At 42.0% G+C, this 72089-nt stretch overlaps 1 protein-coding gene across 2 annotated transcripts; it reads left to right on the top strand.

Moving 5' to 3' along the window:
• Positions 1–18069: 18069 nt before the first annotated feature.
• Positions 18070–37270, top strand: LOC147634174 (5-formyltetrahydrofolate cyclo-ligase-like protein COG0212). Of its 2 annotated transcripts, none has more exons than XM_086805322.1 (6): positions 18070–18653; positions 35147–35237; positions 35348–35574; positions 35660–35735; positions 35849–35974; positions 36096–37270. In XM_086805322.1, the coding sequence occupies exons 1-6, from the start codon at positions 18147–18149 to the stop codon at positions 36500–36502; spliced, it is 1434 nt and encodes a 477-aa protein (XP_086661448.1). In that variant the 5' UTR covers positions 18070–18146; the 3' UTR covers positions 36503–37270. The 2 variants fall into 2 exon arrangements, with proteins under 2 accessions (XP_086661448.1, XP_086661450.1); XM_086805324.1 differs by having other exon boundaries at positions 18389–18653; positions 35143–35237; positions 36096–36651.
• The last annotated feature ends 34819 nt before the right edge of the window (positions 37271–72089 follow it).

Genomic DNA, 72089 nt, shown 5'->3' with positions numbered 1-72089 from the left:
GATTCAATGAGATGCGATATAATCTACAACTTTCAAATATTTTTCGTAAATAAACACATCAAGTGCTCGTCCCAAGAGGAATGAACACAAAGATCATCTAAGAACAAAAGTCCTTTAGATATTCCTTAAAGGCTGTGTTTATCAATCGTTGGAATGTTGCAGGTGCATTGGTCAAGCCAAAAGCCATGACGCGAAAGGCAAACACTCCAAACTCCGTGATAAATGCTGTTTTAGCTTGGTCCTCGACTGCAATTGTGATCTGATTTTGTAACCCGAGTACCCATCTAAAAAGCTATATGCCTTCTTGCCTGCCACTCTTTCAAAGCACATGTTCAGAATACGGCAAGGGGTAATGATACCTTCTGGTGGCTGCATTAACCTTTTTGAGATCAACGCACACTCTGAGTTTCCCATTCTTCTTTGGTACGATGACTATCGGAGAAATCCATTCTGAGTGCTCAATAGGGTATGTGAATCCACATTTTACAAGCTTTCAATTTCCTCTTGTATAATCTTTGCGTATTTAGGATTCATTGGGTAGGGACATTGCTGGACTGGTTTAGCAGTGCTAATCATTGGAATCGTGTGTTGCACCACCGAGGGTGGAACACCCTTCATATCATGATATGTCCAAGCAAATATGTCTTTGAATTCCTTAAGAAGCTTCTTGAGTGTAGCTTCCTCTGTCTGGGTGAGGTCTTGAGCAATAAAAACTGGGTTAGACTCCTCACCTGGATCTGCTAGTTTTATCTCCTTAACTACCATCGAGCCATCGTAGACACCGCTACGCCCATTGGTAGGCGTTCGTTGGGCTTTTGTGTAGACCACTTTGCATTCCCCTGTGGTAAATGATTTGAAATGCTCGGGTGCGGGGTGTAAGTCTACTGGTTCTTGTTGTGCCAGGCTTTTTTCTTTTAATTCCGCCTCCTTTTGTTGTTGCTGAGCTAACTCTTGGTTTTGTCGCCTTCTCGCAGTACGACTTAGTTTAGGTTTCTCTTCGATTTCTAATTGGGCGACGTCATGAGGTTCGGGAATACACCACATGACACTTTGGAGGTATTGTCCCCAATTATCCGCTAACTTCCGATGAGCGTCAATGGCTCCTACATAACTAAGCCATTCTGCAGTGGATCTCTCTTTGTTTATTGCAGTTCGTACATTAGCTCGATAGCGTTGGCGCTTATGTCTCGTTTTCTTCTTACCAAGTTTTTGATTTTTGTTTCTATCAGATTCGGACTCACTTGGTCGATCTTCACTTGTATCCCTCTCACTTTCGGATGAACTGCAGGAGGTCACCGTCCTAGGCCTTGAGCACATTGCTTCCACACTTGGGTGAATATTTGATTCATCCCCCCCATCAGGCTCAGAGTCAGTTTCTTCTTGAGATTCAGACGACTCAGAGTTGCATGATAAAAAACAAAAGCAGGAGAGAGCACACACAAGAGAAGCAAACCCTAATCCATATCCATCAATCATAAAGAAGGAGAGAAGCCATAGTCACCATCTCTCTCACACACACAAAGGAGAACACAACATAGTGTTATGTCCACACTACAAAGTAAACCTAATGTAATGTCCACACCACACATGACCAGCTGGACGCGGTCATAAACACACCACACGATATCTATCTACCATACTGTCACTCTGTCAGCACCCATGTGCTATCCTCCAGCTGTATCCGAGCTTGACATTTCAACACTCCCCCTCAAGCTCGACATGTCCATCTCTAGGACTCCCAATCTAGTACGAAATACTCGAACTTATCCTTACCAAGTGCTTTGGTAAAGATATCTGCAACCTGCTCATCTGTCTGCACATATGTCAAATCAACATGCCCATCTAGCACTTTCTCTCTGATGAAGTGATCGTGGACCTCAATATGTTTGGTCCTGGCATGATAAACTGGGTTGCTAGCAAGCTGAATACTACTCATGTTGTCACAATGAATGACAACTCTCATATCACTCTGTAACCTGACATCATCTAGCAACTTCTTCAACCACATAGCCTCACATGCAGCTATGGATGCTCCACGATACTCAGCCTCTGTGGTAGATAAAGCAACTGTAGGTTGCTTTTTACTGCTCCAACTCACAGCTCCACTACCAAGGCTGAAAACATAGCCACTGGTAGACCTCTTGTCATATGCACTACCGGCCCAATCTGCATCTGTATATCCATAGACATGCATGTCTTTTCCTGCCTCATAGAAAAGACCATAATGCACGGTAGTTTTGACGTATCTCAGAATACGTCTCACAGCATCCAAGTGAGGTTTACGAGGACTCTGCATAAACTGACTCACCAAACCAACTGCATAACTGAGATCTGGCCTCGTAATGGTCATGTAGATAAGGCTACCAACCATTTTCCTGTACATGGTGATATCATCAAGCTCATCACCCAAATCAGCCCTAAGCTTCATGTTTTGCTCTAATGGTGTCAACATTGGTTTGCATGCTGTCATATCATACTTTGCCAGCATGTCAAGTGCATATTGCCTTTGCACCAGCCATATACCCTTGCTTGTTCTAATCACCTCAATGCCAAGAAAGAACCTTAAATCACCAAGGTCTTTCATATCAAACTCTTTGCATAAAGAGGCCTTAACCTCATCAATGCCTTTCCCACAATCACCTGTGATAATGAAATCATCAACATAAATGACTATCATCACGATACCATCATGTGTCTTCTTCACATAAAGTGAAGAGTCTGCATTTCCAACCACAAATCCAATACTGACAAGATATTTGCTGATCTTGTCACTCCAAGCACAAGGTGCTTGCTTCAAACCATAGATTGCTTTCTTTAACCTGCAAACGAAAGTCGGATATTTTGGATGTACATATCCTTCTGGCTGTTCCATGTACACCTCTTCTTGTAGTTCACCATTCAAGAAAGCATTTTTTACATCCATTTGATGTAAAGCCCAACCTTTTTGTGCTGCTAGTGCAATGATAGACCTCACTGTAGCCATCTTAGCCACTGGGCTGAAAGTTTCATCATAATCAAGACCATAAGTTTGTGCATATCCTTTAGCGACCAGTCTTGCCTTATGTCTCTCTAGGCTGCCATCTGACTTGCACTTTACCTTATACACCCATTTGCAACCAATTGCATTCTTTCCTTGAGGTAACTCAGCCAATTCCCATGTATCATTTTTGTCCAAAGCATCCATCTCTTCATCCATGGCTTTCTCCCATACATGCTCTCCAATAGCCTCTGTATAGCATGTAGGTTCCACATGCTTTACCATAGATGTCATGTATGCATAGTGCATAGCAAAATCTCGATATGTCAATCTTTCAACTGGATATCTGACTCTCTGGGATCTCCGCAATGCATGCGGGTCACTCTGTATACCTGTAACTCTAGCATGTGGTGGCACATATCTGTCCTGCCTAGCACCAGGTGTGCGTAAAACAGGTATGCCGAGCTCCTCATCCAAACTCTCAGAACTAGATGACTCATAACCTGTGATTCCAATTCCTTCGACTTTCTTCTTGCCTTTATCCATAGCACTACTGCCAGTGCTCACACTCTCATGCCTCAAACGTCCTAACCATGGACGTACACTGCTACTCTCAGCTTCTGCTGCTGGCCTAGACATAGTAGTAGAACTAGAACTTGCTTGTGATGGCAAGTTCACAGGCACATTAGCCTCAAGTGAGTCAATGACTCCCTCATCTTTTGCTTTGTACCAACTAGCAAGCTCATCAAACACCACATCTCGTGAGATGACTACTTGTCTAGTTTGAGGGTTATAACATTTGTAGGCCTTTCGATCATGTGCATATCCAACAAATACACATTTCTCTGCCTTAGGATCCAACTTCTGTCTTCTTTCATCAGGCACATGAACATAAGCTACGCATCCAAAGACTTTGAGATGTCCAATGTCTGGCCTATAACCTCTAAGCCGCATCTCTGGCATGCTTCCATGAATGGCTGCTGTAGGTGTTTTGTTCAAGATATACACTGCAGTAGCACATGCTTCTGCCCAATAGTAATCTGGCATGCTCTTTTCATTAAGCACGGCCCTTGCCACTTCACATATGACCCTATTCTTTCTCTCAGCCACACCATTCTGCTGAGGTGTATACCTGCATGTCAACTGTCTTCTTATCCCATGCTTCCTCAAGAAATGCTCAAAAGCTTTTGAGGTGTATTCACCACCTCCATCTGTTCTCAAACATTTAATCCAACAGCCATATTGCTTTTCTACAAGAGCTTTGAAATCCATGAACTTTTCCAGCACTTCACTCTTCTCTCTCAGAAAGTATATCCATGTCATCCTGCTAAAGTCATCTATAAATGTCACATAGTATAGACTTCCTTTGATAGATGGATTTTGTGCAGGGCCCCATACATCACTGTGTACTATCTCAAGTGGCCTGTTACTCATATTTCCTTCTCTAGGAAACCTCAACCTTGCCTGCTTTCCAAACTGACAAGCTTCACAAACATGCATATGTCCATCATATTTGAATCTAGGCAATCCACTGACAATGCCTCTTGTTTGCATGTTCTTTAATCTCTGTATATTGACATGTCCAATCCTCTTGTGCCACATGTCAATGTCCTGCACAATCCCATTGCTCTTTGAAAACATGGCTGAGCTCAATTCTGGTATGCCTGCATCCAATTTGAACAACCTTCCTTCCTTCTTGCCCTTGGCAATCAATCTACAGCCATGCTTAAAGTCTTCCACAAAACAGCCATTCTCATTGAATCTTACTTGTGGTCCCTGCTCAACCATTTGGCCTACTGATGCCAAATTCTTTGTGATGGATGGTACATATAACACTTCTGACATATTCTTCACATTTCCATCATGCATCCTCAAAGGCACACTGCCAACATGTGTTATAAGATGCTGAGTATCATCTCCTGTGACCACATAACCATTTGTATCCAATGGTTGCATCTTCTCAAACCACTCACCATGACATGTCATGTGGTTTGAGGCACCTGAATCCATATACCATGACTCATCTCCAGCATTTTGAGAATCCATTGTCCCCATAATGTGCTTCATCGCAAAAAGATGATTTGAACTCCCATCATTGTTACTAGTAGATGCATAATTTCCATGTTGTGGTCTTCCATTCCTCACATCATTCTGCTTTTTGTAATAATCTTTTGCCATATGTCCAAGTTTGCCACAATAGTGACATTCAATTCCATTCAAATTTTGTTGAGGACCTTGCCATCGTCCTCTACGACGAGCACCTGTTCCAAATCTCCCCCTATGGGATTGAAATCCACGACCTCCACGTGATCCAAATGATGACTGTGAATTCTGAAAATTCTGATTTGATTGTGGTTGAGTAGACCTGTCATTCCAACCATGTCCTCCACGGCCTCGAGGGGTAAATCTCCCCCTGCCTCGAAAGCCTCTAGATGAGTAAAAAGCCTGATTCCTTGCATGCTCATCATTGCTTGACGAGGATGCACCACCTGTAACACTCATACCACCAAGTCCAAGCTTCAATTCTTCCACAATGAGCAATGACACAAGCTCATTAAAGTCTGGCATTCCTCCCAACCTTACTGAGATGGAAGTGTCAAAAGATTTGTATTCTTTGCCTAAACCACGCAATGTGAGAGCAACCAAATCATCATCATCCATTGGGGCATGGATTGATGACAAGGAATCTGCATAACCCTTGATTTCCTGAACATACTCATGTATACTCCTATTCCTTCGTGTTACACTGTGAATCTGTTACTTTAGTTGTATCTTCCTTGCACGAGTGTCTGTCTCATACATTCGGCACAATATACCCCATGCTTCTTTCAGTGTATCTGCATCTTGGATGTGAATAAGCAAGGCATCTGTTACACATATTGAAAAATAATGCAACACTTTCGAAGACCGCTCTACCCATTGCTTGTGAGCCAACAACTGAGCATTATTTGGTTGAGGAGGTAGGAATGGCTCCTTCATCCGATACAAGGCTCCACAATCCTTTTCCTTTCAAAAAACTCTTCATTCGAAACTTCCACACTTGGAAGTCAGTTCTGTCAAGCTTCTCTCCAACAATTTGTATTGGGCCATCTCCCATTTTGAATACCTGTGATGTACCCTGATGTAACACTCTTCCCGATGCTTTCCAAAGCTCCAAATGATTATGAACCAAGCTCAATATGTGATATACATATGCATTCACACCACAAATGACTTCATGTTGCATAAGAACTTCATTTGTATCATCAAAATTGAAAAGGGGTAAAGTTGAATTTTCTGGTTTTTTCTCGCCAGTAATTTCTCGCTAGTAACCAGTCAAAGATTATGCTCTAAATCCTTCAAATCTTGTCCAAATGCAATGATTCAACTTGCATTGGCTTCCCAACACATTGCTCCAACATATCCTAGAAGGGTTTGATCAAATTCTTCAAGGTGAATGAGAACCACCAATTTTTGTAGCTTCCTGGTTTGCCTTTTTCTGCATCTGTCAGGTACCACCTCTCACTAAAAGTGCTCTATCTCCTTCAAATCTTATCCAAATTTAAAACTTTTTGAATCAAAAGTTTAGCAACTCATAGGACTCTACTTGTACCAAAGGAATTAGGCCAATTTGATATAGACAAGGATTAATGCCTTGATTAATAATGCTTTGTTTCTGGACAGACTTTCTGCAAACCTGTAAACCTCTGCTAATTGAGTTCAATGAGCTCCAAATACATCAAATGAGCTGCCCCAAATGTTATCTTGCTCTCAATCACACTTTTGCTAAGTACTCCAAGCTTTAAAGCATCCAATTTGGTGTCCAAATGAGGGAATTAGACCATAATCATTGCAAACTGTCCAAGAAGCTCTTCCAGAATGCGCCGCCTGCTCCTGGGGGCTGTAGAAGAGGGGCAATTCACAATTGAGTTGATAATATTCTTAGCAATGACCTAAACCAACTTGAGCTTGAAGGGTTTGACTCAATTCTTCCTCTAGCTTCTGCAATCGATCCTCGACCGGGCATATGTTCTCTGTTTTTGTAGAGTCCAAAAAACCAGAGTTTTTTTCTTCACAAATTGCCTGTAATGCATCAATTTTCCATGCAATGACTTGCCCCAAAGTTGCTAATACATGTGTTCATTCACAATACATGAGAGCCTCACTGTTTGCTTTGTATTTGATCCAATACATTTGCCAAGACACACTCCTTCATAAGCTTTCCATTAAAGCTTCAAAAACAGAAATTTTCTGCTTGCTTTTGCACCTTTAATCTTCTCTTACACTTGCTCTTGATACCTGCAATCCGCAGAGGGGGTCTTGCTACACTTACCAATGGTCCTTAGGTCTCAGATCTGATGCCGATGTGTGCTCCACAGCTTCTCCTTTGCTCCAAGCTCCAATGGCTTCCTTCACAGCTTTTTCTTCTTCTTCCCTCTTCTCTCACTCACTCTCACAACACAGCTAATGAGCTCTAGGCTCTGATACCATGATAAAAAACAGAAGCAGGAGAGAGCACACACAAGAGAAGCAAACCCTAATCCATATCCATCAATCATAAAGAAGGAGAGAAGCCATAGTCACCATCTCTCTCACACACACAAAGGAGAACACAACATAGTGTTATGTCCACACTACAAAGTAAACCTAATGTAATGTCCACACCACACATGACCAGCTGGACGCGGTCATAAACACACCACACGATATCTATCTACCATATTGTCACTCTGTCAGCACCCATGTGCTATCCTCCAGCTGTATCCGAGCTTGACATTTCAACATTGCATTGGTCAGAGTCTTCGCTACTGTCACTGTCAAGGGAGTTTGCCACTTTCTTGCCATCAGGAGTCAAGTGCATAACACCTATCATGTTTATTGGCACTAACGGTGGCATATCTTGCCCCTCAAGCGTTACCCAACTTGTGCCTCTATTTCCCCATGTGTCTATGGTTGCCGCTAGGTGTACCCAATCCACGTTATCCGACTCAGTCATACCCGGTAGGACATCCATATAAGGAGAATCTTTCCCATCATCAGTCTCTTTTTTGCATGTATAGCAATACCTTAATGGGGCAGAGTGAATAGTGGTATCCAATCGATTATCGATGATAACCTTGCTTCCTAAAGGATGCGCGCGACCATTCTCAAGATCAACTCGAATGACAGAGTCCTGGAATTATAGGTAGACATGGTTTTTCGGACCAGTCATGCACCATTTGTGCTTCCCTCATGAAAGGACATCCTAAGATCATTTGATATGACATAGGATGCTTGGAGAAATCCATTACAATGAAGGTATGTCTTACCTTGTATCCCATAACCTTGATCTTAAGGTCCCTTAACATTCCAATAGGTTTAGCAATAGCTCCATTTGCCATCTTAACCACTATGTTTGTGACTTCGAGGTGAGGTCTTCCCATAGATTCCCAACAGTTTTTAGTCACAATGCTCACTCCAACACCACCATCAAGGATTCCCTTTAGAGTTAATCCCTTGGTAGTAATGGGAAGGGTTGCATTAGATTCGTCACCTTCAAAGTACTGTCCCAACTTGTTAACAGGTATTTCAATGATCAAGTCTTCATCCAGGTTGGGTTGTAGATCCCAATGTTCCTCCTCATCTTGAAGCGTGTCAGGTCTATCCATATTTGCAAATTGTGGTAACCCTGCCTTCAGTTCTCCATTGAGAAATGCCCGAAGAGCTAAGAATAGCTCAGGATCTCCGTATAGCTTGGATATGATCGTGGTTTTGATTTCAGAGGACATGAAATCCATTAGCTTAGACACATTCAACGGTACTTTTCGAGACATCGCCCCTTGACTAGGGACTGGTGAAGATGGAATCACTTCCTCTTCAATGGGGTCAGGCATTCCCTCTCTAAACATTCTTTCCAGCAAGAAGGGTGGTTGCCCACTTCCTGATGTCCTATCCTCACTTTCTTCTTGAATGATACTAGGTATAGCTAACGGTTTATGGCTCCTGTGAAGCTGAACTTGTGTAGGAAACACTGTGTCTGGAATTTTGATTCTTCTAGGGTCTGCTGGCTCCAGTTCTCTTTGTGCTTCTTCCACCAAACCCCTTAAGTGTTGCACTTGTTCAATCTCCTCAACTGGGTTTGGGTAAGTTCCAATCTTTTTCTTAAGGGTCTTTGGCCCACGTAGCTTGTCTTGGGGAGTCTCAGTCAGTTTGGGTGGCTGACTGAGACTCAGTCAGTTTGGGTGGCTGAGAGGGCATTAGCTGACTTGGTTGTGGGGCCGAGGAAGTTTCCTTCTATTTCCCCTAATTTATGTGTTTGCTTGATTCTCCTTCGTTGAGCTCTCGAGTGGGATCCTCCCTTAAGGTAGTGGCTTTGGTCCCCATGGTTTCTATTGAATCAGAATCATCTTCAAGATCATTCATATACACGGGGTCGTCTCCTGTTCCTATATTAGTCTTTGAACTAGGCTTGGAGCTCGTGGCATTAAGTGACCTCTTCCGCCGCGTTTTCTTTTTCTTTGCTCGAGCAATTGATGCAATATCCCTCTCTTCAAGAATGTAGTTTTGATTTTGAAGCATTGACCGTGTAACTACATTCGCGAGACGAGTACAACAGGTGTGGTTCCTCGTGCCTGGTTGGTGACCTCAACCAAATTCAATGGCGTAATCTTGGGTGCACTAGGATTATGTGGACATTGAGCAATCAAATGATCTATGCCACAACGACTACATGTAAGTACCGGCATTCCCGATGTGCTCCCTTGATTTGGTTGCATTTGAGTAGCGATCTTCTGTAGCCTATTAGGGCACTCCGCTACACGATGATGCGGTCCACCACAATCGTAGCATTGAAGAGGTGGTCTCCTTGCCAAGGTATTAAGGTTTTGCCCTCATGTGGCGAGAGCAGCCGCTTGATATATAGGCTTGACTTGCCCGAAATGATCCTCCATGTAGTACTGGGGAGTCATTTCAAACATATCAATCCCATATGGAGTAGTGGGGTCTATCTCCTCTTCATAATCCCCACACGCACTATGTGACTCACAACCCATCTGGTTTATAGGGGTAATCCTTGGATGTGGAGGTTGTGGCCCTAGCACTGGCGGTGGTAACGGCATAGACTGGACTACATTCGGGTTCCTTGGAACTATGTGCTGTGACGGTTGCTCAACAGGTGGTGGTGCAGGCATCAGCGCGGGTACTTGAGGTCGGGTACTTGACCAGGCTAGGGGTGCCTGATTTGCTAACTTAAGTACTAGGCAATCCTTAGATTGATGGCCATACTTACCACATGCATTGCAATTCCCATTGAATTTGACTCTGAATGTGGGACATTCACTCATGCTATGTGGTCCTAATAAGCAAACCGAACACCATTGTTGCTCTCTTCTTGGGTACATATGGCTATTTTGAGAAGCTCGATTACCCCAAAAGTATTCTTGGAGAGCCTTAGTAAGGTCGGTCACAGACATTTTGGATATCTTGGGCTCCTTGGCAACAATAGGTTTTACCGTCATTGGCTCGTGCCCAGATACTTGCGAACTAACGGATTTTTTCTCCGAAGACACCTTTTTACCTGCAATCATCAAGTTGTCTTCTAACTGGATTGCATTGGCAGTGACTGCTTCCCACGTTGTGAGACCTCTAATGACTAGACCATTGTATATGTCCTCGTGACGCAATCCTCCGATGAATCTATTAAGCAGTTGGTTATTATTGAAGCGCTCATCGGGAGCGCAGTGAGAATTTAGATGCTTCAATCGACTAATAAAGTCTCTCACTGACTCCCCTTCCTTGCGTTCAGCTTTTTGGAGTTGAGATGCTACTCCCCAAAGCACACCCTCACGTATGTATTCTTTCAAGAATAATCTCTTGAGAGTGGGATAGTGAGTACGCTCCTCAACCCTTAAGGTTCAATACCAATCTTCGGCTTTTCCACTCAAGGTTAAGCCTAAGGCTTTACATTTATGTAGCTCATTGTGCTCTTCCAAGAAATCACACACGTGTTCAAAAACTTCAATGTGCTTCCTAACATCCTCGTTACCACTGAAGTTCTGAGTGAGCTTAGCCACTTGTACTGCTTTGCTTCTGGGTTCTCTCTGAGGCATGCCCCGCATGTTTTCCGCAATAGATCGTCCGTCGATCGTCTGAGCAAATGCTGCGAGATCACCTAGGTGAGCAGGCATAGTTGGTGGAGTCACTTCTGGGATAGCCTGGTTGATAGGAGTTGGCATTGGTCTGGGTATGTAGGCAGCTGACGTAGGATATGATATGTGACTAGGCCTAGCTCCTCTTGGATAAGGGTTGTGATAAGGCGGTCTTGGAGCACATGTACAAAAAGTTTAATACAAAAGAAAAATGATCATCATCTTCACACCACCGCATAATCCACCAGCCATATGACACCTCAATCGATAACCTCGCACATCTCATGTAGTGCAACACCTCAATCGGTAACCTCGCACATCTCATGCAGTGCGACACCTCAATCGGTATCGTCGCACTTCTCGTTGCTATACTCAGACGGTATCCACATCATCCAGAGATATAGACAACCCATAAATAATCAAATAACAGCCATACACATGTTTGCTAGGCGTAAGTACCCAGGGAATTACCCCTCCATATGAACCAACTGAAACAAATAGTGAAGGCAGCCACACACATGTTTGCCATGCGTAAGTACCCAGGGAATCACCCCTCCATACGAACCAACTAAAACAAACAGTGAGGGCACAAAAACATGCCATATACGGGCGTCCCCGATATACGATAGCATAAACGCATGAGAGGATGGCTTTATGATTGGTGTGGAAGACTAGATCTAACTAAATGCATATGCAGTGAACCAATCAAATGAATGTATGTAAGACGAGTCTATGTGTCCCATACCACATAGGCGCGTTGTACATACACACATAGGATGGTAGAAAGATAGAAGACATAAATGTGTCTGGATTAAGTATATGAAACCAATCTGATGTCCCATACCACCAGATTAATTTCCCATACCACCAGATTAATCTGATGTCCCATACCACCAAATTAATTTCATACATTACTTCCTTTAGAATAAAAGCTTGAGGCGGAGTGGCCAACTCCCTCTGAAACTTAAATTTCGATGCAATTTTTCTCTATCTAGAAATTTTATTTATTTTATTGAACTTGAACTAATCTCAATGTAAGTTTTATTAATTAGATTATTAGGTTAAAAAGAGATTAGAGAAAAGCTTATGAAAAAGTTGTATAAAAGAAGGTGAATATGTATACATACCTCCATTGTTTGTGTCATTGAAATTATCTATCAAAAGAATTTTGACACTCAAGGATACGTGTAATTATAAACCGAAAGTAGATGAAACAAGTTTGGATGATTAAAGGTTAATTTACTTTTGAATTTGACATAAACTTAAATAATAGACACGAAATTCAAGAGTAGAGACCCGTACCTTATATATATTTATTCAATTGAAATGATACTTTACATTGAGAAAAATGAGAAAGAACATGAATGGATTATAATTCCATACATAATTACAAATTATGACTTTATAAGAAATAAAATCTTGAAGTTTTATCAATGAATATTTAAGCATGATCAATATTGTAAGAATAGGGATGAGAAACTTACTTGGAATGTGTTTGAGTCACCGTCTGAAAGATAAAACTTATTTAGAAGAATTATTTACTAAGCTATGAGGGATAGGAACTTATTTGCAAGTGTTGATCAACCTTGCTACAAAATACATCATTAAAAGGTCACAAATATCGTAAGTATATGCGATATTTTAATTATGAAAAATAGGGAAACTTACTTGTGAGTGATGGAGTCAGTCTGAAAAAGAAATTTTAAATGTAGTTCCAGGATTCATACACCTTGATGTTGAGAATTACCCTCTAGTTCGAAGAGAAGTTGTCATTGGCATGGTTGACTCGAGAGAAATAATAACCCTTGACGAAATTTGTAAAAACAAGGTCTTACAAAAGTACGAGATATTGTTGATTTTTATAAAGTTTCGATGTTGAGCCTTGGATAATGCTTTGAAGAATTTGAGTTTGCTTAACGTTGTGTTTCCTTGCATTTTGTGGTGTTGAATCTGCTTGAAGCTTGTGTTTGAGTGATATGGGCCTCGTGTACGTATACTTTTAAGTTGTAAATTTTTAAGCTTATAAAAATTTAACCTTAATCAAAGCTTGATTAAGCATAAGGATCTCTCTCTTAAAAAAAACACACCAAAAAATTTAAAGCTTACTATAGATTTAACTAAGGTTTTACATAAGGTTTAAAATAAGCTCTAAGCTCTAATGTCCTCTTTCTTATAAAGCTAAAAGCCTTAGCATAGCTTTTATTACAAAGCTTAATTTTAAAGCTTTATATATATTTATATGTATATATCTCTAATTAAGGCCTTCTTTAGAGCTTGCTGGTGCAGATATCTAAAGATGGTCACCCAGAAGGCATTTTTTTAAAGAATATAACACACACACACACACACACATAAAGCTGAAATTTTCCCAGACCATCCAACATAGGATTCTTCTCTTGGCCATTACCCAGAATTCTGAGAATAGGAGAGTGCTACTCATGCCTTGGTCTTCACATCTATAAAGAAAGATCTCAAAACCAAAATCAAATTCTCAAAACCACTTTTGTGTGAAACCATACGTGGTTCTCTTGCACAGTAGTGGTATTTGCAAGAATGGTGATATTAATTCCTAGCCATTGATTCTAATCTCCATCCAACGGTCTATATAAATCCCATAACCATTCAATCTTTCTTATTTTCTTATTTGCAAGAATGGTGACATTAATTCCTAGCCATTGATTCTAATCTCCATCCAAGGGTCTATATAAATCCCATAACCATTCAATCTTTGGCCCAAAGGGCTTCTATGTTCTCTCTCTTTTACCCTTTGGTTACTTGTAAGCTTTCCCCCCTTTACTCTTTAGTCTATGATGATTTAATCTTCTTCAAGAATGTACACCCAAGCTTTGATACCAGGCAGTGATACTGGATCCTTTTTGTACTTCTTGAAGAAATAGTTAAATACTCACAAAATACATCAATTATTAAAATAGAGACTTGAAATTAAATTAAAATCAAATAACGTAGCATATCTTTAAACAAAAAAAATAAAATAACATCAAATAAAATAGTATCGTCATCATCAAAAGATAAGATAGAGAGTACCACATAATGGAAACAGATTGGGTGCAATCTTCCCCCCTCAAGCGTGTAGCTCCCCTTCCACGACTTGAGTATTTTGAGAATTTTATTGATAAAAATAGTCCAAAGAGTTAAGAATAGATGAGCATACATATTGGGATTCTTTCTCCCACTTTTGGGGTATTGCTTTACACATTTTTAACCATATGAAATCTCCTAAGGTTTGTACATATAAAAACCTTTGCCCAAATAAAATTGCTAGTGGGCCTTGTTACATAAAATGACTATGTGCATTTTATACCTATACATTAATCTTGTGCCCACTTGCATATTACATTGAATTGAATCCTGCACAAATTAAATTAAACATATTTTTCAAAAATTATTAATTCATAAAAAATATGAATAAATATATACCTGTAACATTTCCCTTTCACTACGATGCCGCCTTGTCAGAACATGACATAGTGCAATGTTGCTGCTGGCAACAATATCACACTCAGAACGCCATTGCTCATATAACATCTTCACGTTATACCACGTGGAAGCGTTTAGTATTAGTAGTTATTTTGTTTTCCTCAAAGTCCGAATTTTCGCAGCATGTCTTCTTCGTAGGCGTGTCTTCCCCAAGTTTTGGTTTGCCATGTTACCTATAGCAAATGTTTGGCGGTTTTGATTAACATATTGGCAAAGTTCAAAATTAAGAAACATACAACCGTGCAGTTTTACTTAGATATCTTGAAGCGATCAAATAAACATGAATCTGTAAACATACTTGGAAAGGGTGCTAGAGGCACGTCCACTATCAATGAACTGCACTACAACCTACGCCTATGATCAATGGAGATCTTGACGTACCTCGCAAAAAGGATAATTACAAATTGGTTTAGCATATTTAAATTTGAGTTACACGTTGTCATTCAAGTCATACGAATTTTGTGCTTGTTTTGTGCGAGTGTAAAAAAATCCATACATAAAGTATGGTGGGGAGTTGGCACAGTCCTCCCCAAAATTCTATAAACATAAGGGAACGTGCCCTTCCCCCGTTTCCCAAATAACACTCTCGGTATCGAAAGTGGACCAAAGATACACCTTCAATGTTGAAAGTGGCTATTAGTTTGTTCGAATATAAAAAAGAAAAAAATAGAAATACCTTTTGCAGCCTGTGATATTGAAGTCGATGATGTGACGAGTCTCGTGTGATATTGTTTTACAATTGCTGATTAATGTAGAGCTATAATCATTATCAGTGCGCACGAGTTATCTTTGACCTCATTACTAAAGCCGCAATCTGCAATAAAACATCCAAAACATGAACAAAATTAAGATGTAGGCAAAGCTTCTCCTGAAAGTGGCTATATCGAGACAACTTGATCAAATAACTAAGCCTAAAGAGGGCATGCTTGAGGAGTTGTGCACTACCGCAAAGCTTATGTTCTACCTCAAATGCTTTGTAGTCTGTGCGAAGTTTGGAGAGGGGGCTATGAAGAGGCCCTTTTTTCCAAGCTTCTGCTTGGTTTCTTTTTGCTTGAGGCCCTTGTGATCGTCTATGAAGAGGCAGATATATTGTGAGGAACAAGGATTCGTTTCCTTTGCTTTCTTAGCTTCTAGGGTAGCTATAGCTTCCCTTCCTTTTTTGCCTCTGCCTTCTTCTTCACTTTCTCCTGAGCTTTTTGTTCCTCCTCCTTCCACTCAGCATTCTCTTTGGTTTTCTTCTTGGCTTCCTCTTAAGTCTTTTTACCTGCTTCTGCTCTGGCTTTTCTTGTCTCTTCTCTTGGCTTCCTTTTGCATTATCTTTGCCTCCTCTTGGAGTCTTTGGTCAATTTCTTCCACGACTCTTTTTGCCCTTTCTGTTGCCTCCAACTATCTTTGAACATTTTTCTTAGCTTTCTTGATTTCTTCTACCTACCCGAGCGACCTCCTCCCTTGCCTTCCTTTTTATGTCTTCCTTGACTTTCTTCTTAGCCAGCTTCTTGGGTATACCATTTTGCTTTTTCTTCTTTGTTTTCTATATGTCTTTCCCCTCAGTCTTTCTCTTTTTGTCTTCCCGCTTTTTGCTTGATGTTAGAGCTTCAAGGTTATCTTGCTTCTATTTTAAGCTCTCCCAAGTGAATGTCTCTATCATCCTAAGCAATAGGATGGCTGAGTGTTGTCCACACCAGTATGTGGTCTAATGCTTTTCTTGGATGTTTTGCATCTATAGTTTCATACTTTCTAGCATCATTCCAGCCAAGTTCACTTTATGCCTGTTCTTTATTCGCAGTACCCACTTTAGGATCTTCTAGGAAATCAAAGTGATTTCCTTCTTTAGAACAATCTTTACTACCATGAACCTAAGGAACAAAGCCCCCTCTTTGTCTCAGAGCTTCCTAGATTGATGCCTTGATAAGAAGCTTTGGCCGATTGTTCCGACAAGTAGTTCTCCAATGTCTCATCCTCCATATCCTCCCGTCTCCTCCTTGGGCAACCACCATTCAGAATGTATTGCCCGCTCTATTGGTAGTTACAGATAGCCTACTCGGTGATATCCTCCTGTTTTGGGTACCATGGTAGGATGTAGAAGTTGTTCAAACCCGTTGCTTCCAGTAGTGCGCAACTTGCACCGGTGACCTTGTTCTTTGCCTCCAATGCACACATGAATTTTCCCATTCACCACACATGGAGACTAGGTGCAGAAATAAAGAAGAGAGAGTAGGAAAAACTTTCACGAGGGTTGTGCTTACCTCATCGGACAATTCAAAGGAGACGCTTTCACCTATTTGGGAGCTCTCGAGGGGGCCTATGAAGAGGGTGAAGCTATTGGACTTCTCATCATGGAGCTATTTCTTTTTCTTCTTCTGCTTCCATGTGCAGAACGGGCCTTAGAGATGAGGGAGAAGTCGAGGTGTCAGGGTGGCAGACTAGCGGGGTGAGGAGGTGCGGCGTGAGATTCCTGTGCCCTTATACAGAGGTTCTTCCTTCTTGGACCCCAAGGGCAGTGGGATTGCTAACCAATGCCCTGTGACTAAGGGTGGCGTAGACTCGTTTGCCTTTAAACCTGGCAAATACTAGCTCAAGAAGATGTACTTGGAGCCAACTTCCTTCAGGGTGAAAGAAGAGTCTCAGTTCAAAGGAGGGTCGATAGACTTCCACCCCAGCAAGCGCATAATGAGGCCGACTTACATGCTTGATGAAATTGAGGGTCCTCTCGATGTGGGCTCTGATGGATCCCTCAAGTTTGAGGAGACGGATGGAATCGACTATGCCGCTGTCACCGTCCATGAGAGAGTCCCCTCATCAAGGAGCTTGTGGTGACAAGCAAGCCCGAGGCATTCTCTGGACAATTCCTGTTGCCCTCCTTCTTGGACCCCAAAGGCAGAGGTGGATCTCAGGGCTATGACAACGCCGTCTCCATCCATGAGGGAACAGTCATGGATCTCTATGAGTGGAGCACTCATGAGCACCACACTTATAAAAATCACCAGCGCAACACCTACCTCGAGCAGTCATCAATATAGGAGCATCAAAACCAACGGAGTAGCCACATCAACGCAACCAATTGCCCTGAGATTATTGAGCGAGCTTTGAAAGGAAAGCTTTTTGATCTATTTTTAGGGAGCTTGTTATTTGACGAGATTTTTAAAAAATTTCTTTGTGGTTTTTTCTCCTTTCATGCTTTTTTTGCAAGGATGTTAGGCTACCCAAGGTAAACATAATATTTACATGTGTGTGTGTGTGTGTGTGTGAGAGAGAGAGAGAGAGAGAGAGAGAGAGAGAGAGAGAGAGAGAGAGAGCTTCTATGTGTGGGAGAGAGAGATGAGAGAGGGAGTGTGTGCATGTGTGCGTGTGTGTGTGTGTGAGAGAGAGAGAGAGAGAGAGAGAGAGAGGGAGAGGATCATGTGCATGTGTGTGTGCGTGAGAGAGAGAGAGAGAGAGAACATTTGAGTGAGTGCGTGCGTGAGAGAGAGAGAGGGAGAGGATCATGTGCATGTGTGTGTGCGTGAGAGAGAGAGGGAGAGGATCATGTGCATGTGTGTGTGTGTGTGAGAGAGAGAGAGAGAGAGATGGTTGTAGGGAGGTATACTAGTATTATTTACTCCCGCCCACAGTGGGCTCATAGTCCGGTGTGTAGACACACCCCAACGTTGGCAGTGACCATCTGGGTTTTCAAATTTGCATTCCGTGCCATGGCGTTTCTACGTTCTGTAGCTCGTTCTTGGGCTTCAAAGGGCACACCATGCCTGCGGTGTCCGTTGAAGATGAGGGTGACGGCGAAATTTGATCATCATGGTATGCGAATCCAGGAAGCCACCATGGCCTCCACATCCGAGCTCGACTCAGAGGCTTTGGAAGCCGACCGCCTTCGGCTGGACGACGAGGCCCGCCTGCACATGGCGCAGGTAGCTCAGGCTGCAGAACAGAGGGTAGCAGCCAGCGATGCCGGAGCTTGGAAATGGGATATCCGCAAACGCATCTGGGACCTCCTTGAGCAGGAAAACATCGCCATGCACCCTCGCCCCGTCCACCACCGCATCCCTAACTTCGCCGGAGCCCCCACTGCAGCTGCAAAGGTATCTTTCTCTGTCTTCTTTCCTCTCTTTAAAGTCCTAATTTGGCCCTCTGCAGCCCTGATATGTTCCTTAACCCTTATTTAACTCCTTCAACTCTCCTATTCTTCCCGGGTTCGAATCCTGATTTTATGTATTCCATGAGGTTTCTACCCTTACTTCTTATGTTTTATGAGGTTTCAACCCTTATTTTTCTCCTCAACTCTCATCTTGTTCTTTGTAAAAAAAAAAACTGTGTGTATATCATAAGGTCTCAACCCCAATCCCGTCCCTTCCTAATGGGAATCTGCACCTGCATCATGAGACATATTGTTGAGTCATGATGGGCAATGAAGGGTCACAAATGAATCACTTTAGGTGAAATCTAGACGCGTAGAGGTATCGTAAAGTTTGTGCAGGTAGAGATACCTTGTCATCGGTGATGTAATGGGACTGTGCCTTGCGGTCCTTCCGAATCGAGGGTAACTCCCCTTCCTCTACCTCTGGCCGTGGAACCCCAACAACAATGAAATCAGCAAGGTTATAAGACTCCAGAACAGATTCCATCATTACCGTCCAGATGCCGTAGTTATTCCCGTCCAATTGATGGTCCACTGGGAACGTGGGGAGTGTCGGGATCTTCACATGCTGCTCAGCCATCTCAAGTAAATCTGCCATTGCGGGGAAGTAACTGAAAAGGGTAGGTGGGTGGGGGAAAAAAAAAACTTAAAGCTGCAAGTGGCTGTCCAGCAAATCAGCCCGCCTTCCTCTTGCTTCTCCTTTTCCTGAACAGTCCAAAACAGTCCACCAATCAGCAACACAACAGTCCCCCTCTTGCTCACACAATTCCCAGGATCTATCAAGAGCCTAGAGCTCTGATACCATGTCAGAATATGCAACGGAGATGATGACAAAATCTGAGAACACAAGAGCAAGTGTAGAAAAAATACAGCAATGGAGAGAGAGAGAGAGAGAGAGAGAGAGAGAGGCGTGTAACTCTGCTCTATATACACAAGAAAAATCCTGAAAATAAGATACAATGGAGTGGGGGCCATGGGGCCATTTTATATGGCCCCATAGATGCAGTTGGCTTGTAGAAGAGGCAGCCGACAGCCTGCTGTGGACACCCGACCAGCTCCTGTTCCAGTCGGCCAGCAGCAAATGGTCAGGATGCACACGTGTGAAGTCGGCTTGCTCCAGTCGGCCAGCAGCCAGCAGTCGGCCTGCATCTGGATCCTCCTGCCAACCAAGGGCAGTCACCCACACCATGGAAAAATAGGAAAAAAATATGGAGAGTGGGGAAAAATGAGAACACCTAATATAGGCGGGCACACCCACAACAGAGGCCCTGGTGTATATGTATAGAGAGGAGATGACTTCTAACAGTATCTTCCACTTGTAGAGTTTGCCTACAATAACACGGTGCATGCTTCCACGGGAAAGGCCCCGTTTGAGATTATTTATGGCAGAGTGATCTTGCCACCCATCCTTCGTACAAAGGATGAGATTTTTGTAGCCGATGAGTATGTGCTTGACTTGGATGTAGTCTTTACTCAGGTGCGAACAACCATTGCACGTTCTCAAGACAAGCATAAGAGGGTTGCTGACAAGCATAGAAGGGACATGCAAGTCAAGGAAGGTGATTGGGTATTGCTGAAATTTGAGAAAGTTAGGCTTTGGAAGAGGCTAGGACGAGAGGGATCATATCCCAAGCTTTCTACTTGATATTATGGACCCTTCAAAGTTATTGAAAAGATCAATGAAGTGTCCTGCAGGCTTGTCTTACCTAGTCATTGGAAGATTCATAATGCTTTTCACGTGAGTCTTTTGCGGAAGTATGTGGGGCCAGATCCGGCTTGTCATAGAAGATCCGCTCGAGATTGATGAGCTTGAGAAATCCTCCAGCCGCCAGAGCAGATTGTATTGCACAAGGAGAGAAAGCTACCACATGGGAAGCTTTCCAAGAGATACCTTGCGAAATTTAAGAACTACTTGCTCATTGATGCAAAGTGAGTAGATGAGGATTATTTTACTCATTACCCACAGCTTTTGCAGGCATATCTTGAGGCTTTTCAATTGAGGTCAACTGTTTAGAAGCCGGGGGGGATGTCACCATTTGGTTCGTCTCCATTTCTAGAGCCACTTCTATGGGACTGTCACTCCATATAGCGGCCAGATTTGTACCATGTTCACATGTGGCCAGGCCACTGTCCCATGTGAAACGGTCTGGCATCTTGTGTCACATGGACGGGAACCAGTTTTGTGCCAGTTGTGTGTGACCAGTATTGTGCCATATGGACGGGAGCCTGTTTTGCTGCCAATCGTGTATAACCAGGATTGCGTCTTACCCATGGGATTGTCACTTCATGCTAGGATTGATATTTGTCGCCGCCGCCAGTGTACCGTGGGTGTGCTATTTGCTGGCGAGTTGGTGTGGTGTGTGAATAGGTGGTAAGTATTGCCTTTTTGACCTTTCTCAAATGTGAAATCTATAAAGTAGTGCAAACCTTAATATTTATAAGGTTGGGTGTTCACACATATTTAAAGTTATGGCTGGATACCTTTCAATGTGGGTGCCCAAGGATCAACCATTGATTAAGGCCTAATAATATTTAAGGCTAAGAAATTGCATGGGGAAAAATCTCCTCCACATGTGGATGGTGGAATGGGGTGGTTGATAGAAAGGGGGCGACTACTGTATTGAGAGGGGGAGGGGGGATGGTTTTCACCGCCATTGGTGGCTGCCCCTGTACTGGCTCTCACACCCGCCACTAGCCCGGTTGCTGTTGCTACTCCTGGACTTGCCACTAGCCCAGTTGCTGCAGTTGCCCTATACCCGCCATCACTTGCAGCCCATGTACCCGCCTGGCTGCAGCCTCTGTACTTGCCTGGCTACTGCATCAGCACCCGCCTCTAGCCTCTGTACCCGTCTGGCTATTGCAACAGCACCCGACTCCAGCCTCTGTACTTGCTGGTTATTGCATCAACACCCGCCTCCAGTCTTTGTATCCGCCTAGCTGCTGCATCAGCACCCGCCTCTAGCCCCTATACCCCTTGGCTGTTGCCTCCGTACTCGCCCGTGGTTGCATTAGTACACGCCTGTGGTTGCTCTTGTATCCGCTTGTGGTTGCTCCTACACCTGCCATCAGTACCGGCTGCTGCTTTCCTTGTACTCATCATCAGTACTCGATGACTGCTGCAGTCTGCACCGACCAGGACCACATTAAAGGGGGGACAGTCTCCTTACCTTAAATCCCAATTTGAATCTAAATCAAGTACTTGTTTCTGTATTTCAAATTCAGATAATATTAAATTTAAATGTTGTTTGTCCAAGTCTTGTGTAGGCAATCATCACCACCGGTTGCCTTTACCATGGAAGGCCATTGGGATGGTGATCTTTCCCCATGAGTACCCTGACCGCGCCCTCACATTTAGAGGAGCTAGTGAAGGTCAATGGGGTTTGAGGGAAACTGGGAGCAAAGCTTACTTGGGAGCACCAGGTATCATTTCCTCCGCAGTGTCTGACTCTGCCAGGTGTTAGTACGGGCGTGCTTGTTGGTGCATGGTCCCGGAAGACTAGTGAGGGGCGAGTGTTCACCCAGTGAAGGTGGGAGACTGCCTGTGATTTGGTCTACTCGGACGACCGATTCTTCATCGCACATCGATATAAATCTTATTGTTTTCAGTTGTATTCACTCCATGTTATGGAGAAATGTGGCCTTGGGGCTTGTACATATAAATACTCCAAGAAATACAAACTGTATTGAGGGAGGGCCGGCCCTTTCTGGCCCCAGTGATGGTTTCAAGTGTTTTGTTATTTCCAGTTTTAATGTTACCAGTATTGTTCCATTGTTTGTATTGGTTAAGTGATCTAATAATGTGTATTTTATCTTTCGATTTGTAGGCCTCCCGTAGGGAGCGGTTGCATTTGTAATCCAGGAAGGGGTGGCCTTCACATACTATGTTAAATAATCTTGCAAGAATGGGGGCTAAAACATGGTGTCCATGTTCGACTCGTAAATGGATGAATGAGTGTATGTATAATGGTGAATGAAATATTGTACAAGAGGCCCTCTGATGTGAGGTGACTCTAAGTAGTAGATCGTTGAAGAAGCAAAGATGAGGTTGGAGTTGAAGCACGGTCGATGACGAAGGCTCGCGTCGAGGATAGCGGTGGCATTCCATGAGGTGGTGGTGTCGAAGGCTCGCGTCGGTGGATGCGGTGGCACTCCCAGGTAGTAGATATCTATAGTGGGTAGCGGAAATGTAGTGGTGCAGGCTCTGGCGACAAGGGTGCTATGGTACCTGAGAGGCATAGACAAACGCAAATCATCGGTTGGTCCACCCTCATGTTTTAGACAGTGTTCGGTTAGCCCGAACTTATTACACAAAGGATGTGAACGGGGAATTTTTCCAAGTTATGATGGGTTGCCAAACACTCTGGAACTCATATGGATTGTGGATTTGCTCACACATGGTTCTTACACAGGATATGTGGATTTCATACAAGACCTGGAAGAACTTTGGATGGTCAGCAACAACTGAAGAAGGAGCTTCAGGGTGAATTATGCTAGCATGGATAGGCCATAATTATGGTTTAAAGTCTTGGATTGCAAGGGTTTAATCATTTATATGGTTTATAAGGTTTATAAGTGTATGTGTACACACTTACTGAAGTTGGACGGCCAACAGTTAATAATTTATAAGTGAATACACACGAGGTTGGACTTATTTTAACGTACCGAGGCCAAAACTCAATTATGGGCACCCAAACAGGCCCCTTACAGAAAAACGTGCCTCTATTCTGGGTCTAGAGGCCTCTTTTGGAGGGCGCCTGAAACTGGCAGCGGGTGCCCGGGGGACTAGGGCCTTTGACACACTTGTTGATACCATCAATGTATATTAAAACATTTAAACATGGCCATAGTCTTAACACGTATCCATCATCACTTTGTATAAAACATAAAAGCTGGACAAAATATCCACAAGTGCTGAAAATGGAGCTTGCACATGTGACACCGCATAGAGGCCGGAATGGGCCGACCCCCCCCTTGGAGTATTTTATTACCCAAGGAGAATAATATCATGTACAAGCTTTGAGGGCTTTAATCTCCCCACGGGAGATGCCGGATTATGCATATACAAATGCCATAACACAGCCCAACATGAGGCTACCAAGCCGGAACACAAGCTGTAGAAATGCTGAACCAACAATATAATCCATATACCTCCGTGTGGGTATTGATTCTTCTCCAAAAACCACGGGTCTTCATGCAATAGAGTTGGTACAACAAGTACAACTCTCCATTTAGCCGGTACAGTAGGTATAGTGGCTGGTACAGTAGGTACAATGGTTGGTACAGCAAGTACAAATGTTGGTATAGCAGATACATTGGCTAGTACAGCAAGTACAAAAGCTGGTATAGCTGGTACAATGGTTGGTATAGCAGGTATAAATGTTGGTACAACAAGTACAGTGATTGGTACAGTAGGTATAGTGGCTAGTACAACAAGTACAAAAGTTGGTATAGTCGGTACAATGGTTGGTACAATAGGTACAAGGGCTGGTACAACAAGTACAATGGCTAGAAATCATAATAAATGATTAAATACTCTTGCCTTCAGTATTTCTTTGCGATGGAAGCCTCCAAAACAGTCCCCAACAGCCGGTATTCTTCATGGGCAGCCTTCAAGAGAGAGAGAAAGAGAGTAGCCATCATTAGGGCAGCCTATAACGGTGGTAGAGGCTAGTGTGCAGCAAGAGAGCCTCCATTAATGAAGAAAGAGGGCTCCAATTTATAGATTTGGGGCTCCCATGAGTTAAAATGGAAAGAGAAGGCTATGATGACAAGTGGAGAGTCACACAATAGCTGGAGTGACAAGTGTGAGGCCACTTGTCTCACTTTGATCCACTTTCTAACAAGTGTGAGGCCACTTGTCTCACTTTGATCCACTTTCTTGCCACATGTCCCAATCTAAGAGATGGGTTCTCCCATAATCTTTACCTCTAAAAATATCCCAACTAGTAGACATTTTGTCATAAGCACTTTGCCAACTCTTGGTATTCGCTCAATTCTAGATGTAATGACACGAACAGAATTTCCATCGAAGTCGGGCCAAAAATAGCAACTCTCCTAAATTTTAGGAGTGTGGTCCTTTGTATTCTAGGATAATCCCCCATTGCCAAAGCTTGTACTTTCCAAATATTTAGATATCCTGGAGTCCACCAGACCCTTTTCATACTGGGAAATGTCCAGGCTGGTGACAGTGCCTAGCTAAAAGAAGTAAACCCTTGCTTGTTTGGCACTCAATGTGTGCTTCTAATGGCTCTTTTGCTCATAATTGAGAGTTGGTGGCTGATTTTGAAGCTATAGAGCTGGGTGGCTTCTTCTCTACTGTTTCCAGAGCTTGGTTCTTGATGCCAGCGGTGTTTCCAAAGCTGGTTGACTACTTTGTGGTGTATTCAGAGCACTTCTGTCGCGAGAAGTGTCAGTTTTGGGGCTGATTTTGGAGCAATTCTAACCCGAGAATTGTTGATTTCGTGGTTGATTTTCTACATATATGCATACTCAAGGCTGGTCGACTTGTTCTTCTCTCTCTGGAGCTGGTCGACTTCCGTTTTAAGCACTCCAGGGTTGGTCGACTTGTTTTTACAGCATCCTGAGGTTGGTAGGGTTGCTATATAGAGATGCCAAGACACATCATGTATGGAAAGACAGCAATGCTTAGAAGCTTGTTGAGAGCTGTATTTTATGTTTTGGGACTGATTTTCAGCTCTTGGGCTGTATGGACAGCAAACCCTAATTGCATACAGTGCATGTACGCAAAAGGAAAGATTCTACAGACACCTAGAAGACAGTTGAAGGCTGTTTTTGCTGTTTTTAGGACTGTTTTCAGCATGTAAACAGTTTGGGCAGCTACTAGTAGGGTCCATGAGAAGACCAAGTGTGTCCATGGAGTGAGCCTACAAGTGCCAACAGAGCTTGGATATGAAGCTGAGAGTTGCTTTTTGTGGAAGGCAATGTGCGTGGGCACAATTATTTATCTTTTGTACTTGGGAAATTCCGATGCTGGAGCACCCGCATCCTTTGTTGTACATCTTCTCCTGAGGAATAGAGAATTCTGTTGAAGAGGGAGGGAGGGAGGGAAGGGGGGGGGGTGCGGGGGGGTGTTAGTAGTCATCTCTTGTCTGTATATTTACACAAGGGCCTCTGTTGTGGGTGTGCCCGCCCGATTTAGGTGTTTTCTCATTTTTCCCCACTCTCCATATTTTTCCCTATTTTTACGAGGTGTGGGAGGCTGTCCTGTGGCTCTTGGCTAGTCCAGACACTGGCCGACTGATTCTATTGGTCCCCGACTTGTCCTGTGTGTTGGCCGACTTTGAGTAGCTGGCTGATTGGAGGACTGACCTGGTCGTGGACATTTATGGTCCTGTCGGTTGTCTTTTGAGCAGGCTGACTGGCTGTTGGGGCCATATAAAATGGCCCCATGGCTCCCCACACTTTGTATTCAGTATTTCGGGATTTCTTGTGTATATATAGCAGAGTTACACGCCTCTCTCTCTCTCCTTCTCTATTGCTGTGTTTTTTTTGTAGTGCACTTGCTCTTGAGTTTTCAGATTTTGTCTTCATCTCCGCTGCATATTCTGACCGGGGGGGGGGGGGGGGGGGGTCCGGTCCAGTGTGGTGTCCTATGCACATGTTTTATTGTAAATATTTTGTGGTTTATGTTCAAGTGGTGTTTAAGTTGATTGATGATCATGCAAAAATGTGTTGAAGTCCCGATGTCGTCAAGTGATGATGAGCAGAGAGGGATACTGGCCCAATTCGATGTCGAATGAGCACAGAATGGGCTGCTATCCCGAGGTGTGCTGCAGGTACAGATCTAGGAGCTGCAGAAAAAACACTACTAGACTGATCAACAGGGCGTTGTAGATGTGGGTGTAGGAGCGCTGTCTGGATCAGTGGCGATGGGTGTATATGGCTATGCAGCAAGATAGATAAGAGTGCTGCTGTTATGGTTGCAGGGTTGAAATAGGGTGCTCAGGGCAGAGCGCTGCTGGAGTGGTGATGGGGCTGGTAGAAGATGGGGCCGATGGCTGCTAAGGCACAAGTGTTGCTGGACTGTACTGCCAGGAAGATCAGGGCGCAATGGCTGTGGGCTGATCGCTGCACAAGATGATGATGATGAGGGTGATGAGGGGTATAAATACCCCACAGCCCCCAAGGAGGCTGCCAGTTGGCTAGGGAAAGGGAAGGCTTGGTTGGTTGGTAAAAAGGGGGTTCAGCTGGTGATTGGGAGGAGACTCTAGATGCCCCCTTCTTTGCATATACAGCGTGGCTAGGCCATAGGATTCAGATGCCTGAGATTGATGGCACCCCGGTAGCAGTAGCACATTGGCAGTCACAGGGCCTCTCACAGCTTTTCCTCTTAGATTTTTGGAAGGGGCTTTGGGACAATTTTTGGCCTAGAAAGATCACCCTCTTTTTTTGGTTGATGGCACACAGGAGCTTGGCGGTCAGCACTTGGCTGGCAATTGGAGGTCGGCGAGTAGCTTGCTTGAGGTGCGGCCACCCTCAAGAGTCTCGGTGACACAATCTTTGGGATTGCCCGAAGGTTCAACAGGTTTGGTGGTGGATTTTTCGTTTCTTCACTATGGACAGGGCCTCGATCCGGATCATTACATGGGGCACTATCGCTTGGGCCATAGAGGCTGAGGCAATCAGGGCTTACGAGGAGGATGGGGGTGGGCTAGCCCTTCAGGTCTCCCACCACCGTCTTTCGGTAGCATCAGTCACAGCCCCACCTACAGATCAGTGGTGACTAGGCTCATGCCAGAGATGGGAGATTTGTAGTAGCATTGTAGCTTGGCACATATGGCGAGCTAGATGCAGTGAAGCCACACTCCACCAGCAGAGTCTATTAGGAGCATTTGGCTCGATATCATACATACCCTTTGCGGTCAGTGGAGGAAGTTGCAGGGTGGATACGATCGCATGTGGAAGCAGCGGGAAGTTTTCTTGAGGATATGGCGGTGTGGATCCCACCTGGCATTACAGACCACCTGTGCCCCCCCCCCATGAGATAGCCTTCTCCTCATAGAGTGGTGAGCCGGAGGAGAAGCGTCTCTTTTCTCTCTTTTGATTACTTGATTCTTGCCCTGTTCATGAGGCGAGTTTGTATCTAGCCCGTCGTGGCTGTTTTTTAGTAAGTAATGGAAGGATTTTTTTCCCGGAAAAAAAAACCCACTGAAGGGCCCCCTCTGCAAGTAGGAGTATTTGCTTTATTTCTTCTAGAGAAATGAATACAAGTTGAACTGTGTCCACAAGACTAAGCGGACAAACTGATTGACTGATTGCCAAATGCAAGAACAAAGTGACCAAATGTTGGGCAAAACTGTGCATAAGCTGTAGGTGACTGTGAAGCTATCTTCAAAGAGAATACGTTGGCTTGAGACTGAGGGTTGGTGTGTTGAGAACTCTGGAAGAGACTGAGCTTCTGATGCCTTGGGCTTGGAAGCACAAAGGAATGCTGAAAGTATGCAAAGGTTGGAGGCCTAAGCACACGTTCTTGATTGATGCTTGAGAACTTGATTTGTATCTGGTGATTCTATGGACTGAGGCTGCTCGCCTTTTTATGTCCACAAGGAGCTGGTTGACTGGTTTACCTACTGTCGGCCTGAATTAAATGGGTCGTGGGCTTGTTTGGCTGCTCTCCGACTTGTTGAGTCACATCCCAAGCTCTGATACCAATGTGGCATGCACCGAGCTAGGACTGTGTGAAACAACGAAGCCTTCTTTAAACCTAAGTTAAGTGAGTCTTTAGTAATCCTTTAAAACAGCATACATGAATATGAAAGAGATGTAGTAGAGACGAATCTAGATGGGGTCCCGAATTACCCACTGAAGGGCCCTCCCTTGTTGCAAGTAGGAGTATCTACTTTATTTCTTCATTTGGAGAATTGTATATAAGCAGAATTGTGTCCACAAGACTGAGCGGACAAACTGACTGAGTGACCGCCAAACGCAAGGACAAAGCGACCAAATGCTGGGCTGAATTGTGCATAAGCTGTAGGCAACTGTGAAGCTATCTTAGAAGAGGATACACTGGCCCGAGATGTGGGTTGGTGTGCTGAATACTCTTGAAGCCCTGAAAACCTTGATCCAAAAGAAGTTGGGCAGTCCATGCTGCGATGTCCAAACCCTTGAAAGTTATAGCATTTCACTCTCTTGTTCAAGGGTGGAACTTTTGAAGTTGAAATCCAGGGGATTGAGTTTCGGGAAAAGGACATTTGTTCCATTCTGGAACTTCCCATATCTTGGGTTTGACCCTAATATCTCTTAGGCGGAGGAAGGTTGGATTGGGCGTGTTGCTCGTGGTTTGCCTTCACTTCGAGCTCTGCCCGTAGTCGCTCCTCTTTGGCGTTGCATTTGGCTCTCTCTGCTCGCAATGGCACCTCTTTGGCCTTGCGTTTGGCAGACCTCTATGGTTGGGAGATTGACCTACGTAGCTCGTGCCTGACATGTCCCGGATTGGGGCTCACAAAGGGGTACTACTTTTGTACATGTTTCTTGTATTGTTGATGAGCCAGTGCATCACTGTGTACCACAGTGCATGGGTGCACGTGACACCTAAAACCTCCATTTTTTTTTGCACTCCCTTTTCTACTTTTTTCTAGCTCTCCCCTCCTTCTAAGGAGGCCCTTCTAGCCAAGCTTTCTTAGCTTCTACACCCCTCTACCTCTTTCCAACTCCTCACCTAGCTTCTAGAGGCAGCCCCCAGATTCCTATTTGCAAATTTTTCTTGCTACTGGTTGAAGAGGAGGGTTCCATGGCTGCTACACCAGTTGTTATCTCTTCATCCATTCCTCAACATCCTAAGGACTTTGTCAATCGGCTCCTCTGCTTTTTGTGATAGTATACCACTTCTTCCTTCTACTCCTGATCTACATACCATCGTTGGCATGCTTTAGGATAGAGCCATGAGAAAGAAGACCTGCTAGGATACTTGCGAGACTCATTTTTTAGGCTAAGGGAAAAAGCAAATGGCAAGGTTTCCACGAGCAACAAAGGTGACCACAAACCTGCTAACAATCCCGCTCATAAGAAGCTTACTTGTCATTATTGTGGTCTCAAAGGTCACATTCAACCTGATTGTCATAAGAAGAAGAGAGAAAGTGGTTCTGCTAAGAAACCCCCCAATCAAATCTCTTCATCTACCAACTAAACTCAAGGAGACTGGCTTCATTGGTATTGAGGAGCTTCCCTCCGACTCTCCTGTTCCTTCCACCTCACGTCTTACGGATTGGGTGGTTGATAGTGGGTGTACTACTCACATGACTCCTGATAGGACCATTCTTCATGACATTTGTCCCAGCTCTTTGACGGTGTCCATTGGTGATGCTTCCAACTTGGAGGCCTCTTCGGTTGGTAATGTGCGACTTAACTCTTTTGTAAGCCTAGTGGGGCGTGCCGTGACGGATTCAACCACGTATCCAAGAGATAGAAATAGAGAGAATATAGAGAGAGGGAAAGAGGGAAGGCTTTAGAGAACTTGCACAGTACACACACATTGAGCGGGGAACAGGCCCCGCCTCCTTTCCTGAATTTATTCAGGAACAATCCACGGGCTTGCAAGCTAGGATCAACACAACAATGAATACAAAGCAAACAAATATGTTGATGTAGAATATCCAAGTCGAAGTTGATGTCGAGGCACGAGATCTCTGATTCCGAGCACACCATGGGGATGACCCACAAGAATCTCTCACTGGGCTAGTACAAGGTCCAAATCCAAATCCAATGAATCCAAGTCTAGATCCAAATCCAAATCCAAATCCAAGTGCCAAGTCCAAGGAACTTCAAACTTGCACAGAGGTACACAGAGACAAGTGTAAAAGGGGAAGTTCCTGGTGTTAAGCTTTGCAAGTTTGATACCCAATAATCCACAAAGAAGCGCACAGGGGTGCATGTGCTGTTTAAAGTTCAAGAGGCTAGACGGTAGTAGCACCAAATTCCATTGGTGGCGATGGCGTACTACTGCTGTACGGTGTCAACACACAGTGGGTGTAGGTGGCGCCGTCAAGAAAGCAAGCGGAGATGCTGGCTGGTGGCGCTTGGTGGCTCAGCCCGACAAGTGGGACAGTGTCATGTGCACGCCCGTGCCATGGCTAATCCTGTGCAGGAACTGTCTTAATCCTTGACTAATCAGCAGTTCAATATTTCATCAGTCATTAGTGTAGCAGCATAAGCATCATCTTCAGTAGTATTATCAGCATGATCATCATCAGCATCATCAACAGGATCAGCATCATAACCACCATCATCAGCATGGTCATCATAGACCATAGGGTTGGGAACCCTGTCGGCAGTTTACAGGGGGCTTCAGCCTGCTGTCGGCAGCCTACAGGGGACTCAGTGCATTGTCAGCAGCAGCATGGTGTGGCCAGCAGTGGTCGGGTATCAAACAACAAAAAGCGCATTATTAAAGTCAATATCTTCATGAATATTTGTCCTGACAAGCAGGCTGACTGGCTATCTACTGGCCGACTGGGATCCCATCCACATATAAAAGCATCTAATCGTTTCAGCATTCAGACAAGTCATTTTTGAAGTTCATAAGTCATCATAGCAAGTAGAAGATATGTAGAAGGGGCATAGGTCAACCCCTTGGGGCTGACCAAAATCCTCATTCATGTAACACAGAAAATCTGGACACTAATCTCTCTCTTCTTCTCTCTCCTTATGTGTCTTAATCATAAAGGCGGTGGTTCAGTCTTGTATGAGAGCACTGGTGGTGGGTGCACGGCAGCGCTGGTGGCTCAGTCAGAAGGCGGCGGTGGCTGCGCTTGTGGCTGTGCACGGTAGCCGGGTGCTTCTTTAGGTGGCGCACAGTGTGCAGCTAGGTGGCAGTGTTGATGGCGGCATCAACAAGCGCTAGAGAAGATGAAAGGGAGCGCCTAGGTCAGCCACACGGCGGAGCGCGTAGATGGTTCAGACAGCTAGATGGCTGGTGGCAGTGGCGCACTGGCGTAGAGAGGCGATGATGATGTTGATGTTGAAGATCTCCACGCTCTTGATAATATTCACTCCCTTGTTGATGGTGCTCAAGAGAGACTCATGGTTCTTTTATACCTGAAGGGAGCCTTGCTTTTTGCCGAAAAGTGATGCTTTTGCTTTGCTTTCCCTTTTTACTTTGCTTTTGTCTTTTTAACTTTCAATAATAAAATATTACTCATCTTTTTGTGAAAGTTCTTTAGTTTTTCTTTTCTGGCTTTAGGGCCTTGCTTTTTGGCCCTAGGGTTGCGTTTTGAAAAAGCGACTTTTAGGTTTTTGGTCCAGCTCAGTCTCCTCTTGCTAGTGGTGCTCTTGGCTTGCAGTCAACCTAGTTTGACTTTTTGCTTTTCTCTGCTTTTTGACCAAACTGGTGCTTTTTCTTGAGCAAACCTCATGGTCCTTGTTCCCATGCCTTCTTCTACTTGTCCAATGTCCGGGCATGGGTTCCATCATGTGAAATAGAGCTAGGAGGATCAAATACTTCCTCGGGCTAGCCTTCCACCATTCGGGATGTGCTTCATGTTTTCAAGCTCTCTAGCAATCTCCTCTTAGTTTTTTGGATTGCGGAGAAATGATATGGTGTCTACTTTGATAGTTCCATCCTTGAGATCATCGACACCAGCACCTTGCAGATTGTTGCCAGAGGTATCCAAGAAGGTGGCCTTTATCAATTGCAGGACTTTGGTGGCTCTTTGAGTGAGTCCCAATCTCATATGTTGCAACCTATCATGCCTTGGTAGCTCATGTGGATACGGATTTGTGGCATACTCGCTTCGGGCATCTGAGTTATACTTCTTTGCAGTAGCTGTTGTCTTCTCAGCAAATGGTCGAGGATCTCCCACCACTGGAACCCTCCCCCTCCCCCTCCACTTGTGTGGCTTGTCTTCATGGCAAGCAGCACCGAGATGTCAGAATACGCAGCGGAGATGATGACCAGATCTGGGAACATAAGAGCAAAACGCAGTGTAGAAAATCACAGCACAAGAGAGAGAGAGATAGACGCGTGTAACTCTGCTCTATATACACAAGAAGATCCCGGTGTTGATACAAAAAATGACAAGGGGCTGGGGGCCTATTTATATGGCCCCCCATCAGCAGTCGGCTTGCTGTAGGGCAGCCGACTGGACATCCACGACCTGCAACAACAGTCGGCCAGCACTGAGGGTCCACGACTTGTCCAGTTCAATCGGCCAGCTCCAGAATGGGAACACAAACATGCTGATGCAGTCGGCCAGCACAACTGGATCCTCCTGCCAACTCAGGGCTGCCTCCCAAGCCACAGAAAAATGGGAAAAAATACGGAGAGGGAAAAAATGAGAAAACACCTCATAAGGGCGGGCACACCCACAACAAAGGCCCTGGTGTATAAAAATAGACAGGAGATGACTTCTAACACCCCCTCTCAGCTCCTGGCTGTGAAACCAACCACAGGGAGCTGGGGTGCCGCCTGAACAAATCCTGAGATAGCGACTTCGTGAAGAGGTCCACCGTACTGTCCTCCGTCAAACAGAACTCTAGCAAGATGTCATCAGCAACGATCTGTTCACGAACAAAGTGCCTCTGGATGACCATGGGTTCCTCCAATGGAAGCCCAAACCTGCAATGCAACCTCTGCATCCTCACCACCTCACAAGCAGCATCACAAGTAGCCCGGTACTCTGCCTCTGTCGTCGACAAGGCAAAAGATGACCGTCTCTTACTGCTCCGTAAAACTGCTCCTGGGCCTAAAGTAGATCTCCTCGTGTCCGGATCTCCTCCCCAAACTGAGTCACTCCAACCGTGGAGTCGGACTCCATCCAACAATCCCCCTCCTGTGTAAAAGAGTCCATGATCCTTCGCATGCCGCAGAAACCACAAGAAACGCAATCCTGCCTCCCAAAGAGTCATCCGCAACCATGAGCTCAACTGCCTCATGAGGAAGCTCCCGTCCAATCTGGTGTCCATCAACCAGATCAATGAACCATTCTGCTTTTGAGTCAAAGAGGCATTACACAGCTCACAAGGATCAACACTTGTTACGGTGCAAAAACAAATCCTGGAAACCTGCTGAAGACCACGCAAGGCCTTCTGAAACCTGTCAACCACCCCCTCTGAATCCGGAACCACAAAGCCTGGAGAACCCACCTCCTTCTGCAAGTAATCAACTGCAACCTGCCTGGCTTTCCGAAAGGTCCCCGTGGAAAGAACATCCTCATCTACAGGAGTTTCTTTGTCCCGAATACTACGAGACATCAGAGCATAAGTTACCTGTCCAGTTTCCTCTAATTGACGAACACAAGAACTACCAACATCAGTACTGGAGAGTTCCTGCCAACTGCTGCCATCTACTGGCAAGCTATCCACCATCTGGTGCTGGAAAGCCTGCACCTGCAGCGTATCCACACTTAAGTGGCCATTACCAAACTGCCACTCATCACAAACCTGAGGACCTGGGAGAGAGAGTGCTGAAAGCTTGTAAACTCCATTCTCCACTCCGCCTTCCCAAACCACCTGGCCTGTTGCTTTGTCCCGGAGAGCAACAAAATGCTCATCAAACTCCACCCGTACACCAGTCTTGCAAACCTGATGCACTGACAACAGATGAAAACCAAGTGACGGAACATACAACACATGGGAGGAATGCTTCCCTCCTCTGCCATCGGGAACTATCTCCATCCTGCCCTCACTGTGAACTGGGATAGTGGATGTATCCCCAGTAAGAATGTGACGAGAATACTTGCAGAGATCTTGTAAACCAGAGCGGGAAGGAGTCATGTGCCTGGAAGCACCCTTGTCTAGAATCCACTCCTGAGTATCCGTTGCGGAGAATCCTCCAATCTCCTCCTTGCCTGAAGAAAATGAAACATCGGTGTCCACCACCTCTAGGTGCACAAAAGCCGGAGTCTTCATGATTGCTGCTGAGGAATCTTCAACCTTCTTGGTCTTTCGCTTGGGACACTTGAAATGGCATTTAGGCAATCAAAACGCTGTTGAGATGCAACTAAACATTTCAAGCAAAAGAGTTTGGTTTTATCGTTAAGCTATGTTTCACAAAGGAAGTTGGTCTTAGATTTATGCGCCCTTTTTGGTTGTAAAAGGAAGTTCTTGCTGATTATTCAGAGCCTGTAGATGGACAGCTATTTTTTCAAAAGGGACTGCTGGTCGGACTCCCCCCAAATGGGGAAAAGCCTCGCTTTTGTTTTTAAATGGGCCTGGGACTGCCCATGGGCTGTGCCCAAAAGCCTGCTGCCGGATGCTTGCTTCTCTTGTTCATACTAAATTCTGCCCTTCCTCATGGTACTACTCCAATCCAAACCTGTCATTCTCATGGACCAGTCCCTCAGGGACTTGAAAGCCCTTCATAGTTATCTTCCTGCCATAGTTTTATTGGTCTTTGCTATTCAATTTCTTACCCCTACTGTATTTTAATGATTTAGTTAGTCATGTGGTCTCTTACATGATTTCTTTTGTTTGTTAAGCAAGTTGGCCAGCCTCCCAGCTTTCCTATCTGCCAAGTGCATCAAAGTCAATCCTGATACTCCTCAGAAACAAGTGCGGTATCTTACTTTGTCTGGTAAGTCCCACAAATCAAAGCCTGTCTGTGCAAGCAAAGCAAACACTTCGTTCTTTGTCAAGAATTTAAAGCCATGGTGCATGATCTTCACAGTCATGGTGCTTTTCTAGGGAGGAAGAGACTCTTAGTGCCACAGCCAAGACTGAGGACTGGTTTCTTCTCCGAGTTGGAAGCTTCTGCTCTTCCCCATGGGGTCTTGACAGAGGCTTGCACTGCTGCTGGGGTAGCCACATATGGCAAACTCCTAGGAACAGATGCCAAGTTAAAAGTTGATTTGATTGTCATTGGATCGGTGGCGGTGGATCCAAAGACTGGTGCCCGACTTGGGAAGGGAGAGGTAATAATACAATTTACAAATCTTTTAATTACTGCAAATTGGTAAGTAGTTAAAGAACTTCAGTTACTGCAATTTTGTGAGACAGGGATACGCTGAGTTGGAGTATGCAATGCTGAGATACATGGGTGCCATTGACGACTCCACTCTAGTGGCCACTACAAGTAAGTCTTTAAATTGCATGTTTTATGATTGGACAGAAAAGACAGAATGGCAAGGCACCACGTTGTGTTTTGAATGCAAGGCTAATAGGTTTATACATGTTTTCTTTGTCTAGTTCATGATAAGCAGCTTGTGAATGACATTCCTGATACGGAATTGCGGGTTCACGATGTGCCAGTGGACATAATTTGCACTCCTACTCGTGTGATTTATACTGACACCACCATTCCGAAACCGCAAGGTTGTCCTATTTTAAGCCCAAAGTGTTGATTTTCAATTTCATATAGCACACTGAATAGAAGAGCGTGTGATGCGTCTTTTTGGCCAAGGTTTACTAACACTTGTATCTTGAAATCATGTAGGCTTATACTGGGATCTCCTCTCACCTGAGAAACTGGGTAAAATACAAGTTTTGCAAGAGTTAAAGAAGAAAATTGAGCTAGAAACAGGCCAAGAGCTTCCAGTTGGGCCCTCGGAAGAGCTTCCTCCTACTGCAGAGCGAAGGCTAACAACTGACCAATCCAGCAAAGAAGCCCGCATTTTTGTCTGGAACCTTGATAGATCAACTGCATGGAATGAGCTGAAGGATCATGTTACAAATGCAGGAGCTGAGGTTTTGAAAGTGAGTGTTATCAGAAAAGAGCCAACATCTAAACCTACAGCACGGATACTTTTGAAGGAGGGCACTGATATTGAAAGTCTAGTCAAGGCCCTAGATGGGTCAAAGCTCGGAAAAGCAACGGTGAAAGCAAAGATTGATGACTCTTGAAAATGCAGAATTGAAAGTTTCAACATTTTTGCAAGAGAAAAATGCTAGTTTTTGTCAATATTCTTGTTAAAATGACTACCTGCACTGGCCATGGTATGCATACACAATTTTTCCATGGTTCACAATATGGGCCGGTAAAGATCATTTTCCAGCTAACTCAATGATGTGGTTACGTGGGAACCAAAGCCTTGTTTTGGAGCAGCTATAGTAACCTTTTTTGAAACCAGCGCAGGGGTTTTGGTGCAAGGAATGAACAACTCAGGGGGTTCAGTTCCTTGTTGTGAACTGTTGGGCACAGGTGCTCCTGGCCAAGTAGTATAAGGTCAGCTCTTGAGTGCTACTAATTTTCCTTTTGGTCACAAAGTCTTGAGTGCTACTATAATGGATGAAGGAAATAATCAGTTCAGTCACTTATTAATAAGAATGCCTTTATCAACTACATAGAGGGTGTCATCCTTAGAGTTTGAAGGTTCCTAATAAGTGAATGCCTTTAACAACCACATTGAGGACGTCATCCTTAGACTTTGAAGGTTTCTAAATACTGGACCTAGATTCTTTGAATCTCTAGTCATGGTTTTCTAACAGGAACTCGTCTCTTTTCTTGGGGCTCAATAGGGAAGTAATGAAGTCTTGCCTATGTAAAGAGGAGGTATGCCTCTCTCTCTCTCTCTCTCTCTCTCTCTCTCATGTTTCATGTTCCTAGTATTTCATCATGAGATTTCCAATGGACAGTTTTGTATCGTTCTAGTGAGATAGTTTTGTTTCATTCTATTTTATTTTCCATTCCATGATGAGATATGCCATGGACACTGTTGTTGCATGGAGAATGGCCAATTCATGACCTATTCAAAGGAGGGAAAGTTATCTACGTGTTCCTTTTTTTAATGCTAGGATTCTTTGGTGAGTGCTTTTAAATGGCGTTGTACTAATACTAGTTTTAGAAAATAGTTTTGTGTGATTCTTTGGGGAGTGCTTTTAAATGGCGTTGTACTAATACTAGTTTTAGAAAATAGTTGTGTGATTCAATATCCAAAGGTTTAAGTGGTGGGTGCTTATGTACATGCTCCTTATTTTTTATGCTAGGCTTCTTTGGTGGGTGCCTTTAAGTGGCTTTGCACTAAATACTATTTTTAGAAAATATTCAATATCCAAAGAAGGATATCAGTTCACTAATTATTATGTAAAACAAAGAGTGCACTTTACCAAATAGCTAAAATTTTATCAAACATCCCCTTGGGATATACCTATTTAGAAGCAATTTATAACCTATATTGTAAGACAAACAACAAAAACAATGACATGTCAATAAAACGAGGTTGCTTTTTGGCGAATTTCTTGTAGTAGTCACCTATTGTAGGTCATTAGGTCTACCGTTTACATCTCAAGGTGGGTCATATTATCGTTCTTTTTTCTATAACACACCCTTAATATTCAAAATTCTTGGACACCAATGGGATTCTCTATTTGTGGTTGTGGGCTTTGGTAGGTCACTAGGCCCTACTTTGACGTCTTAATCTAGTACTAGAACATATTTATCCTTTCTACGAAAGATCTTTCTAGCATTCTAGGGCACCAATGCAACGAGGCAAGTGCGACATGCTTGATATATCTAGCATTCTCACGTTTGTGCTTTGGATTTTAAAGATATATTCATTTTTTTTTGTAGGAATGAAGAAGGTGACTCCTCTCCCTCTCTCTATACATTCCAAATTTCACCCTCCTTGAAGTAGAGACAACGATACATAGAATGCCATGACAGGATCAATATGACTATTGATATCTAAAACTGTAATGAGAAAGCCATGACTAAGGTATAAACTCAAAAGTAAAAATGACTATTGATATCTAAAAGTGTAAAAAGAAAGCTATGACCAAGGTATAAAGTCAAAAGTATTAATGACTATTATGGGTTATATTTTAAGTTAATAGTAATAATCATAGTCACTTAGTGGAGCAATGGGTCTATCATGAGATTGTGGTCAAGCATGTTGAGATAGAATGTTAGGCATTCTGATGTATCATGTGGTGGTATTACATGTGTTAAAAATTTAGCAAGCTCACATGTATTATGCAAGGGAAAACAAAAGGTGGAACAATCTTTTGTAATGTATGGTGTTTTAGCAAGTCACTCCTTTGTTGATGGAGATAGTGGCTCAAAATAGAGTAGTGATCCACGTATACATAGGTCTACTACAGACAGATATCTAGTGGACAAGTTGAGATATTATGAGTATACAATGCATCATTATATATGGTCAAAGCTATATAAGATGTAGAGTCCACAAATCACTAGTTGTATCACTCCCTCTCTCACCTTAATAAATAGGAATCCCACGACCACCTTGGGTATACGATTATTTTTTTTGTGCACCTCCATCACCCGCTTCCACCATCGTCGTGAAGATCAAGAACCGACGTCTTACGCTTCTGCTCCCAGGTGGCTGAAGCTTGTTGCGCATGCTCTTCTAGTAGGCTGTGCGCTCCATTTGCAGCAAGACTGCTGCGCATGCTGCCTCTCCCACTGTGCATGCTACCTCTCCCATACAGACGGCGCATGCTTTTACCTCTACAACAGGCGACTGCTTCTAAGGCTGCTGGCTGCCCTATCCTCTGCACTACAGGCTACAGCCAAAGCACCTCCCCATGCTCCCTTGCAGGCGACTGGCTGCTACTCCTTACATGCTGCGCAGGCTGCTGTGTATCCTCCTCCAACCGGCGGCTGTACTCCCTGCACTACAGGCTGCTTGACTCTCTTCCAGGCGGCTGCAAACTTCACGTACTGCGCCTGTCATTCAGCAAGGCTGCCCACCAACTAACAGGCGGCTACCTCTTCAAATCAGCCGGTTCCTCCATGCTGCAGCCAGGCATCTCCTCCCTTGCAAGAGGGTACTCCTTCTCTCACAGCAGGCGGCTGTGGTCTTTGTGGTTGTACTTATCTTGGTGGCTGCACTAAGTTCTCTACGAGGGGCTGTGCCACCCCAACAAGGTGGCTGCTTCTTCATTGAGAAGGTACTTGGACTTAAGCATTAGGAAGAAGCCATGGATGAAAAGATGGTTGCGTTAGATGCTAATGAGACATAGGACTTGGTGCCTTTGCCTAAAGAACCAAAGACAATTGGATGTAAGAGAGTCTACAAATTGAAGCATAATTTAGATGGTTTTGTTAGCAAGTACAAGGCAAGATTGATTGAGGAAACGATCAACCCGGTTGCTAGAATGGTAACCGTGAGAGTTGTTATTACTATGGCTTATGCAGCTAAGGATCGTCTTTACATTAGATAGATGTAAATAATGCATTTTTATATGGTGATTTATAGGATGAAGTTTACATGGTGCAGCCATCGGGATATGAGCATCATGTATATCTTGATTTTGTTTTCAAGTTCTACAAAGCCTTGTATGGCTTGAAGCAGGCACCTAGAGCAGGGTCAGACAAAATAGGGGTCTCTTATCACTATTGGATTTCAGATATCCAATGTTGATTTCTCATTGTATGTGGGAAAGACTGATAGGGGGATTGTGCTAGTGGTCATCAAGATTGATGACTTGATTGTCACATGGAACAGTGATGATGTTATTCATGAGACGCTTTTGAAGAAGAAGTTTGAAATGAAGATTTGGGTGAGCTGTGGGGTATAATAGAGGTGATTAGATCACTCGATGGGATTTGGCTTTTGCAAAGGTATTATACTTTGGATATGATATCTAAGTATGGGATGGCAAGATGTAGGCCAATCTCATTGCCACTGGAGCAGCACACAAGGTATAGATACAAGTGAAACTCTCCAATCATTCGAAATTCATAATAGTGATTCTAAATTCTTAACTATGGCAGTCTACTCTACAAGTGACAGGAAAGCTGCATGCTTTTTTGATTGTTTCTGACTATTCGCGCCTCCCTTCTTCAATGCTTCTTTTGGTGGCATGCCTGAAGAGCCTTAACTTGATTTTTACACAAACATATATGCAATTGATGGCAACTACTCCAATATCCCTTCATTTGGAAATTGGACACATTCCATTCCTTGATTTTGGGCTATCATGTCTCATACAACTGTGTATCCACTTATTCATATTCTATAGCCCTACATGGCACACGTTGTATCTTCTAAGCGATTGCAATTGAACACCATGATTTTGTGTCGTGGATGTGGACGGATCGCTATATCCTATTCCCTCGAGCATTGCCACAACATGTATTGACTTGGCATTTGATCATCCAAAGCAGTTTGAACATATTATACATAGTTCTATGGTGGCTTAGGGGATCTAAAATGTCATATCAAGATCACACACATACACGTGTGAGAGGTTAGAGAGTGGAGTAGTGGTTAAAGGTCTTTTTATGGAGTCTTGTCTTTGTGGAATGACCCCATTATGCCCATGGCCATTCCATCTGCAAATAACTAAGCACTGATTTCCTAGAGTTGCTTCATCTTATTTTGTAAGACCTCTGCGCTACTCTTCCTACTTGTACCTTCTGGCCAAGGTAGTCCCTAGGCTTCAACAGCTTTGCTGAAGCAACACCATCACTGAAGCATCCCCTTCTTGTCTGATTTCATTGATATGCTTCACTATTCTACTGTACAACAATTAGCATGGGGAAAATCGACCTTTAGATGGCCTTCATGAATGCCAAGGTCTGTTGTGCTTCTTGCGCTTGCTAATTCTGCGCACTTCATTGTTCTTCTGCTAATCAGCCATAAGGCGTGTCGCAGAATAGGGTCCGGGAATGCTCAGCTAAAATATTCTCGTCAATGGCCTCTTTCGGAATAATTATCCTTAGCTTCGTTTCTGTGACAATTAGCATGTCGAATTGTTGAGGTTAATGAAATTCTCGAGCAATAAACTGCTCTGTGTGACGGAGAATTGGGTGCCTTGAGCTTTCATGGCCTCTGCAAAGCTTCTAAATTGAGGGGAACTCTAGTTCCATTTGACTAAATTGCCATAGCCATCTTGTTGTATCCTCTGTTCATAACGCTCTCATACTTCTGTTCTTAGCTCCAGCATTTATTATGAACGCTCTCATACTTCTGTTCTTAGCTCCAACATTTATGTAATCACATTGGTCCAGTCCCCGTTCGCCCAGTTCTAGAGTGGCTAGAAGAGAAAATAGGGTTTAGTGCCAAAAGTTGTGCTTGGGTATAGAAGGTGAAAGATAAGAAGTGAAGATTTCAAATTTGGATCTCTTAACTTATTCCATTTTGTTTGGTGCTCGGAAAAATCAGCATTCTAGTGTATTTTTACCGCCCACAATTAAGAGAAACTCTTGCTGAGATTTCAAGTAGCATTCTAGTGTATTTTAAAGAATGATTTTAGTTATAAAACATGCATATAGTAGAGATTTGGGCTTGATAGTATTATGATCGATTGAAAAAAAAGTTTTTCTTGAGCACTAGTGTGATGTTATCCCACTCTTCTTTGGATTCACTTTTGTGGTTAGTTGGCCTTTATGCCTCTACATTGCTGACACGTGTTTTCTTTCTAGACACTTTCTTCCCTTTGTGTTGTACCTTTTGATTGTTGTATTTTCGAGTTGAAACGACTTGAGCTTTTCTTTAGCATTTGCTTCTTGAGTATATGTCTTTCTGTACTTCTCTCTCCATGCTTTCTAGCTCTTCGTCTCATGATCTTCAAACTCTTCTTTAGCATCATGGAATTCTTGTGTTGAGTGAGTATTGCTACTATATTTTTTACTTAGTGACTCTAATGCATCAAATCATGCTGGAGACATTTCTTCTTGGACCTAATATAGTTCCATGCTAATAGGAAACACTCTTTCCTCTAAAATTATTTCTTCGAGATTTTTTGAGAATATTTTTTTGCGAGCTTTTGGGTGTGAGCTTTAAAATTTTTTTAATGAGCTTTTTTTGAACTCTAGATCATCGGGGAAAATTTTTAAAAGAAAGAAGAAACACACTTTTTAAAAGGATGGCTCAAAGAGTCCCAAAATTCCTTCATTAGCTTTAAAACTTTTTTTAGGTGTAGAATTTGGCACTTTTGACATTAGAAATGAGCTCAAAAGGTAGAATCAATTGTAAACACGCCTATGTTCCGACCATCTTTCTTTGGTTGATCTTCAGGAAAGAGGGGTGCTGCCAGTCATGCGCCAACATTGACCGTCCAAGGGATGGCATCACCTCTCTTTCCTGAACATTAGCCGGAGAAAGATGGTCGGACATAGGCGTGTTTACACAATCAATTCTACCACTTTTTTTGGACCTTTTTGAGCTCACTTTTGGTGTTAAATTCTACAATCAAATTTTTTTGAATCTAATGTATGTATTTAAGCCCCTTAGGGTCCCCTTTTTCTCTTAAATAGTGTAGTCCCTCAAATAATATAGGTTATGTGTAAACATCTTGAGTGATAGGTAAATATATTATTGCTATGGTGTTGATCTTGATGTTATAAACTTGGTGTGATGGTCTTTAGAGTTGGAAAAAAGCACGCAAAAATTGGACAAAAGCTCGCATCATGTAGAAGCTCACAAAAAAATCACACTCAGATTTCCAATGCCTACTTTATATTGAGGATAGTAGTATGTTCCTAATTTTGGAAACTTGCCCGAGTAATCAATCCCTAAGACATTTCCTTTGGTAGTGAATATCAATAATTCATGTCCCTTATTCGATATTACCTTGGTTCTTCAACCACGCTTGCCCACAATAACATAGGAGGTAAGCTCTTGTATTTTTCAACATTGAAAGAGAGCTCAAAACTCTCTTTGCAAATTTTGACCATGATGTTCGAAACGATTTCCAAAGGCTCAACCAATCTGTGTGAGATCTGTCATTCAGATTTATGCTAAAGGGTGCTTGGGTCATTCCTTTGAGATTCAATCTCCTCCTGGTTTCCTCTGACAAGACATTCATTGACCGTCCCCACAAACACCCCTTCTAGCTTTTCTCGCCCACATTCATTGATTCTCATTCATCCACACAAACACACCTTCTAGCTTTTCTCCCCCACATTCTTATGTGATATTATTGGCTAATAGAATCTACAAGTGAATTTGGTACTGCCAATATGGAAAACAAATCTATGTTGTATGATTTTTTTGAACTACTATGGCTGCCAAGCCAATCACAAAGCTGGTGAAGTCAGAATTCAATTTCATCAAGTCTACACTGAGATCCAAGCTCTTCATCAAATCTGCAGGTGACTTTGGTAAAACAGAGATTAAGCATTCAATGTTTGGTCAAATCTTGTGGTTCTTGGCTTAATCCTCTACTAGACTCCTTGCTATTGATGGCTTTGAAAGCATTTGAGCTCATTTGAAGTCTAAGGCCCCAGATCTGGACTCCCCGCATACTCTGTTTTTTGCACACAAAATAGTGGATTAATTTGCTAATCAGTGATTAATCAGTGCTAATCACTGTATTTTGGTACAATTGAGGGTTCAAATTAACCATTAGGTATCTGATGATACAGATCCCTATAACTTTAGATTGCAATTCGGAGTTGGTTTGATACTCCAACCATTCCATACAAATTGGTTACCCTTGATTTAATGTAATTTTTGGTAAAATTATGCTGATAAATTTGTGATAATCATCATTTTGCATTTAACCCTTGGTTAATGCCTGTAAATCTCACTCAAATTAAAGATTATTCACAGCCAGAGTTGCATTTGGGAATGTGCATAAGAATGAATGCTATACGCATTATGTATTGGGCACATTACATCAGTGTAAAAATGGGATCAGACACTGCCCTTGTCTCCAGAATAAGGCAAGAGGTAAGACCTCCCGCATAAATTTGGGTTTGCATTGCATAATGACACAAGATAAACATCAAAAACCCAAAGGAACTGTCAGCAAAACATTTAAACATGTTGCTCACATCATGGAGCAAGAAGACCTGACGGACAAGCTCATGGCCCCAGCCACCATGAAAGAAGAAGAACATCTCTTTCCAAGAAGAAGATCCACACCGAGAAGAAGATCAAGAGAAAGACATGGACACGAGAAGAGAAGCTGCCCCAAGAAGACTGAAAGAAGAGGAAGACATGGACGCATGGAGAGAAGCTGCCACACGACAAGAAGATTGAAGGCAAGAGAAGATGTGAGGCTCCAAAGAGTGAGGAGCCATGTGAAAATCTGAGAGAGAGAGAGAGAGAGAGAGAGAGAGAGAGAGAGACCCCACAACCCAATGTAACCTGCCCCAACAAAGTAAAACCACCTCTGAGCCACTGATGATGAGGCCACGTGGTAGATGTATGTGTGAGCACTTTAGTCAAGGTCGCGGGCACTTGTAGTAAGCCTTGGACACATAGAGAGAGAGAGTGTCAAGGACTATGAGATTAGGGACTTGAGGCACTGGTCGCGGGATATCAAGTAAGAGAGAAACTTGGTACAGGGTCTAGGTGTGCTAAGTTAACTTGAGGGGAGGAGTGCTAGACACTGGTCACGGACTATCAAGTAAGAGGGAAACTTGGTATAGGGTCTAGGTGTTCTAGGAGTATTCACTTGAGGGGAGGTGTTGAAATATACAAGTGAATAGGGTGTGTGCAGGAACAAGCCCTTGGTTAGAGGCTGTGTAAATGTGAAAGGACCTGTGAAAAGGAGAAGAATCTACTGGGAGAGAATAAAGGATAGCATGAGACGATTTAGGAGGTGTGGAGATATTCTGGGAGAGGTGGAGAGAATCAAGCAAAAGAGGTGGAGTGAATCAAGGAGAAATCAGTGGGATTTGATGCTTGGATGTAAACTCTATAAATTGAGGCATTGGCCTAATGAGAATTAGCTGGTTTTTGATTATCCATACCTACATTAAGCTATTTGCTAATTACTCATCACTAATTATGTCTACATTAAGCTATTTTCTAATTACTCACTAATTATGTCTTAATTATTTACTAATCACTCACTAATTAACTAATCACTCACTAATTACATCTTAATTATTTACTAATCACTTTATTAATGATGTTGATTCTAGTATTTGATCCACCATAGCTCATCACATTGCTCTAATTTCAACAATTATCGTGGTCTAGATTTTGTCTTGCTCCTGCTTTTGTTTCTTATTCTTTGCTTCTACTTGTTGGGTTTTCTTCATTCTTGCTTGGTGTGTTGAAGGCAAATAACCATCCATGTTGTGGGGGTGAGCCAAGGTCCTTAGTTTTGGGCAAACTATTTGTCTCCTATGGGAATCTTTTGATGTAATCTTTTGGTGCCTAGTCATTTGCATATATGCTTAGTTGTGTGCAACTCTCTCTCTCTCTCTCTCATCATCATCATCATCATCATCATTAGTGCTGATTGTCCTATTAATCATGTTGCTTAATCTTCACTTGCATCCACCTTAGCTTCTATAACCCTAACTTCTAACATGGTATCAGAGCAATGTTCATCTTAACCCTAGCCTTCATCTAAATCCTAGTCCTCTCTATGACTCATAGATATCATTAAGTCTCATTTAGCTTCATAAATCCATCATTAATCTTCATTTCCCCTCTTAGAAAAATGCAACTTTCAGTGTTTTGATCATATCTCCCTCCATACTCAACCAAATCCAAAACTTTTTTTTATTAAAACGAAGCTCTTTTCGACCTTTATCAACAGCTAAGAGGGCTTGGTCTATCTCGTAGCAAATCGATGCAAACCTGCACTACAATTGAACTAAAAAATGTAGACAAATTCATCAAAACGGGCACCATCTTCACAACAATTGGTGAAATTCCTTGGAGGTGTGTTCTATTGGGTCAATATTCTGCACACACATCAAATCTTGAAGTAAGTAACAACCGTTTGGGGAGACTCAAGCAAATCTTCATTTTCAATCCACCATCAAGGTGATTATACCTTGAGGTTTTTTGGTGTTTCAAGCTTCAAATCATAAGTACATGAGTTGCTATTACATGCCCAATCACTTTTTTACAAAATCCCCTTGATTCGATGTATGATTTTTTTCCTCCAAACTTTACTAGTTTTCTTCCTATCATTAAGAGGGAGATATGCACTAATCTTGATTAAAGTGCATCATTAAGCATTAATCATTATTGTGTCAAAGGATTAGACACTGCCCTATTGAGTATAACTAGAGGGTAAGACCCTTCTCCATTTTAAGAGTTCCATCCAAGGGTAAATCCAAAGCCAAAAAAGGCCACATTGCTATCACTATGCCCATACTATGGGCCTTTCGGAGTTCTTAAGCTCCAATATGCACCTCTATGGTGAAGGAACAAGTAATGAAGAAGAGGACAAGTCAAGAAAAGGAGAGTTGGATTGTTAGAATTTCGTGGTGCTCATGCTAGATCAAAGATGTGGAGAGAGAGACTCAAGAAATACAAGAAAATATCTTGCTTATTAAGTTGCTCAAAATACAACTAGGCTTCTTGCTCCATACAATGCCTTCTAGCTCCACCTTTAAATAGGTGAGCTAGTGGACCATAAGTCCATTCACACACACACCCTTCTCCTCCCCTTTTATATAACCTTAGTTTCTTAATACCCCCCCTCAATACCAACTATGAAAAAAATTGGAATAGGTGGTATTGGACATAGGATGCCTTTATAACATTAGGCGTACAAGGTTAGGAATATAGGTGTGGTTACATTGAGATTTAAAACAATTTCTCAGTGGAGTTAGAGGGGCTGATACTACAAAGTTAGCCTCTGACTCTTTGTTAGGACATTTGGAAGTGATATGTCCCATTTGTTTACACTTGTTACATTTCATTTTGTTGGGATATTTGATCCAACAATTATTTACCAAATGATCCACCTTTTTGCAATGGACACATCTTACTTTAATCACTTGATGTGACAAAGCTTGTTCGATATTCGATGAAGGTGTTGCATTTGAAGATTCAGCTCCTCCCTTGGGCCTCTTTTCTTCATCATCAAGACAAGATTGAATGACTCCTTCAAGGGTGAGATTAGGTATGTTCTTTAGGGTGGTGACTAAGGTGGAGTACACCTTCTTGACTGCTTTTAGCAAAATAGCCACTACATCATCTTCATCCATTCTCGCATTCACTGATGCAAGTTGAGCCATAAGGCCCTTCAAGTGAGAGATGAAGGCTCCAATGCCATCTCCCTCTTTGAGTTCCAAGCTGAAAAATTCAATTTTAAGTGAGATCTTGGAATTCTTACCACGAGCTCCATAGAGCTTATCAAGCTCATCCCATTTCTCCTTTGCAGTCGGAAGCTGGTCCACATGGTGAATGAGAGCCTCATCAAGATGAAGCATGATGATGGCTTGTGCCCTCTCATCATCTTCAATATCTTCAGTCTTAGTTTGATCAATAACCTTAGTGCCGGAGATGAATGGCCAAAAACCTTTGGACATCATCTTGTACTTGACAAGGACTTGCCAAGTGTGGAAGCCCTCTCCTGAGAACTTCTTAATTTGGGTGTTGTCCTTTGACATTGGGTATTGAGGGAGATTACTAGAGAGTAATGGGCTGATGTATGAAGAAGAAAAAAACCAAAAATTTGTGATGTTTTGGCTTAAGTAGAAAGAGAAAGGCTTATGAGAGTGCAACAACCCTTAATCAAGCCAAGTATGTTGCATAAAAAAGGAGATTAAGATGGTAAAGCTTATGTTTAGCACTTTGGGTTTGTGCCCAACCACTAATTCTGATGAGGAGAGCTTCATTAGTGTCAAAGAACACTTTGTTTGGTGATTAAGATCACCATTAGTGTTTAGAAACACGATTAGTGCTTAAGAGCATATTTTTAGCGTCTAATGACACTTGCACTGGTGATTAGATTCACCACCATTAGTAACACTCTTAGTATTTAGAAACACTTTAGAATGGCTCCCCTCTATTGGATTAGTAGCCTCATTAGTGTTAATCAACACTATTAGTATTTATGAACACTATTAACAAGCTTGAGCAAGCTTTCATGGAGAAGAGAAACAGTAGGTGCCTGGTTTTTTCACTCCCACAGTTGATTCAACCAGCCATTAGGGCTAAGATTTGACCTGTAGGATCTTGAGACCATGGGCTTCAAAAGCCCTATGCTCTCTAGGCCTGCAAATCGCCTACACATGGCGAATGGTTGTACGGCATTAGCCGCGCAGGAAAACGACACCGGCCTGCTCAGAGGTCAATGCCGCGGCGTCCCTGAGAGTGAAGCTCACAATTGATTGTACGAGGCTGAGTGCCCAGGAGTCTCCTTCATCTTCCTAGTTGATAGCACGTTGAGATCTTGCCTCCACGAGTTGCGAGAGCTCCTCCACTGGCAGGAGCTTCAGCTCCACAAAAGAAAAAGGGATAAAATTGACCTATTTACTACACCACAAAAATGACCTAATCTTGCCAAGCTCTAGATACCATGTTAGAATTTTGTGGTGCTCATGCTAGATCAAAGATGTGGAGGAGAGAGACTCAAGAAATACAAGAAAATATCTTACTTATTAAGTTGCTCAAAATACAACTAGGCTTCTTGCTCCATACAATGCCTTCTAGCTCCACCTTTAAATAGGTGAGCTAGTGGACCATAAGTCCATTCACACACACACCCTTCTCCTCCCCTTTTACATAACCTTAGTCTCTTAATATGGATACCATGAGTATTCAAAGAAAAGACATCATGTCCTTGGCCACCACTGAGCTTAAGAAAAAGAACCAAACAAAGGTTGATAACGGCAAGTCTACATCAACAAATGAACCTGTGAAGTTCAGTGAAGAAGAAGTCAACAAAAAATCATCATCAAATCAAGCCTTCAAAGAGGGAAACTTTGTCGAAGTTTATGAATGTGTTTTTTAAAAGGCTTGTATGCTCGTGGCCTCAGTTCTCCTTACTCGTTTTAAAAGGCTTGTATGCTCGTGGCCTCAGTTCTCCTTACTCTTTTTAAAAGGCTTGTTTGTTCTTAGCATGATAAGATTCATGGACCGAGCTCTCAATGGCTATGGAGTGAGAGTGAGCTATGGTGGGTGAAGGTGTAGAAGCCTCATGGAGGGAGTGTGTGTGTGCCAATGAGCTCAAGATAAGTGTGAGTACAAGTATAGTACACTTAAACACAACAAATAGAAAACTTCAGTTGATTAATTGATTTGAAAAAGACCTCCTTTTATATGAGGTGAGTACAATGTAAAGAACCCATTGCAATTTAACCTTGAGATAACTTCTACATGCTCCATGACAAGAAGGGGGTCTTACCTTAAGCCTTGATTTCAGTACTCGGGCCATGTCTATCCCTTTTACAATTTTCTTGCAATTTATTGAAATTAAGTCTCATGCAAAGGAAAAATAGATAGGAAATGCAAATGATCTTGCAATTTCAATAAATTGCAATTTTCTTGCAATTTATTGAAATTAAGTCTCATGCAAAGGAAAAATAGATAGGAAATGCAAATGATCATCTTGAGCTTCAAAAAACTTGAAAATACTTATAAAAAAACCACATATTAGAGCTAGATTAAAGGTGTTGATTAAGCCATTGTGTTAGTTTAACCATAAGCCTAATGATATGTGGAAATACAAATGTGCACAATGAGAGAGCGTATTTGAGGGTTTAAGTGCAAATGGGGATGTCCTAAAGCAAAAACCTATCCACCAACAATTCCAATTTTAAGCTCAATTACTTTTATTTTCACTAATTAGGTCTTAATGATAGTGTTTAGCAAGCCAAAATAGAGCTTACTTTGAAACAAAAAAGTGGAGATCACATTGAGCTTACCACAATGAATTTTGATGGGGGGTTTTTGATTTCCCAGGTTGCCCTTGATAGGGTTGAGTTCCCCAAGCTCAAAAATCCACCTCAATAGCACTGAAAAACATGGATTTGTGTAGAGAAACGTGACTGGTGTTTTTCTCTTCCCAGCATCAATTTTGACCTGAATGCTTCCAAATTTGAATTGTGGGCATCTCAAACTGTCCAAGGCACCCCTAAGAGGGCTTCTCCCAATTATGAGGAGAGAGGGAGAATGCACTAATTTACTAGCACTACTATAGGGTGAAATCCACACTATTTTTTTCAGAGTAATTAGCAGTGCCCTTGCTATTGCCTAGGATAGGAGAGGATGTGGTTAGAAGGGCTTTGCAATTTGTGGGGTGGATTGGCAATGCCAAGCTCCACATACTTGGGCCACAAGTGGGTAGTGTGGATAAGGTCAATAATGAGGTGATTAGGAGCTAATGAATTGCAATTAGTGAGGTGTGAGATGAGGGAGTTAAGCTAAGATTGCAATGAAGAGGTATAGAGTTGAGGAGAGAGAAATGGACCTGCTCTGATACCATGATAAGATTCGCGGACCAAGCTCTCAATAGAGCTATGGAATAAGACTGAGCTATGGTGGGTGAAGGTGTAGAAGCCTCATGGTGGAAGTGTGTGTGTGTTAGTGATAATGAGCTTAAGCTAAGTGTGAGTAAAAGTATAGTACACTTGAACACAACAAGTAGAAAACTTGAGTTGATTGATTGATTTGAAAAAGACCTCCTTTTATATGAGGGGAGTACAAGATTGCTTGCTTTGAGCATATGGGATGATTTTGATTCATAGATGTGGCTCACTTTGGAGCTCTAGCATCACACTCTTTCTCAGCACTTGTTTGTCCAAGATGTTTGTTGTACTCCTTGTTTGGTGAAGTTGGTGTGAAACCAAAGTAAAAAGTGTGCTAGTATATCCAAATAACCCTTGTCGTCTGTCCAATGCTTGGAGTACTTCTTGTTTGGTTGTTTGTTATGCATAATTGTTTGAGGGGGAGTGTTGGAGAAAGGAAAATATCCCTCCATGTTGTGAGGGGTGAGCCAGGGTCCTCAGTTTTGGTCGAACTATTTGTCCCACAAACAAATGTTGTTGTGTCCTCCTAAGTGTGTTCTAGAATACAAAAAAAAGTTAAAATTGTCTAGCATGTTATATTCTAGAATATATTTGCAATGAAAAAAGTGAGAACGAAGAGTTAAAAAGTACAAAGTTGAGATACACTTTGAGATGACTTCTTTACAAAAGTCTCACAAGAAAGACACTTAAAGAAAAAAACTCAATAGGTCTTTTGCTTCTTGTTGCTAATATGGGCAAGCAACACTTGTGGGAGTAGACAAAGAAGGTTGTTCAGAGCATTCACAAGAATGCATTTTTACAGCTTGTATGAGGAAGAAACATCATAGAGTTCACAAAAGAAAAGGTTCATGTCAAGAAGAGTAGTTAAGCAAACATGTCGAGCTTATTACTGTCGTGCCAAAAATTGTTTGAGAAAGTTGGGATTTCTCAAGATCATGCAAGAACAAGAAAGCTTCTCGGGGTAAAAAGAGTGTATGAAAATTTATTTTTAAGATCGTCTATTAGATTACTTTCAAAAACAAATACACAATTTTCAAAAATTTAGTGTCATACATGTTGGATGTGAAAGACAAAACACGTGCATGAGATTAGAGAGCAACATAGATGATAGCGATAGCTAGAATGTACTCGAATTGTGATAATGAGTGAGTGGAGTACAACTCTAGTAGCTCGAGCACTAGGGCCCTGACATGGCTGCTAACACATTAAGGGTGTGTTCTCTCACGGGGAAAAAACCCATGCTAGCACATGGTAAAAAGTGCCCGTGTGATTAGCATTGTTCACACCTGAACTTCGAGGAGGAAGAAGGATAAGAAACCCCCGTGAAGTGAATAGCATGAATGGATACAAGGTGTAGTAGACTATCTGAACTTCTCGGAGGAAGAAGGCTAAGAAACCCTCCTGAAGTGAATGGCATGAACAGATACAAGGTGTAGTAAATACCTTAGAAGAGGTAATAAGTTCAGAGCTTATTAGAAAGCTTCAAACTTCTCCTTGGAAATGGGCTTGGTAAATCAATCTTCCTTATTGGTCTAATCGGCACATAGGTCAAGGCTATCTCTCGAGCATGGAGCCGTTCCTTGACATAGTGATAATGCACCTCAATGTGCTTCATCTGTGCATGGAAAATTAGATTTCGTGCAACTGCTAATGCACTTTGACTATCAGTGTAAAGGGTGGTAGCATACTATTATTCGATACCAAGATCAACCAAAAGACGGTGGAGCCAGACACACTCCACAATAGTTGTGAATGCTACCATGGATATATTCAGGTTCACAACTAGATACATGTGGCTACTATCTAGGCTGCTTCTTGCTGATCCATGAGATGCATGAGCTGCTAAGAAGGAAAAAGTATCTACTGGTTGACACTTTGGTGTCAAAACATCCTACCCAGTCATTGTCTGTGTAGATAGACAAAGCATAAAGAAGACGCATTGTTGTAAAACAATGCATAGTGTTGAGTGCTTAGAAGGCAGCGGAAGACACATTTCACTGCTTGCCAATGCCGCATGTTGAGATAATGCATAAACCTACTCAATTGTGACACTACATACTCAACATCTAGATGGGTCTTGCATGGATATATAATGCATCCAACATCTTGCTGATAGGTGGCTACATCAAAGGGCTTAGAAGAGTCCTCAATTAACAGTCAGAGATCGGGTTCCACAAGATTAGAAATAGGTTTGCAATTTCTCATTTGAAAGCATTCCAAGAGGAGCTAATGAAAATATTTTTGTTGAGATAACATGATACCCAAATAAAAATACAAAAGACCCATGTTGGGAACATCAAATGTATTTTGCAGGTCACGGATGAAAGCTGCAAGTGCCCCTCATTAGGGCCTATCGTGAGCACATCGTCCACATAAGGATTAAGGATAAGGAGATGATCCCTTTCTTTGTGGACATAAAGAGTGCTTTTAGTGGGGCTATTTTGAAACATGCAAGAGATCAAGTATGCATATATCTTTTGATACCAACAATCACGAGGAGCCTGTTTAAGGCCATATAGTGCTTTGCGCAATCTGATTACCTGATGCTATGCACCTTGCTGAACAAATCTAGGAGGTTGTGTGACATAAACTTCTTCTTGCAGATCACCAGTTAGAAATGAAGTTTTGACATCCAATTGATGCATGTTCCAACCTTTATGCGCAGCCAATGCAACCAGAGTCTGAATCATACGTGATGTAGGTGCAAAAGTCTCATCAGAGTCAATGCCTATTATGGCCTACTACACCTCCCAAGATAACTCCACACATTCACAAATGGAAGAAGCAATAGACAACAACCATCGTAGGGTACTTACCAATGCTCTGAGCTCACGTCCCTTAAGGCTCTCCAAGCTTGCTTGTAGAAGATCCAATCTTCCAATCTCCACCTCCACTATGTCACACCGCGGAGTTGCTCACATCACAATGCAAGGCAATTGTCCTCTCACCCTCACACACACAAGCATCATGGAAGAGGCACATGCACTAGAGTACACTCTCCCTCTCTCTCTCTCTCACATACAAAGGACAAGATAAGAGCTCTCATAGCACAAAGGGAGATTGTGTCTTTCCATTATGAGAAATTACCTTATATATAATTGGGCCTTATTTCGACTTGGGTGCCCAAAACTTACTAACCAAAGCCTTGGTTGGCCAATAGCTCATAATGTACAATATTTGTAGTGCCTTTACATAACACTTATTAATGTCCTCAATAGGAGGAGCATCTTTGTTAATCCAAAATGGGATTAACATCTGCCCCTACTACCTGATGTAGGTTTTTTCCTCAGAACCTCTTACGTAGGTCAAAAGACCTAGTCGCCGAACTCATGTCCATAGAAGTTATGACATGATTGAAGATTTTTGAGGGTTCTTTTGAATGCGGAGTGTGGCATCCAGAACCCGGTGTCTATCATATCTTCGAATGTGACATACATGTACCCTGGTAGACACCTGAGGCGATGATAATAGAGCATCATCCCTTGTTCATTCCGGCCTCTGTTCATATTAAAGCACAGCTACTTTGCATCATATCCATCATATCTTTCCTTTAACTATGATAACTTCAAAAATCTAACACTATGTCTGGATCTGGGATTCTTTGTCATGCTTGTATACATGTTAGCATCTAATTCCTTTGATGACTGGTTATATCTGAGAATACTGATGGCGAGAATTGAGGAGGGAAGTTGTAACATACATGTGAACCCCTTTGCTTTGCTTCTTGTGAAACTATAATGGAGTGAGACTTTGCTTGATTGGCATGTACAATGGGTCCACTCGCTGTGTTGGTGTGGAGCATTAGTCCTGAAAATTATATTCTGGCAATGTGAGGCACTCCTTGCGCTAGTCAGGTTGTATTCCAAAATCTTCCAGTTGGGGGTTGGTATATTCTGTTTCTATATCGCAGTATATCCATCCCTTGTATGCATTGGATGCTGCTTCCACCACCCCGCGAAAACAATAAATGATCATAAATGTAACAATGTGGATCTCGAGCAGGCTGTATTCCAAAATTTTCCAGTCGGGGGTTGGTATCATCTGTTTCTATTACGGTATATCCACCCCTTGTATGCAATTAGATGCTGCTTTCACCACCTGGCGGGGAACAATAAGTGATTATAAGTGTAACAATGCATATCTCCAGCAGATTAGCTAAGTGTGGGTTTGCCAATTTTTTGTGCCGTGCCACATTCTCCCACAAGGTGCCCTCTCCTCCGATTGGTAGCAATTCTTCTAAGTTTGGTATATATGGTTGCCACATCAACTCTATAGTAGAGTAGACTTCAGGATGAATTACCCATGTAGGCTCAATAGTTTAATCTACAGCACCACCCTTGAACATTAGTTTAGGCTTTAAGAGGGGGTTCCTTGCTCGTATGAGGCCTTCGTATTCTATAGAGCTGATAAAGACTCCAAGACATTTTCATTAGTGAAAGCTTGTACATCATCTGGAGGGGGTAGATTGCGTACCTCATCAAGCTGCCTGCCTGGGTGGAGATCGATTTGTTGTCGGCAATTCCTCGGGGTCGAGAGTGTTAGTGGGAAATTCAACATAGGGAAAAGGGTAACGAGAGAATATATAGTCTGCCTCAGTTTTGTTAGTAGGAGATATAGTAGGATAAGGATTTAGTAGTTTACTTGATATGGATGTAAACACGGGGTAAGTTATAGAGGTTGAGGATCTTGGAGTTTCCTCTTGACCTTCCCCTAAACTGGGTGGAGGTGGGGGGGTTTCACAGTCGTCATCATGAACTCATGGAGGTCTGTGATCTCTTCTGGGGCTATATTCAATATGTTCACGCTCAAAATCATAAATGACATTAGTGAGCATTGCCTCGAGATGTTTATGTATCTTTCTATATAGTTTTATCATACCCAAGGGATGATATAAGTTAGATTCAAATAGATTTAGATATTGATGGGTATCATAAACTGGCTAATTATCCACTAGTAGCTGCAAGCAACAACCTCATAGGCTGGCCGGTGTGGATGGCATGTCATCTAGAATGAATAGGTCAAGTTTGTTGAGACCGCATCCAGAATGACATAATGTTACGAAGGTTGAGCACTATGGGGTGTAATTGGAAAAAGAAGATGTCAGCTGGGTTAGTAAGAATTACATCACCTTTTAATATTCCCATTACTAATGTAGGGTTAGCGTCCCTCTCCATATTTTGATGTATGAGGGTTAAATCTCCTAAACTGAGGTCTTTTGTTAAATTAATTTCATATTGAAGAAGAGAGAGTGTTAGTGTAGATAAAAACAAAGTAAGAGTTTGAGGAGGGGCCCGAGGGGTCACCGGCAAAAAGCCTATTTTTGAAGCGCGCTTGATGAGTTGTTGTAGCTCATTGGTTTGGTCCCTCCTTCGAGGGAATTCCTAGAGGGCTAGATTTCACTCCAGCTCCTAGATTTTGGTATCTTTGTCATTGAGGAGTGTGGAAATTGCCACTTCGCGTACTTCCTGAGCTGTTAGCTCTGTGTATCTTCTTTCGGCTTCTTCTTTGGGGCAATCCTATGGGTGGTGGCTTGAGCTTGAGCCTCTTCGAATTGTTTTAGGTGTTCTTGTGCCAATTTTTGGCTGCTCTGCTATTGAGTTGCATTGCTAGTTGACATGCTCAAGAACTTGTTTGTGGCTTACCAACATCTGCCCCATTTCCTTTATCTGGGCACTGATAGCCTCATTGAGGTCCCTTAGCGTTTCGACGTGTGCTTTATTGAGTCTATTTGGAGGCTAGCCACCTTTTATTCAGAGCCAGCTTTTTCTTCTTTGAGTTTGTTGATTTGCTTGGTGTACCCCTCTTCTTTGTCTTGGAAGGTGGCATGAACGTCGCTAAGCTCTATCATGTGTGTTGCTCTTCTTTCTCTTTGTTGTGCGCCACCTCCTTCTAAAGTTGTTCCTTAGCTTGTTCTACCTGAGTGTTGAGCTCCTCATTCTCCTTGGTTCTCCTGACTATTGTCTTTCTTAAGAACTTGTTATGTTCCTCCAATGTTGTCAACCTTGCTTCTTGGTCCTCAATAGTCTTTAAACTTCTTATAATGACTTCTTTGTGGGTGGCTTCTGCTGTGTAGCTAGCTCTAGTCTTTTAGAGCTTGCACTTGATTTGTTATATCTCTTACTATCTTCCACAAGGCAGTCATGAGGTGGTAGTGACACACTTTTTGTTCTTGTGACCACACATCTGTGCTGGTAGAAGCTGAACTGACTATTTCCTGAAATTGGAGTTGTAGTAGCTTGTCCATACCTTCCATGCTTTCTTCAAGGAATATACCTGCATCTTTTGGCATATCCAAATATTCTAAGAAAGATCTGGCTCCTTGGTTACTTTTGAAGTCCAGTCTTCTTCGCTTGTTGGGGCTAGGACTTTCTTCGTGCCTTTTACGTCGCTTGTCAGCTTCTTTTTCTTGTTCCTCCTAGCATGTTCTGAATGTGCTGATGTGGCTTTCTCATTTGCCTTACCTACATCCTCTTGTGGTAACGTCTTCTCCTCCTGTTCTTGTTGTGCACCCATTTTGGCTGAGGGAGGAAGATATGAGATTAGTGTATCATGTAAAGGTGAGAGGTTTTGGAACACCAATGCTGCTAGGTTGGAAGGTGGTGTTTGCATTATAGATTTTGGGGCCTCTTTTTTCGATTATGCAAATTTGAATTGATGGTGCCCATTTATAATTTTGGATCAGGTGTGGTGGTTACCTTTAGTTGTGCTTGCTATTCTTCTAGAGCTACTTGATATGATGTAATGTCTTTTGCTACTTCTTCTCCTAGGCTTTGAACTTCCTCCTCTATCTGTTGCCTGGTGACTGGCCTCCACACACTGTCTGTTGCCATATATATAGGCAGTGATGTGTGTGAACACACTTAGGACCGCCGGGGCACTTTTTCCCTCTTTAGGAGGTTTTTTTCCCCCGGCTTGCATATACGCCCATTATTCTAGGGCTAACTTATCTTTTGTACATTGACACAATCTAATACACTTTGTGTTGTGTGCATTCTTGCTTCTTCTTCTTCAAGCTTTGTGTGCTTTCCTCCAACCCTAATTCCAAAAATTGGTATCAGAGCAGGCATCGGCTCCCAGGGCTATGCCGCCAGCACCCTCCGACTCACGTTCTTCGATTGAGGTGAGTTTTCACAAGCGCTTGCAGGTCCCTATACTCTGCAAATAGGCCCATAGGGCTTTGCGTTCTCAGAATTTGCATCTGAGGTCGTTTCGGGCTCCGTTTTTGCATTTCAAGCTCTGCACAAGTGTTTTCGTCATTTTCTGCAGAAATTTTGACAGTGCAGTTTTCTGCAAAACAGGCATACGTGTTCTATTGTGGACCGTGCTACATAGCACAAGTTGTCTTCTCTTCAGTCTTTGCTTCATTACAGGTAGCTTTTGCATCAGTTTCAGTCAGTGGCCATGGCTGATAACAGCAATGATGTATTTCGCATGTTGTCTGCTGAAGACAAATTGGATGGAGACAGCAACTACCCACTTTGGGCATACATGATGCAGCATGTTTTGGTTGCAAAAGGAGTGTGGAACATTGTGCAGGGTACGGATGTACGTCCAGGTTCTGTGGATGTAGGATCTGTTGAGGATGTTGCAGGTTCTAGCAGCTCTTCTATTGCTGCTGTTTTATCCACTGCTGAACAAGCTCGTTGGGATGGTAAAGATGCGCAGGCTCATGCTGCCTTGATTGCACTTTCTGTCAAACGTAATATCACCCCACATATTCGTTCAGCTAAAACAGCAAAACAAGCTTGGGATATTCTAGCTGGTTTGTATGCAGGTCGTAACGAGGCAAAAATCGCTTACCTGCGTAAAGAGCTAGAATTGAAGATTATGCAAGAAGATGATGACATGAATGTTTTTCTTGCTGAGATTAAAGATCTCAAAGAACAGTTGATTTTTGCAGGTGAGATTATTTCTGATCATTCTCTTGTGCAGACTGTTCTTGATGCTTTACCTGAGACATATCAGACTTTTGCTTCCACGTGGAGACTTCTTAATGAGGACAGACTTGATGCTGTCAAGTATGATAGTCTAGTCAACAAGCTCTTGCAAGAAGCGCAGTCCAGGCAAAACAGGGCCAGGAAGCGTGCAGTTGATCAAGCATTTATTGCTGCCCAGCAGTAGAGAAGAAGTGGTAAGGCAGCCCCTTCCACTGTTTCTTCTCCTATTAGCAGGTCTGCAACTTCTTCTCCTTCCACAGGTAGCAACAATAAGTCTGAGAAGGCTCTTGATAAAGGTAAGAAAAAGACCAGGTGCAACTATTGTAAGGCAAATGATCATGTCATTAAGTTTTGCCCCAAGCTAAAGGCTAAAGAGGCAAAGAAGAAAGAGTAAAATGCAGCCACAATAGCGGATGCTTCTACAAATGCAGATTCTGCAAATGTTGTGCAGGATACAGAATGGGCGTTTAGCGTGTATTGCCAGTATGACCCATCTATACATGATGCATGTTTGGCAGTTTCTATTGACTCTCATGTTTTGTATTTTGACAGTGGTGCTACAAAGCACATTACCTCACATCGTGATATGTTCACTTCTCTTGAGGCTGTTCCTAATGGGAATACTGTCACATGTGCCAATAATGCTTCTTACCCAGTGAAGGGCATTGGTAAAATTATGCTTACTGCTGCAAATGGCAGCGCTTGGCTACAGACTCAAGCCATACTTGAGTCGCATTCCACCGACAGACTTATACAAGCAACCACAAAAAGGAGATAAAAGGGCATGTAAGTTATGTGGTTTGAGTGATGGATGTGGTGCAAAACACAAGGAACAGAAGAAAGATGGACAAGAGAATCACATTACACCACTTGCTTTAGAAGGCCTACATTATGATGGTACATGAATATACCATCATCTAGGGGGAGGGCTAAATGATAGCCATTTTTTTGGCTATCCACATTACCACAAGGAGCTACCTTGGCCAAGGAAAATCACATAAACTCTTTGTCATAAATACCTTTTCACTATAAATAAGCGTGTGTGCGTTAGGGACTTTACCCATATCTTCTATATATTTTTTATATTATTAAAAAAAAAAGTTTTTGCTAGCTACTTATCAAAAATAAATAAAAATATTACGGCCCATTTTGTGTAAATACTTTATTTTATATAAGGGCCTAAATATGGGGATCTCTATTTTCTCAAATATGTAAATACTTCATTAGGTGTGTGTATTACAAAACCTAAGTATATTTTATTTATTTATTTATTATTTTTTCTTCATAATACTTTTGGACCATCATTGTACATATGCTTCAACTTCACCATACATAAGTAAATCCTATGCCCTCACATTTCTACCCACACCATGTAGAAAGCCTACTACCCAAATCACTTCTTTCCTTAGACTATTTCATCTTTTATTCTCTCATCTACCCTAAAATAATGAGGGTCTCCCTCCCTTTTGACTTCCATAGTTTAGTATTTTTGTATATATTTTTTACTATTAAATATTTTATATATTTTCATTAAATACTTTTTTATATATCAATTATTTTTATATATTTTATTCACAATTAGATCTCTTTGTTTATTTTATTTTCCTATCATAATAACCATATTGTCATGATATGTTGACTAGTTAAATACTAGCTTGTTTTTTCTTATTATGTAAATCCTTTATAAAATGGGAAAAATCTCCTCCATGCAAGTGTCCACATACACTTGAGTCTCTAAGGTCAGGGTATGATGTATTGGGGGGCTCACTCTTGGAGCTATCAAGAAATTCCACCAATGGGGACCCACACAAAGATTTTAAAAATTTAAAAAATACATGAATTTTTTGCGCCTGCCTCCACTCCGAATTTGGACTGGTCATCAAAAGACAAAAGTTAGCTCGGGAGCTCAGAAATATGCTCAATTTTTTTGAGAATTTTTGGAGCTAATGGCGGTGAGATATGAAATTTTTATTGGACCCCAGTCTACCCACTTTTTGGCAAGGTACACCTAGTCTCTTCTCACCTCCCTTACACATTCATCACCTACACACTTACTCATTCCTTTCTCACTCCATCAAACCTGCAAACTTCATGTCCTCTCTCACCCTCTCCACCTTTTCCCTCTCCTTCCATCTCCATTTGCTCTCATATCTACTCTACACCCATACCTCATCTCCATTTCTCTCCCTACTACTCCCATATTACTAAATTATTTTCCCAATCTCAAAAAATACATAAAAATTCAGCATGAATGTATCATATTAACCTCTGCAAATTTGGGGTTTCCATCTACAAAAACCCCCATGTTCTTCACCTCAATCAACTTTTGTGGCATCAAATGCAAGAAGGAGATCGGCGGTTAACTTAAAGATCTACACATGGGAGAATCCAAGCTTCTTCGAGCTTTCAACCACACAAAGGATCTTTCCAAATCTTTACTCCTCTCACTCAACCTCTCAGCCCTTCTCACCCATTTTGTACATTGTATTACTAACCTTTTATAGTGATTACTAACTACTAACCACACTAACATTTGTAAATAAGCACCCACTCTACTACTTTTGGAGTAGGCATTACTACAAGTTATTTGCTCAAACCTCTACATCACACTCTCCTCTCATCTTCAATAATTCTCTCACCTTGAGCCCACATCCATGTGACTCAAGGGATAAGAAGAGGCCCACTCTCATTTCAAAATAAAAAATCCATAATCTATGATTTTTCATAATAAGATTGATTAGGCTTAATCCTAATTGGGGCTTCTCAAACCTATAAATAGAGCCCCCTCCATTCCTTGTGGGAGGAGATTACACACATTGTACACCACTCCTAACTCTAGTGTGTAAGGAGATAGTGAACTTGTGAGCTCTCTCTATATATCAATACCTTTGATTGCATAGAGAAGCTTGGAGTTTGAAGCTAGTTATGTCATTGTGAGGGCTTGAGTGATGCCATACTCCCTATCATAATTGTATCTTGCCTTTGTGCATAAATAAGATTAGTAGTTTGGGTGCAATTGTGTACATCTTGGACTCCTACATCTCCAAAGTTGATTTAGCAAAGCGGTCCGATGTTTGATTTAAGGTAAATTCGATCCTTGTATTTTGTGGTGTGATCTTATGCTTGGCGGCTTGAGGGCCTATTTTTGATTTGTTGCCTTTCATTCCATGGTAAGAGGGTTGTATGGTGAGAGGGCTCCCGTAATCTTAAGACCATGTGTATATCGACAACAAAATCAAGTTTATATTGTCTCTCTAAGCTCTTCTCCAAGTTTGGTGTGCATCTATTTGTGTTATGCTAGTCTCCTCCACACACAATATCATATGTTATGAGTGTTTGTTCAGGGTGTGTGTGCCTTTTAATTGATGTTATGGTTAGCTTGTATTGATTTGCTACAAGGAAAGATGTTTGGTGTCCTAGTTCACACACATAACTAGGTGGTGCCCCTTTTCTTGTTGGGTGTGTGGTTTTGGGGTTCTTATGTTTGTGTTGCATTGTGCCCCAAGCCCATTGAGCAACACGGGAGCCTTGAGGAGTGCTTAGAGGCCGCTCTTCTTGTTGCTCGCCTCGGACCGCTTCAATAGGAGTAGTGATCCTCATGCAGATGCCTTAACTATTTCCATGCCTTTGATGGCATAGGGTGCATTATTAAGCACACAAAACTGTTCCACCTAACAGGGCATCTCTCAAGGTAGGAAACAACTGCTTGAATGAGGTAATGTGCTTAGTGGCACCGAAATCAAAGAACTAGCTATTAGAATTTGACAAAGACAGACAAGAGGCATGAAGATCACTACATGTTACAGTTAGTGCATAGCCATAATGTGTAAAAATTTCTTCCTCTACATTGTCACTTGTAGTGGTAGCAAGTCCTTGCTACTACTACTTCTTCTTCTCACTCTAATTCCGCTTTTGAGAGTCCTCTAAAACATGACTAGGTTTCTGACAGTAATTGTATCTCTTCTTCTTCGCTGGCTTCTCTTTATCTGATTGGGCTGGTGCTTGCGATTAGGCTTAGCATGAGGTGGAGCCCCGGATTTGACTTTTCCACGAATGGGAGGCAACAAATTTTTGATCAAAAGCAAGCATATGATTCCGATTGGAATGAGACTACACTTTCTGAAGTAGGAGAGACACCAACTTATCAAAAATATACAATTCAGAATTGGTCTTTATTAGGAGGCGGAGTGTGGTAGAGAATCCCTAATATGATTTAGGTATGCCATTGAGAACGATAGAGACAAGAGAACTATGTAGAATAACCTCATCAATATTGATTATCTGTTTCCATAGATCCTTCACATGGGTCAAAAATGCATCCATAGATTCACCCTCTATCAGATGCTCCAAGTCAAGTTTTTTTCGAAGATAGGCAACTCAGATTTCATTGCGAATCTGATATAGAGAGGAAAGGACATCCCATTCACTCTTATTAGTAGAGGAACATGATTAGATGTGAGGAATAACTTGTTGCTTGGCAAGAGGGAGCAATAAGTGCATGAGCTTGTACATCTTTGGCATCCCATTTGAGTTGTTCCGGTGTAGAAGGAACAAGAACCACTGGTTCTAGTGGTTCTAGTGGTATTGGAACCACTAGAACCAGATTCAGTGGTTCCAATACCAGATCCTAGAGGACATGCTGATATAGATGCAGGCCCAGCAAGCCTCTTATTAGCACTAGATACATATACCCACATGTTCTTTACCACCAGAACATGACGCATCATATATAGCCATATGGGATAGGTGGTTCCATCTAACTTATCCTTAATGGATAGCATGCCAAACAACTTATTGGTGTTTTTGAACATGTTGTATAGAAAAGGAATGTACAGGCTGAAGTGTAGCACAAAAAGAATTTGCAAAGGGAGTTAAAGTACTTCAAATGTTTGTAGAGGTATGTACAAACTTACCAAAAGTAGGCTGCAGAATTGGTAGGTGCAGAATCGGATGGGGAAGTAGTAGTAGGCCAGAATCAGCTGACTGAAAGCTAACGAGGAATTAACAAGACAAAAGAAGATGTGAAATCAGCAGGTTTGATGCTGGCCTAGAGACAGCAGGCCCGATGTTGATGTAAAGATAGATCCAAAGCTGACGAGAAATTAGCAAGATAGAAGTTGATGTAGAATCAACAGGTGTGATGTTGACGTGGAGTCAGTGGGTCCGAAGGTGACATGGCATCAACAGATCTGAAGTTGACATAGAGTCAACAAGTCTAATGTTGCTGACATGGAGTCAACAGTTATCAGATCCAAAGCTGATGTGGAGTTAGTAGGTCTGATGCTGACGTGGAGTTAGCAGTTTTGAAGCTGACGCATTGTTAGCAACATCAGTAGATGTGGAGTCAGCATATTTGATGCTGATGTGGCAACATCAGATCGAAGTTGGTAGAGACGTGCAATGTGACTCTGCTAAAAGTAAACCTGACTAGAAAAGTAAACTGAGCCAACTATTGAATTTAGAATGCGAAGTGTTAACTATTGAAGATAGGAAATTGTAGACAGAAAGTCAGACTTTCGAATGTAGAGCAAAGTGTTGAATGTTGAAAGCCGAGAGCCATGCACTAAAAGTGAAGAGAAAAGCGCTAAATGTTGATGACCAAAAGCCAAATACTGAAATGTGAAAATTGAAGGGTTGAGCTACAGAGATAAGGCTATATTGACTGATGTAGTTAAATGAGTTGACCAGGCAAAATCAGAATGATGAGAAGCTGATAGTTCAAAGCTGATGGACATAGAAGTCTAATGTCAAAAGAAAGCTGAATGACTGAACAACAATAACAAGAGTAGTATCTGGAAACCTCTTTTAAAAGCTAACTCAAGAGCTAGTGCGGGGGTGAGAATTTTATGTATGGAAGTATGAACAAAAATAACGCCAATGTATAAAAGAAGGCAAAACCATAGATCTGATTGAAAGTGCAGAGAGCATGATTTTACCTAGAACGAGTAGGGGCACCAATGAGATGAAGATCAGTATGAGTGGCAAAAGAATGATAGCTCTAAAAACTTACTCCAAAACTTGGCATCGAGACAATGTTTGGCAGCGCGATGAGCTATTGGCCATGAAAACCAAGCTCTTAACACTAGGCACTATCTTCCAGATAATAAGGCTCTAATACCAATGTTGGATGTGAAAGAAAATGCTCTGCACAGACAAAACACACACACAAGCTTAGAGAGCGACAGAGACGATAGCAATAGCTGGAATGTACTCAAATTGTGATAATGAGTGAGTGGAGTAAAACTCTAGTAGCCCTAGGGAATATGTGGCTGCTAACATAGTAAGGGTGTGTTCTCACAAGGAAAACACCCCTACCAGCATGGGGTAAAGTGCTCGTGATTAACGCTATCACACCTAAACTTTTTAGAGGCAGAAGGCTAACAGTACATGCTTTTGAAAGTCTTTGTATTGAGAAACTAGCGGATGAAGAGAATACACTCACAAATAAGGCTTGAGGAAGAGGATGCATGTTATCTTCTTAGCACGCGTGAAACCCCCCAACTCTCCTTTGTAGGAAAATGGCTTGACACCTTTGTTTCTTTCAATGTGGTGAGGCCATTCCAAACTCAAACTTCACTCACTTACTAGATAATTTCACGAAAAGGGAGGTTTATGCTTCATATGCATGCACAATAAAAGGCATTAATATGTCTCCACTTTCTCTTTGTTCAACACTTTTCTCACATTTAAATTCCAAAGAAGACTAGAATGGGTGTTTGAGTTTAAAGTTTTTTCTCTGTGTCCTTGAGCATCGAGTTCCTCCATGGGCAAGGTACATGCTTGTGTCTTCAACAAACGAGGCAATTAGAGCTCAAAAAGAGAACCGTGCAATTGATGATCTTCAATGCTTGTTAGTAGAGATTAAAGAGAGTAGATGCCGCACATGTGTATTTTCCAATAAGCTCTTTAGAGTGGTGGCAAGATTTTTTTGCAGATCAGGAAACACTCATTGAAGATCTAGAAAATGATTAATTTCAGATGATACTTCCATTTATTTGGCGTGAACTGACATCAGGTTTTTGGTAGCGAAGAGAATCTTGCAAATGGTGCAAGTGGTTATGTATCCATATCAAAAGAATTACTATCATTAGTTTATACAGAAAAAAGAGAGGCCTATGATGTTAGTGCAAGAAACTCAACTCTACATTGGCAAGAAGAAAAAAAAATGTGGAAAGGAAATGTAAATGAGATCAATGTGGGGAACATGGTCCTTTGTGCTTACACAAAGGACGAGAATGGCTATCTGTTCTGGCGAGAAAATCCACCAAAGTTCATGAGCAGAAAAATTATGTATATGCAATAGAAGTTCATTGGTATATGTTGAGAGATGTAATCGTGGTGTTGTGTGTATGTGGGAAAGCACCCTAGAGGTGCAAGAAATTGTGGAAGGATAAGAATGCCACATGTAATATTGTATGGTGTGTGATAAGGTTAAGAATGCATTCACCCACATTTCCTTGAACAAAAAGCACTTGTTCACATAATATTAGTGCATGGTGAAGCTCTAAAGAGAGAGAAAAAAAAAGTCCTCTAGATATCTTCCAAAATAGTTTTTCACACACAAGGCTCCACTACTTGGTTTTTGGTCAAAAATATTTTGTAATCTATATTCACCCATGGTATGAGGGTAACCATACCCAAGCTGACCGAGAAGCTCAAAATGGTTATTGTGATGTGTGCATGAGCAATACACGTGTGAGGTGCATGCGCATGGGTTGGTTCCCACCCGAACTTCTATGTTCAAATTGGACTCAGTGGTTCCGCTGTGAGCGAGTCGGCTCAAAATGGACTAGGTATCTAAGATGTTAGACACGCGCGCACATGTTCATTTGATGGACACTCCAATGTATCATTGAGGGGGAGTGTTCAGAGGTAGCGATTGTGGTTGAGAGGTGTCTAAGATGTTAGACACGTTCGCACATGTTCATTTGATGGACACTCCAATGTATCATTGAGGGGGAGTGTTGAGAGGTAGTGATTGCGGTTGTGCAATGCTACATTGATGGGTGAGTTGTGGAACAGGTCGATTAAGAGGGGGTGTTGAGAGATCTAATCGTAGTGTTGTGTGTATGTGGGAAAGCACCCTAGAGGTGCAAAATAAGAATGCCACATGTAATATTGTATGGTGTGTGAGTGTTGACCAAAAGAGTGGAAAAGGGAGTGCCACATGGATGATGATGTGTAAAGGGGGATAAGGCTAGAAAGCCTATATCATTACATGGTTCATTTTGAGATATGCAATAGAATTGAGTGTTGGTGTGCAATCTCTCTCTCTCTCTCTCTCTCTCTCTCTCTCTCTCTCTCTCTCTTATGGAGTTCTAAGTGTGGTTTAATCCAACTTAATTATGTTGCTTAATCTATGTCTATCAACATGATCAATCCCATTTTTGGATTCTTAATAGTATAGAAAAAACAGAGATGTGTAAAGGGAGCAGGACGGGGAGAAACCCACATGGTAGTCAATGTCAGATAGATACTCTCAATTTAGAAGATGTAGAAATCCTTGTTTATGTGTTCACTTTACAAAAATCTAGTCTTCTAGCTAGAAAACTATAAAGATCTTGATGGAAAAAGTGAAAGGTTTATCTTATGGGGCATGAGGTCTCAAGACATTTCCTTTTTGGCATTGTAACAAATTTTTGGAGAGTAAAATGCAAGGTTTTTTGTTTTGAAAAACATGCCATTTTATACATGGTTATTCTTTTGGTGATGTTAATTGTTGAAAGAAATTACAAATCTAGCTATCTATTGCTGCATTTTTTCCCAAAAACATGTGTAACTTTTAGGCAAAAATTGAGGTGAGGTTAGTTTTGGCGATTTTGATGTATTTTGAAATGAATGTTTGTTAGACCCAAAAATGCATGGGTTGCATAGCATAGAAGCTCAACTCATGTCATTTTAAGACACCATGTCTCCTTAATGAATGTAAAGTAAGAAGCTAGATACTGGGAGGAAGTGCAATTGAGCCAACAAAGGTGATGAGAGTTATTCTAAGATCCTAGAGTTCCACGACCAACTTATGCTACACAAGTGAAAGATGCCTCCTATGGCTGGAAGAATAGGTACAACATCAATCAATCCTATGGTTTTAAAAATCTTTTAGTTAAAAGGTCCTTTGAGGTTTCTAGCTCATTGGTCCTCTTTAATGCATCACTTTAAAAGTTCTACACGTACATGGAGAAAGTCATCCAAGATTATTGGGCCCCTTATCTTTCACCAATCACTATTTTTCTCATCTTCTTACTTGGTCTACGCTTTATATTTATACACGTGCTATAATGTCTTAAGATTATTCAAACCTCACAAAAATCCTTTCCTTAAGTTTTAACCTTCAAGTTTATACTTTATAGCCTACACCCTTTGATTTTATTTTTCTAAGATTTAAGATTTTGGATATTTAGCCTTAGGTTAATGCAAATAATTAAGGTCTTATCCTTTTAATTTTTACTATTATTTAAGTAACTGTGCTATAGAAAAAATTCCTCCATGCTCTATTCTTTACGTTCTGCTTTAGCCAATGTCAAAGATCGTGCACTCTCTCCATTATGATTGATCTTCCCGTTGTACAACAATAGAAACAATCAAGAATTTGTATGAGGTTACTAGTTTTGGTGTTGCCTTCTTTTATGATGTCGAGCATTTTTGAAATATACACACCTAGATTGATAGTGTGATTTCTCCATGCCTTAAGTGTCCCACATTTTGTAGAATGGACCATGTACATAAAAAAATGTGTTGTAAAAGAAAGTTACTTAGAAAATGAAATCATTGAGTTTAACTTTACACATTTAAACCAAATTCAACATGCAAGAAATTTTATTTAGGGAATGAAATTGTTGAGTTTAACTTCTATGCCTTCAATTAAACTTCTATTACCGTATAATGTGTAATGTTTGTTTCTACCCATATTGCAAAAAATAACAATCTTGGAAAAATCCTAGACCTCTTTTTTTGAAAGATTGTTATTATGGTAGTGCTTTTTTTAGTCATAAGCAACACTAGATTAAAAGCTAAACCAAACTTTATCTCTCTAAATTTGTGGATTTTTATCTTGTTTGATTATGCCTTTGCACAGTTGATCAAGTTTATCAAAGCTAAGCCAAACATTTTCTCTCTTAATTTTAAGATTGAGATTTTTATCTTGTTTAGTTGTGCATTTTAACAACTCCTTCCAAAGATCCCACCTTGAGTTGGTTTGCTTCTTTGTCATATTACCAAGTTTACTAAGGATAATGCTAGCTTTATTTCCTACTCATAGAAACCTTTTGAGTAATATCATACTACATGAGTCTGAGTGTTCTTACCATTTTTTTAAACTTTCATATTCCCTCCATGTACACCTAGTGAATTGAGAAGCTCCTCTACCTTCTCAATACCCCTTTTTTTGGACCTCTATGGAGGATGCATAGTGTATACATAACTTATATGCACCTTCAATAGCTTATAAAAGACATGAAGAGTGAAAAATTGTATATTACCAAAGGAAATGAAAATATTTCTTGTCCCTTGATATCTCTATTCGGTGTGGCCTCGCAACTACACCCTCCATCTGTCTAATTCACATTTTCAACCTCCTTTCTTGAACCTTTCGATCCTTTCATATACACAAAGGACATGGAAGCAATGTTGAAACCTATATGTCATAGTTGAACATGCACTTAATGATTTTCAAATCACGTCCCAAATGCAATTTCCCTTTGAAAATCCCCAAGCCTTCAACATGTAGTTTGTTATGCCTACAATTCATATATCTATGTATAGTGTGTTCGGTGGAAAATCTAATGTAGAACAATGTGTGCTTCTTTGGGAACTTCAAAGGTAGTGAGCTACCATATGTCCTTCTCTACACTCATCTACTCCAAAACAAATTCATGTGTGTTTTCTAAACCTAAAATTAAAGGGATAATGTGTCATCAATGAAGCACATGGTGAAAGACCATCACCATAAAACCATGCTAAACATGGATGGTCAGATCATACTCTGAAGAGAACACCATGAAATTAGAATGATCCACCATAGGTACTACTAGAGCAAGAGTATACTCCTCCAGTAACATCATCTATAGCACCATCATTCCCTAACTCACATGACATAGCATCATAAAAGATATCATCATCAAAGGAATGATCAGCATAATCTGACACCATAAATTGCCTCCAAATTAGGAAAATGAGTATTAGAATCAAGTGCTAGGGTATCAACATTCTCATCAACCATGAAAACATTAAGTGAGAACTGAGAATCACCAACGTCGAGAGCATTATGTGTGTGTCACTAATTAAGGTGATAAGATAAATTTTCTCCTTCCAAGCACAATGAGGGCCATTAAGAAATATATCACCCATATCAGCATTAAAGAATATGAACACATAGAACCATAAATGTATAATATCCCTATGCCAATAGCATAGGAGAATCACATGCTTGAACATCCATGCTATGCTCTCCCACCACAACATATAATCCATAAGCACATGCTTGAACATCCATGCTTTCCCACCACAACATATAATTCATAAGCATATTTCTAAACATCCAACGCATGATATAGCATAGGAAAATCTTCATACACAAGGAACCACCATAAGAGAATTTGCATCTGGGACATCCTCCTCATGTACATCATGCACATGATCACCAAGAACAAGAATCATATCATCACAAGGATGATCAAGAGAACTAAGAACTACATAATCACGACATCACCATCATAATGATGAAGCGAATCATCATAATTAAGCATAGCATCCATGCATAATGAACCTAGAGAACCATCAAATGAGATCACATCAATGTGATCACCACCACCATGCATAGTAGGCTCAATATATGGAACCTCTAAATGTGGATCACAAACATCTAGAACACGTGCAAGAAGAACATGGATTGCATAGACCCAAAAATAGGCCTCATATCTGCATCAATGCTAGCCAAGGCTAGCTTCTCAGGATCATCAAGAAGCTCGATGAGAACCTCCTCATCATCAACAGAATTAATTAGATCATCCTGACCATCCGCCAAACACTAGGAATCATTTGATGCAAAGCTAGGGACATCCGAGAACTTCTCCTGGCACTTCCGATCGTCCTGGTGGTTCTCCCATGCACCCTCAACTCCCATCATCCTAGCTATTAAGGTCACACTCATCCTCTATGCTTAGAATTTCATCCATCTCACTCATCCAGGTCTCTTGTCAGCTCTCACTATCATTTCCCCTCTCCTTGGTAACCCTCCATGAGCTACATCCCTTTCAATTTTTGTTTTGTTAATAGGTGCTTCCGGGCCACCATGGTCTTCTTGTAACATGATATCCTCTCTCTGGATTTGTGAAAATTCTCCATCCTTAATTACCTGTTGTGATCTGAAACCCAATCTAGCTCTATTTTATGGATGTCGATATGCAGGAGGAGGTATAAAGCTTGCACTCAGAAACTTTTTAACTTCAAGTGCATAGTCAGCATGCGAGAACATGTGCCATACATCGGCCTCAACCTAGCATTCATTTAACTCCTTAGATATTGCATCCTCATCCTCTTCTTCATCAGTTGTGGGCTGCTCATTCTCTTTATGCCACATCTACCATTGTTTATGAATGGGACATAGTCAAACTTTTGCTCTTGTTCAGTCTTATTATACTCCATTTGAACAACATGTGCGAATTGATTTGCTACTACCCCATATGATTCCTCCTTATAATGAGCTGGACAGAGGTAGGATCTTCCAATCTCATCTTTGCTGATGCATGTGTAGTGCTGGACATCATGGCTAGATACATTGAGTCTACATCCCGACTAGGTATCATACTCGGAATAGCAATGGTTGGTTCCAAATTGGCCTACAAGGAGAGCAACTGCTGCCGAAGCTTGGGATTCAAACAACAAACGATTAGTTCCAAAGGTTCTTGAAACTTGAGTGGTCGCCAAATTGTTAAAGGCAAAAGCCTTCCTCGTCTCAGAAACGTTGCATATAAGATGTTAAAATCAACCATAGAGATAGATAAGGAGATTGCCATGAAAGATGTTTTCTTCCTTGAATGAATATAAGAAAATGGTGGTTATAACTCCATGCAAGTAAAGTATGTGGGATATGAAAAGTCATAACTGAATATGAAAGGTCATAATTCTAAGGTTCTAAGAGTGCTTTCACATGCATAAGTGGGGTTCACTGCTAAACAATCATGTGAGGTTAAGTGGTAGATTTGGGACCGATTCTTTGCAACCAAATGCAGGGCATGTTGGTGATAGGCTTTGGGTAGCCCTGAGGGCGGCCTTCCTTCTATTGTGGAACTAGCTTGGCCCCTTCAAAATCAGGTGGTAGGTAGAAGTCATCGAACGATGCTATGTTTCATTGGAGAAATTAGCACCATGAACACCAATGAATGATTTGCATGGTTATATGGTGGTCCGACCA

Source organism: Cibotium barometz, chromosome 11 (genome assembly GCF_041138505.1).
Source record: "Cibotium barometz isolate CiBa-2024 chromosome 11, ASM4113850v1, whole genome shotgun sequence".
NCBI lineage: Eukaryota > Viridiplantae > Streptophyta > Polypodiopsida > Cyatheales > Cibotiaceae > Cibotium > Cibotium barometz.
Note: the sequence above shows the minus strand (reverse complement) of the source record. Positions and strands in the feature narration are given on the sequence as shown.

Bases quoted from the DNA above. Each gene is read 5' to 3' on its own strand.
- LOC147634174 (XM_086805322.1), top strand. From the start codon at position 18,147: ATGGTTGTAGGGAGGTATACTAGTATTATTTACTCCCGCCCACAGTGG. The intron at 35,238-35,347 runs GTAAGTCCCACA...GTGCTTTTCTAG, and splicing joins GCGGTATCTTACTTTGTCTG to GGAGGAAGAGACTCTTAGTG. The intron at 35,575-35,659 runs GTAATAATACAA...TTTGTGAGACAG, and splicing joins CCCGACTTGGGAAGGGAGAG to GGATACGCTGAGTTGGAGTA.